The 71007-nt window shown below is 45.1% G+C and overlaps 3 protein-coding genes across 4 annotated transcripts in view; 1 reads left to right on the top strand and 2 right to left on the bottom strand.

Annotated features, from left to right (window-relative positions):
• Nucleotides 1-10161: 10161 nt before the first annotated feature.
• On the bottom strand, nt 10162-26864 carry EDA2R (ectodysplasin A2 receptor). Of its 2 annotated transcripts, none has more exons than XM_035114171.3 (9): nt 26594-26864; nt 24964-25087; nt 23190-23300; nt 21820-21998; nt 19853-19938; nt 18641-18805; nt 16952-17098; nt 14732-15243; nt 10162-11457 (listed from the first exon to the last, which is right to left on the bottom strand). In XM_035114171.3, exons 2-9 carry the CDS (start codon nt 25009-25011, stop codon nt 11401-11403), a joined length of 1305 nt encoding a protein of 434 aa, XP_034970062.3. In that variant the 5' UTR covers nt 25012-25087; nt 26594-26864; the 3' UTR covers nt 10162-11400. The 2 variants fall into 2 exon arrangements, with proteins under 2 accessions (XP_034970062.3, XP_088520825.1); XM_088664699.1 differs by having other exon boundaries at nt 24964-25082; nt 26594-26831.
• A 13585-nt stretch (nt 26865-40449) lies between these two features.
• On the bottom strand, nt 40450-49857 carry YIPF6 (Yip1 domain family member 6). The gene is made up of 7 exons (XM_035113847.3): nt 49706-49857; nt 48257-48385; nt 47216-47294; nt 46612-46654; nt 45639-45764; nt 43594-43751; nt 40450-42497 (listed from the first exon to the last, which is right to left on the bottom strand). Exons 1-7 carry the CDS (start codon nt 49760-49762, stop codon nt 42382-42384), a joined length of 708 nt encoding a protein of 235 aa, XP_034969738.1. The 5' UTR covers nt 49763-49857; the 3' UTR covers nt 40450-42381.
• Nucleotides 49858-52914: 3057 nt separating this feature from the next.
• Nucleotides 52915-71007, top strand: part of LOC118084502 (diacylglycerol O-acyltransferase 2-like) — a 22693-nt gene continuing 4600 nt past the window's right edge. The window contains exons 1-6 of the mRNA XM_035114096.3: nt 52915-53035; nt 60172-60300; nt 62083-62190; nt 63152-63222; nt 63986-64190; nt 65015-65189. Coding sequence (XP_034969987.2) covers nt 52996-53035; nt 60172-60300; nt 62083-62190; nt 63152-63222; nt 63986-64190; nt 65015-65189 — 728 coding nt within the window. The 5' untranslated portion in view covers nt 52915-52995. The remainder of the gene's footprint in view (nt 53036-60171; nt 60301-62082; nt 62191-63151; nt 63223-63985; nt 64191-65014; nt 65190-71007) is intronic.

Consider the following 71007-nt stretch of genomic DNA (forward strand, 5'->3'; position numbering starts at 1 on the left):
CAATTGTATTTTTTATTTTATTTATTACGTCTCTAGCCCAACATTTTTCTCCAAGGAGCTCAAGGTGGTATAATACATGGTTCTCCCCTTCCCCATTTAATCCTCACAACTACCCTGTGAGGTAGGCTAGGTTGAGTGAGTGGCTGACCCAAGGTCACCCAGTGAGCTTCATGCCCATGTGGGATTTGAAACCTGGTCTCTCCCAGGTCCTAGTTTGACAATCTCACCACAACACCACACTGGCACTCAATCAATTAAAAAAGGGCAATAGCATGGATGGGTGGAAGTCACATCATGTGGATCTGGCCCACATACAGACATTTGGCCATAGCTCAGGAAATCTGTTCACCCTTGAACTATGCTTTGGCTTACGGATACTCTTGGCCAGCAGGGGTGTACCCTGTTTCTCATATTTTAAGACATACCCATAAAATAAGCCATAGCAGGATTTTAAGCATTCAAGGAATATAAGCCATACCCCGAAAATAAGACATAGTGATAGGCGCAGCAGCAATGCCAGCCGTGGCAGGAGGAGGAGGAAAAAAATAAGACATCCCTTGAAAATAAGCCATAGTGGGTTTTTTTGAGGAAAAAATAAATATAAGACATGTCTTATAATATGAGAAACACGGTATGTGCAAGGAGGTGGAGGAGAAGCAGCTTTTGCCAAGGAAATGCATCTTCCCTGCCCAAAATAAATCAAAGAAATTAAGAGCATTTGGACAGATATCCTTTTTTCTTTGTAAGTCTTTCCATTTTCAGATTGAATTGTTGACTTCTTCCCCTTCTCAGACTTCAGGATTCCTTCTTTACTCCCCCCCCCCAAAAAAAAAAACCACACAGATGTGGAGAGTCTGATTAAGTGGTTGTAGTGCATCAGCTTCAAGATGTGCACTGGTCTTGTCAAGGGAAGGAATAGTCCCACTCTCTTCTGCCTTGACACACCACACCCAGAGTACTGTGTTCAGTTCTGGGTGCCACAATTTAAGAAGGCTTAGAAGACGCCCCTTATCATGTTCTAAGTGCAAAATGAGAGGTTCTTCACAAGCCTGGGTGAGAAATATGCAAGAGAATGATGAAGAACAATTTAGCCTTGAAAAGAGGAGACTGAGAGGAGGTATGATAGTAATCTTCAAATATCTTAAAGACTGTCACATGGAAGAGGGAACTTGTTTGTTTTCTCCTGCTATTGAAAGTAGGACTCGAACCAATGGCTTCAAGTTACAAGAAAGGAGATTCTGACTAAGCATCAGGAATAACTTTCTGACAGTTATAGCTGTTCGGCAATGGAACAGACTCCCAGGAGAGGTGGTGGACTCTCCTTCCTTGGAAGTTTTTAAGCAGAGGTTAGATGACCATCTGTCATGGATGCTTTAGCTGAGATTCCTGCATTGCAGGGGGTGGACTAGAAGACCCCTGGGTAGGGTTTCCATATTTCAAAAAGTAAAAACCAGGAGACCCTGAAAGTTGTCGAGCTTTTTAAAGTAAAATCTAGGCATTTTTGGCATGATTTAACTTCTGTTGCCTGTTTTCCAGGACATTTGAACAATTTCCAAAAATAATCCAGGATGCCATTGTCTTGGTTCTCTCTATGATTCTATGAATTTGGGGTTTTTGAGAGTTTTGTCAGAAGTTTCAATCTGTGCATTTACTGGCCATCTGTACTTTCTTCCACTAGAGGGGAAGAGGAGGAGGAGGAGTTTGGATTTGATATCCCACCTTTCACTCCCCTTAAGGAGTCTCAAAGCGGCTAACAATCTCCTTTCCCTTCCTCCCCCCACAACAAACACTCTGTGAGGTGAGTGAGGCTGAGAGACTTCAGAGAAATGTCACTAGCCCAAAGTCATCCAGCAGCTGCATGTGGAGGAGTGGGGAAGCAAACCTGGTTCACCAGATTATGAGTCCACTGCTCTTAACCACTACACCATGCTGGGAATGAGGAGCCTCACAAGTTGCAGCTCTGAAGCCAACAATGGCCTAAAAACAAATTGCAGGCATTTCATCCCAGTTCAGTTAAGTGGGCAGACATCATTCCTGGAACAGAGGCAGATTCTTACAAGGATGATTGGGTCACTGTTCAATAGTTAGCATACTTGAGTTTGATGGCGTGCTTATGGTCCAGGCAGCTGTCATCCTTTGTCTTCATCAGGCAGTACTGAAGGCAGTCGATTTGGGCAGAGGAAGCAAAACTCATGGAGTAGGGAGAGAGGAAAAGGAATCATATAATTGTGGGGATGGAAGGGACCCCTAATAGTCATCTAGTCCAGCCCACTGCAGAAATCCCAGCTAAAGAATCCCAGACAGGTGGTGGAGGTGATTCTGTAGGAGCGGAATGAAGCCATGGAGAGATGGTGAGACATCTTAATTTGGGAGCATTAGAGCTGAGAGAGAAAGGGCTCTGTGTACAACTCAGAATAAATTCAGAGGGAAAAGCTATCAAATCTCTGGCACTTTTCATGGGGAAAAATGGAAGGAGCGTAAATGGAAGCGGTAATTTTTAAAGACAAGGGCAAAAGAACATGGAAAACACAAGAGGAAATGGGAACAGAAGATACAGCACTGAATGCAAATTAATGGATACATTACAAGAAAAGAGCTATGGAATAATATCTCAATATATGATCACAGAGGACAGACTCTTATATAGACAAAGTCAGAAAGACTTATTGTTGTTTAATATGGCGAGATGGTTGTTCACGTTATTGGAGGCAAAGGTATTTGTTTGATTAAATAAAAGCCATTGCTGACATTTATTAAGGGCTATTTTTCTAGAAAATGAGGTATCAGAACTCATCAATGAGTACCTCCCTCATTCTTTTAGAATGGCAATGGCTCACACCTGATAGGTGCCAGAACACACTTGAGAGATGCTGGAACTGAGTTCCTGTGAGTTCCCCCTGAAAAAAGCGCTGCATTTATTAATAACAATAATTAAATAACCCTTTTGGCTTTGAAGATTGAGAAAATATCGCTTAACAGAAAATAGAACAGTTGGATGTCATCCTAGAGTGAATGTTTTGTATAATTTCTTTTATGTAACTTCCAGACAGAAAATCAAGTCATTTTTATTTTTCCTTTCTTCTTTCTTTCTTTCCTTTTTTTTCTTTCATTTCCTCCTTGTTGGTTTCTTTTTCACCCCCTTTTCTTTCATTTTCTGTTGTTGTTGTTGTTGTTGTTGTTGTTTTGTGTTGTTTTGTTTTCCTTTAGTATCCTCTGCTTTTGGCCATTAATGGGGATTAAAGATTACACACACATGAAGGTGGTTTGATGGTTGGTAGAAAGGCCCTGAGTGAGAGGCAGGGAAATGAAGGCTTCCCAAGGTGTGAGACTAGGAGAAGAAAGGGAAATTCCCAGGTGAGTGCTGGGAAGTTTCACCACTTTCTGTGTGAGACAAAGGTGAAAAGCTACCTTTGACAGAGGGCTATGCATTTCCTTTTCTCTTATTCTCTCCACTTTTGTTTTTATTTAGATTAGTTTATTTTATTGCATTGTTTTATGAAAAAGTTTTAATAAAATCTTATTTTAGAAAAAGGAAGAGCGTTCTTGAAGTGAGAGGGCTTGGAAGGTGGTAGACTCTCCTTTTTTGGAGACTATTATAGAGGGTAGATTGCCATCTCTCATGGATTCTTTAGCTGTGATTCCTGCATTTTAGGGCACTGGACTAGATAATCCTTTGGGTTACCTTTCAACTCTACAATTCTAGGATTCTATATTTTAGGGCAGTGGTCCTCAACCTTGGGCCTCCAGATGTTTTTGGCCTACAACTCCCATGATCCCTAGCTAGCAGGACCAGTGGTCAGGGATGACGGGAATTGTAGTCTCAAAACATCTGGAGGCCCAAGGTTGAGGACCACTGTTTTAGGGTAAGTGGCTGCTTGGTATAGACAATAGGCAATTGACATCCATTCATTCATTCATTCCCCCAACAATTCAAGAAGTTCAAGACAGTATGCATGGTTCTCCTCCACCCCCATTATCTTCACTACGCCCCTGTGAAATAGGTTAGGCTGAGTACCTCTCAGGCAGCGACTGGTCCAAGTCAGCCAGCTAACTTAGTGACCAAGTGGGGATCTGAACCCTGGCCTCTCTGAGTTTCTAAATCCCATGCTCTAGCCACTATGTCACACTGGATTAGGAGTCAGCCTTGCTGTGGGGAAGGTAACTGTGGAGCTGTCCTGCCCCCTGTAAGGAAGGCTGATACAAGGGCTCCACTAGCAAAGTGCAGGTTCACTTGGCTACAAGTGATCGCAGAAAAAGAAGAAGAAGAAGAAGAAGAAGAAGAAGAAGAAGAAGAAGAAGAAGAAGAAGAAGAAGAAGAAGAAGAAGAAGAATCTTCACAGAATGGGCTGTACACTGTTGCTGAACGGCTGCATAAAGAGATATAATTATTCTATTATGATCTTGGCAGGCCTCTTCAATGCATAAGTGGGAAGAGATGATAAGTGGATAGTTGGCACCTTAGGGGTAGAGGAGGAAGATCTTGAATTGCTCTCCTATTGAGGGGCTGATAAATCAATCCAGCTGCAACACAGCTGTTCAAGACTCCTTTCAATTCCGTTCCAAATCATAACCTGGCAAGGTGCCTGAAGACAGTGATTGTGGTTTCCCTCCTCTATTCTCTGGGCCCCCAATTCAAATCACTGTCACAGATCACCCATTTGTCACTTGTCCGCCTGTTTTGGGTTGGCAGGTTTTTTGAACTTTGATTGAAAAATGGCAAAACTTCAAAGGAGATCTTCAAACCTTTCAGCATCATTGCAACAAATACTTTTAACATTTTAAAATCTAAGGCTTGGGAAGTTAAGTTGAAAAGTTTACAATAGGACATCAGAAGAGTACTGCTGAATTAGGCCAATGGCCCCACCTAGTCCAGTGTCCTGTTTTCACAGTAGCAAACCAGATGCCCCAATGGAAACCCACAAACAGGACCTGAGCACAAGAGCCCTCTGGCCTTCTGTGGCTCCCAGCAACTGCTATTCGGAACTGTGGAGGATGGAGCATAACCACTGTGGCTAATAGCCATTGATAGCCCTCTCCTTCATAAATTTCTCTAATCTTTTTTTTTAAAAGCTATCTAGGTTGGTGACCATCACTGCCTCCTGTGGGAGTGAGTTCCAGAGTTTAACTATGTGCTGCATGAAGAAAAACTTTATTTTACCTGATGGGTTTTGATTTGATCAGGACATCTGTGAAGGACAAAAGGGACAGCAATAATACTCAATTAATAATTTAGTAATATGAATAAAGGGAGAAAGAGAGAGACATCCCATTAAAAACATCTGTGGTCCTTCTTTTTGGTCTCACTAGAGTATACTGTTGCATCAAATGATACAACAATTCTCTGGGAGCTATCAAGTATATAAGTATATTGCAGCCCTTATTTGCAAACATTTCAAATCATGCTTGGTGGAAGTATTTCTGTACCATTTTCTAGTTTTGACTCCAAATCCCAGAGTCTAACCAGCAATTTCTTACATCTTGGTCATTGGCTTCCAATCTCCTTTCAAGAAGTGAAAGTTTACTCTCTTGTTTCAAAGTTCAGAATTAGTGGCCAGATCATAATAGCATAAGAACAGCCCTGCTGGATCAGACCAATGCTCCATCAAATTCAGCATCCTGTTCTCCAGCAGTGGCCACCTGGGTGGTGGGCACCATAGCTGCCAAGTTTTCCCTTTTCTCGCGAGGAAGCCTATTCAGCATAAGGGAAAATCCCTTTAAAAAAGGGATAACTTGGCAGCTATGGTGGGCACATGTGCAGGTTCAGACGAACACCCTGTAACAACTCTACTCACAAGGGCACAGGTGCTTAGCCGAGCCCTGAGAGATAGAGATGAGCTGCATTCATGGTGTGAGCCAGGCTAGGCCTGATCACAGGCACCACTGTGAAGGAATAATGCAGCAAGTCCTTCATTGTAGGGGGTTGAAGTAGATGACTCCCAGGGTACCTTCCAACTCTACAATTCTCTGATTCTCCAATAATAATAATGATGATGCGGGTTGAGATGTCTGTCCCCCTACAAACTCTCTCACACACACTCAAGCTAAGAGGTTGGATAGTCATCGATCACAGATTCTTTAGCTCTGATGATATGACCCTTGGGGGTCCCGTCCAACCCTACAGCTCTATGATTCTAAGCCAGCTCACTAAGTCACCACAGGGGGCCTTGATCTGGTTTTACGGATCCTCAGTGCAGATGCCTGGTGTGACTGGAGCAGCTTATAAAGTCAAGCAGCTCGTGAGGCATGTCACGAGAGATTGGTCCTGTGGCAAGTATGTGTGCTTAGGACTGTGACATTTCTCCAGAGAAACTTTCCACTTGATTTATCTCTCTGTTGAAGCCCAAGTGCAAACAATAGTCAATGCCAAATGTAAAAATAAGATTTAGAGCAATCTTTAGTCACCCTCTGCTGGCAAAAGAGATGAAGAACATCTTGCCCGGAAATCAAGTTTGTTTAGATGGACTCATTTTCTTCTCTCTCTCTCTCTCTCTCTCCTTCGTAAATATTTTATTAATTTTCAAGAAAACAGAAAACAATACAGAGTTGAAATGGAACATTCTTGTTCATAAAACAACATCGTTATGTAGTGTTGGTATGGTACAATGTAATGTTGAAACGTTCTCACCCTTTGCAAAAGCGTTCCACTTTTCCAGAACAATCCAGTTAAATTTAAGCGTCTTTCATGCCATAGGAAGCAAAGTGAGTTTATAGATCATGATTTACAAGAACAAACGCATTTATCTATGTTATGCATTAAATCTATGCAAATGAAGAAAAGGCAAAAAGGTAAAAATTGCCTTAGTGATTGTTACTTATCTATGCTGTTTGCCCCCTTATTTCAGGCATTATGAAGGCACAGTATGACAAGAAAACAATGTAATGTTATACCACAATAAGTTACAGATTTGTATATGGTGTATGGGTGGATGTTGTCTCTGTTGTTAATTTATAAATGAATCCCAGACTGTAATAAATTTGTTCGTTTCAGAAATGCCATGTAGCAACATCAGTTTCCGTGTTAGTTTTTCCATGAAAACTATAAACCATTCATTAATATAACAGTAAGCCACAGTTCCACCATTCAGAGCCTTACACTGTTTGGCAGCCATCAGTAGGTATCCTATTATTTGCTTACTGTATCTTTAAGATCTGTGTTCAAGTCAGCAAAGGTATTGAGAAGTGCCAGTTGCTTGTGAAGTTATATTCCTGATCTCCCCAAAAACCAAGGTCTAAAACTATTCCACATGGGGGCAAGCCCACCATAGATGGTATTAAGTTCTTGTGTGGTAAGCAAACTGGTGTGAAGTACCAGCTCAAGCAAGCATATTGGTTGGAGATGGTGGCCATGGGTGGCTTATGTCTGCAGACAGCTTTCCCGGTCATGTGGCCAGCATGACTAAACTGCTTCTGGTGCAACAGAACACTGTGACAGAAACCAGAGTGCATGGAAATGCCGTTTACCTTCCCGCCACAGCAGTACCTATTTATCTACTTGCACTGGCATGCTTTTGAACTGCTAGGTTGGCGGGAGTTGGAACAGAGCAATGGGAACTCACCCCATTGTGTGGATTCAAACCGCCAACCTTCTGATTGGCAAGCCCAAGAGGCTCAGTGGTTTAGACCACAGCGCCACCCACATACTTTTACCTTATTTCTACAAGTATATGATACTATGTCCTCAGACACCAAATAAAGACACATACCCCTCTCAACCGGTTCCAAGAAGGCTTGTTTCCAGACTTTTGAACATCTTGGTTGCCCTCCTCTGCACACATTCCAGCTTGTCAATATCCTTCTTAAATTGTTGCACCCAGAACTGCACATAGGACTCCAGCTGTGGTCTGACCAAGGTGATACTATGACTTCCCTTGAACTGGACACTAGACTTCTGTTGATGCAGCCTAGAATAGCATTAGTTTTTTTTGCTGCTGCATCAAAGTTTGGCTCATGTTCAGCTTGTGGTCTACCAAAGCACCTAGATCCTTTCCACATGTCCCACTGGCAAGCCAGGTGTCCCCTGTCCTATATTTGTGCATCTGGTTCTTCCTGCCTAAGTGCAGAATCATGGAATTATGCCTACTGAAATTGTTAATGATTTTCTAGAGTTACCATCTGGGCTGAAATTACTTGAAAGCTCTTCTCTAGCTTACTTTAACATTTTATTCAGCTATGCAGCTTTAATTTAACAAAGAAATCAGTCTCAGGGTGTACCTGAGTAGACAATTCAGAAATGTAATATGAGTGTTAATTTGCTTTGATAAACCCGCATATCTGAAATTACCCCTTTGGGAATTTTATTTTCAAGAGGATCTGTTTCTATGTTACTGCTAGCAGTTCAGCTTATGCATTTATTTAAAACTGAACACCGAGTGCTTCATTTAAAAATGAATCCATGAAATTATTATTGATCCAACCAAAGCAAACACAAGCACTGTGTGACAAGTTCAAGAATCTGAGCTTCTGAGTTAATTTGCTTCAATAAAGATTGACTTGAAGGGATTTTCTCTTCCATTCAAGTCAATTAGGGGGTGACGAAATTAGTTTTAGTTGAATCTCTGGGGCCTGAAACCTCAAAAGTTTCAAAAGAAATAAAAGCACGGTCAGATTTACTAATGAACTGTAAATTCAACCATTGGAGCCTTATGGGAGCCTGCTATGATTTCAAGGAGCAGGGCCTCATAGAATCATAGAATTGTAGAGTCGGAAACAACCCCCCAGGGTCATCTAGTCCAATTCCCTACCATGCTGGGATATCCTTGACTGGTGGTCATCCAACCTCCATTTAAAAACCTCCAAGGAAGAAAAGCCCACCACTTTCTGAGGTTATCAGTTCCACAATCAAATGGCTCGGTCTGTCTTTAAAGAATCAATCGCTCTTCACAGAGAACTCTGGGAATTGTAGGCTTTGGGAGGGAAACAGGGCGTCTCCTAACAATTCTCAATACCCTTACCAAATTCCAGCTCCTAGGATTCTTTGGGGGAAGCTGTGGCTGTTTAAAGTGGTGTCATAGTGCTTTAAATGTACGGTGCAGCTGCTGTATACTGAGGGCCGGCTGTGTGTCACTTGAGAACAATGCTGTTGAAAACAGCCACGTAAGCTTCTGTTCTGTGCTGGTTTGCTCACTTACAGAGCCAACAGTGTCGTGTAGTGGTTAAAGAGTGTTCAACTAAGAGCTGGGAGAGCATGGTTCAAATCCCCCTACTCAGCCATAAAGCTCACTGGGTGTGAGTGACCTTGGTTCAGTCACTGCCTCTCAGCCTAACTCCCTTGCAGGGTTATTGTGGAGATTAAATGAGGAGGTGCAGAAACATGCGTGCCACCTTGAGGTCCTTGGAGGGAAAAATATGTAGTAGAAATGCAGTGGATAAAATAAATCCAATCAGCTCTTCATTTTGGGGTTTGTGTGGAATGGAAAATTATTGGAGAACATATTTTAAATCCATGCACTCCAAACTGTGGCCTGTTAGGCAGGCATGGAAGGGGCCTCGGGCATTCCAGCATTTGCACCAGGCTGCAATGGGTATTTACTTTGTCCTATGGGGAAAAACATCTTGTGAATCCAGAAACCCTATCCTCGTTCTTCTCAACCACAGCAGCTGGAGCAAAATCTGTTTCAAGATTTATAAATTTATATTTTAAAAAAGCAGTACATTTTTTTAAAAAATATACACCCTGCAATGCAGGAATCACAGCTGAAGAATCCCTGACAGATAATAGAAAAAAAGCATTTAACCAAGTGACATGTCACCTGAATGGCTGCAGAGGAGCATCCTTTTGAGAGCACCTGGTCAGTAATTTAAGGACCAAATGGAAGTCCCTATCAGCTTTGCATCCCTGAGAGGAGGGCATCAAACAGTAGCAGGACAATTTGGGTGGGGAAAGAAAAGCAGACAAGGGCGAACCCCTACCCCACCCCACCCCCGTGTCTATGCTACAATTTGCAGTCAGCCCAGTGGTGAGGTGGAGACCCTAGTTCTGCCCCTAGCAGGCAGACGTCCTTGAGCCCAGGCAAGAGGCAGCACCAAGGAGTCTTGGAGGTCGAGTGGCGAGAAGGACAGAGGGAAGATAGGGAGAGACCATCCACACCATTCTTCTCTCACACAAACACAAATATCCAAACCCCTATCCTTACTGAAGAATTGCAAAAACACAAAAAACTATTTTATTTATTTTTATTATTTAATTAAATTTGAATACTGGCCTTCATTTGAAGATCCCATAGTTCACAGCATAAAAATAAAAGAATATATCTTATTTACTTCTTAAAACTTATATGCCACTTGATGGGTTTAAAAGCCCCAAAGTGGTTTACAAAATAAATAACATTCAAAAATATTACAGAATAAAACATCCAAAAATGCTAAAAACCAGCAATAAACTACAAACACATTAACATTCTAAATTTCTCAACAGGCTTTCCTGAATGTTTTTAGCTGGCACCAAAAAGAGTAGGCAGGGAATTCTAAAGATGCTGCCATACTAAAATATTTTTTGGGAGGGAGGGTGGAAATACATAAGGGAAAGTGTTCCCCTGCTCCCCAAGGTGGTCTGAGCATGTTCGATGGCCAGAGATTGCTGACTGACTGTATTTGGGGGAGGGGGAACAAAAACTGAAGGGAGAGGAAGTGGTTGGAGCCCTGAATAGAAGCATTACACACCGCAACGTTTTGCTGCAGGTGCTCCTTTTTGGAGACTTAATCATTTATTATTATCCCACCTTTCCTCCAGGGAGCTCAGTGTAGTGTACATGGTTCTCCCCCTCCTCATTTAATCATCACAACTACCATGTGTGGCAGCTTAGGCTCAGGGTGAGTGACTGGCACCCAAGGTCACCCAGTGAGCTGCCACACAGCGGTAAATTAATCAACGCAGAGTCTTCTTCATAAACAGAATAAAACTTTACTGAAGAAAATAAACTTGTTCAGAAACAGTATAGCAAAAGAGCATACACAGAGTGCTCATAGCAGCTATATGCCTCTTCACAGAGGCATAGCTTTAGCTACTGATTAACTAGAGTCCTGGAGCCACTCTCTGTCTGTCTTAGCTTTACGTTCACAGCAACACATTACTGTACTGTACAACAACAGCACAGACACTACACTGGGCCTGCCTGCAAACAGGATACAAATTTATAGAGAGAATGAGTCATCCTGTAGATGAGTCACAATGATTCAGCAGTTTGCTGTTAACAGTTACTGTATCAGTTATCAGGCTTGAATGATTGTGTGGGCCTTGTAGGCCTTGCCTTACTTCTTCTGCTCTCAAGAACCTTTGGGTTGATGTCCAAGGAGAGAATTCAGCCCTGGTCTTTCCTAGGTCCTAGTATGACACAATGACCCTGATGTCACATCAGAGCACAACTGGACTACTGCTCCAGCTGGCAAATGGAGCCCACTTCTTCAATCAGCTTGTGTGGCATCATCAGTCTTGACTACGAGGCTCCGAACATCACCCTCCTGATAAGGGGAAAAATAAACAAGTCAGCAAGTGAGAAATATTTGCAGGGCAATCTTGTCAACATCACTGTCAGTACTAGGGGTGGGCAAATCTTTTTTTTATTTGTTGTTTCATTCAGTTTCCTATTTTTTCCAAATTCAGTTCTCCACAACTCTTTGAATGTTTGTGTATATACACACACATGCCCCTCCGGAAAACTCGGTGTTTTAGTGCAACTTCTTCCCATTATTCACATTTGTATATGACTAACACACATGTTAGTGCAGAACAGTTTCCTCTTAGTACAATGCATTTTTTCACCCGACTTTCACCAATACGCACAATTTTATTCATGCTTTATGCTGGAATGTGCATTTTTGCACACATCACTTGGCTAGAGAACTGCAGACTTTGGAGAAGTCCAGGTTTGGGAGGATGGCTGTTTCAGTTTTGAAACCTGTGGATCAGGCAGGTTGACCTTTAAATTAAGTTTCTCCTCTGTCCCTAGTCAGCATCCATTCTTACAGAAGCAGGATGGGTGCCATGTGGCACCTGTAGGAGTGGGAAATCAGGAGCAGGCTTGTCTCCCAAAACACTTCTGTATGTGCCTAACCCAACTGACATTCATAGCGTTAACAGGTACAGTGGAACCTCGGTTTATGAACACCTCGGTTTATGAATTTTCAGTTTATGAACACCGCGGACCCATCTGGAACAGATTAATTCACTTTCCATTACTTTTAATGGGAAAGTTCGCTTCAGTTTATGAACGCTTCAGTTTATGAACAGACTTCCGGAACCAATTACACCCATGTTTCAGTTTATGAACGCTTCAGTTTAAGTACTTCGCGGACCCATCTGGAACGGATTAATCCACTTTCCATTACTTTCAATGGAAAAGTTCGCTTCAGTTTATGAACGGTTACTCCGCAGACCGTCTGGAACGGATTAATCCACCTTCCATTACTTTCAATGGGAAAGTTCGCTTCAGTTTATGAACGCTTCAGTTTATGAACAGACTTCCGGAACCAATTGTGTTCATAAACCGAGGTACCACTGTATAGTGACTGAGATACTCACAGAACTACAGTGGTACCTCGCTTTATGAACACAATTGGTTCCAGAAGTCTGTTCATAAATTGAAGCGTTCATAAACTGAAGCGAACTTTCCCATTGAAAGTAATGGAAAGTGGATTAATCCGTTCCAGACGGGTCCGCGGAGTACTCAACCTGAAGCGTACTTAACCCGAAGCATGGGTGTAATTGGTTCCGGAAGTCTGTTCATAAACTGAAGCGTTCATAAACTGAAGCGAACTTTCCCATTGAAAGTAATGGAAAGTGAATCAATCCGTTCCAGATGGGTCTGCGGCGTTTGTAAACCGAAAATTCGTAAACCGAGGTGTTCATAAACCGAGGTTCCACTGTATAGTCATCTAGTCCAACCTCCTGCAAAGTTGCTTATATGCTATTAAACTTTGGACCATTACAGTATTTGCTTTGAGCTCAACTTTAGAAAAGTAGCAAAGAAGTATTTAAGTACTATATGAAGGCCACAATCACCTTACACCATGTACACCCGCTCAACCGAGTTAACAGTCAACCATTCTAAAACTAAAGTGGTGATTTTGGGGAAGAAGAGAAAACCTCACAGAGTTTGGACAATAAACCCATTGAACAACAATGCTATTATAAATACCTGGGCTTGGGTTTTAATTCAAAACTGTCCTGGAAGCCACACCTCCTTGCAGCTAAATTGAAATCCTCTCACTTGATTCATTCTTTATTACGGTTTTCCAGAGGTCAGGGAGGGGAGTTTAGTTGCCCCCACAGTTGAGGTATTTCAAAAGAAGATTGTGCCACAATTATTGCACGATGCAGAGATTTGGGGATATAGTAATGTCCTCCTGTTAGAAGTGGTGCAGTCCAGAACTCTTTCCTGAAATCACTGTTGATTGTCCCCGAGAGTACACCTGCCCCCTTTTTAAGAGCTGAAACAGGGCTAATTTCCTTACAAACCAGTGTGCATGTAATGGTAGCTCTATACTGGCTGAAGTTGGCTAGCATGAGTAATACTAGGCTCCCTAAAAAAATGCTTCCTAGAGCAACTGCAATCTATGCCCCGAAGCTCTTGAGCAAACTCAGTCAGTAAGATTCTCCATTATTATGGGTTTAATGTGGACTCCCTATCAATTTTGCCTCTAACAGAGTCAAACAACTCATCAAAGAAAAAAATTACTTAGTCTCTAAATGGAGGGGCCTTCATTCACTTTCCCAGATGTCATACTCATCCTGGTAATCCAATATATAAAACATTTTTTGGGCTGGAGCAATACTGTATTTTATTAATCTCATGCTGGCACCACTTAGAAAAACATTTACAGCTTTGTGTTTTCAGTGTATGCCTTCCACATATCTAAGGGGAAGATTTATTAACACCCCTGTGTACTCTGCATCTGTGAGTCGGGAGATGTGGAGGACATTCAACACTATTTGTTATGATGCTCTTTATATAAATTCCCAAGAAAAAAAATTCCTCGATTGCATCCTTTGCTCTCTCTCCAACCGACCTCCCCTTGAGCAAATATCTATTTGGCTGGCTGGCAATAACATATTTATGACTGCACAGGTTGCAAAATTTGCCTCGGCTGCAAGTAAATTGAGAGCTTAGCACCAATACAAGTATCATAAGGGGCAGTGTGAGAAGTAGAGTGCACATATGCAAATGTGATTTTTGCGTTATTGTATGTTTGCTTTGCTGTTGCTGCTGTTCAGTTTTAAATTAATTGTTTGTATCCTACACATTGTGCCCAATTGTGACGGCTTATAGCTTTTAGCAATAAAGATTTCACTCATTCACCCACTCAGCCACTGCCATTTGCAGAACCAGAACTGTTACAGGTCCCACATAATACTCCTCTGCATTTGCAAGAAATCTTTCCTTTTGTGTGCCAACACCTACACTTCGGAACTCCCTGCCTATTGACATCAAGCAGGCACTACTAGAAACAATTTTGTTTAGACAAGCCTACCCTGACGTGCAGAATGCCAAGATGAGCTTTAATCTGGATTTCATTTTATCATAGATTATTTTCCATATTATTTTTAAACTGCATTTACCAGTAATCTCTCTTTTATTCTTTTCATAAACAATTTCACTTTTTTACAGTCAGATGGCCTATGGAAATGGGCACATCAAAACAGCCAGAATAATACCAGTAATAATAAAAAAGGGCAGCCCCTTATTTTCCCTTCTATAGTTTTTTGCTCAAGGGCAGAGAAAGTTGAGTGACTAACCGGCTGCTCCCTGCTTTCAACTGTAGGGTTTCGGAAGGACGAAAAAGATTCAGGAGAGAGCCAAGCCTCTGCTGCTGGGCAGGCAGGACATCCAGGAGTTCTGGGGTTCAGCTCCAGCCAACTTCTGCTCCCTGCTTGAGCAGCCCCTTCCCCACGGTGATTCTCTTCTCTTATGGTGGCCAGGATGTCAGCTTGGGTGGAGAGATTCTGTAGGTCCAGCTCTGTACACTCCACGGGGGTGTGAGGCCAGTGGTGTAGCCTCTCCGTGGCACATGAGGAGACAGTGGCCACAGGAGAGCCACTGGGGGCTGCACCACAGCCCTGTCCAAGGTCTGTGAAAGAACAGTCGCTGTAGCCAGAGTCCCTGATAAGCTGCTGGTTCTCCACAAGGCACCTGGCCAGAGGAGCTTGGGAGCTGGCAGGAATCAGCTGAGCCGAGTCCCGGTCGGGCTCCTGGAAGGGCAAGTGAACCCCAGGAACTCTTGAGGCAAAGTGGACAGCTTCAGCCAGACCTTTAAAAATCAAGGAAGAGGGAAAGAGACAATTTAAGAATATGGACCAAGATGTTGTTTAGAATTATAGAACTGTAAGGTTGGGACACCCAAGGCTCATGTAGTCCCATTTTTTCCTGCAATAAAGATTCCCTGACAGAGGGCCACCCAACTTCCACTTAAAAAACATCCAAGGAAGAAGACAGCTAAAAGAAGAATGGAAGTCAGTTTTGAAGAACAAGAAAAATTGTGGAAATAGTACGAAAAACAAGAAAAGTAAGTGGGGATGTAAAATATGGAAACAAGAATGTAAGTAATGTAAACTATGTAGTATGGATATGGTGGGAAATCAATAAAAATGATATTTTTGGGGGGGGGGGAATCCAAGGAAGGACAGTCCACCACCTTCCAAGGGTGTCCATTCCATTGTCAAATGGCTCTTGCCCTCAGAAAATTCTTCCTGGTGTTTAGGCAGAATCTCCTTTCTTGTAATTTGAATCCATTGGTTTGGGTCCTCTCCTCCAGACAAGAAGAAATAAGTTTGCTCCATCTTCCAACTGACAGCTCTTCAGGTATTTGAATATGGCTTTCATACATGCTGTTGAAATTTGGATCCCCCCACCCCCTTCTGCAAATCTGTCAATGTACAGGTTTCCTACAGCCACCTCTCCCTGGTCTCCCAGGAAAGGGAAGAGAAGGCAAATCACCTCATGGATCTCTATGTAGCTAATTCCTCCTCCCAACACCAATGGATTTTCCCTCTGCCTTCCCAAATTGGCAATAGTCTCATCTGTACCTTTGCAAATGAAAAAAAAGAAAAAAGCTATCCAAAGCAATGGGTCTTCCTGATCATGCCTGCCTTTCCTTGAGCTTCTTCTAATCCAGGGGTACACAAACTACACCCCCCTATTTTTCTGGACTACAACTCCCATCAGCCCCAGCCAGCATAGAATGTGATCAGGGATGATGGTAGGTGTAGTCCAACAACATCTCGAGGGCCGCAGCTTGTGCACCCCTGTTCTAAACTAAGAACCCAATTACTGTTGGCTTCTCTCACAGGCTGTCATTTGCATCTTACCCTCGTGATCCTGCCTATCTTTTGGTCATAAGAGTCCAGCTGGATCAAGCCACTGGCCCATCTAGTCCAGTGTCCTGTCCTCACAGTGGATGCCCCAAAGAGAAACTCACAAGCAGGTCCTGAGCACAAGAAGCCTTTCCTCTCCTGCAGATTCCAGCAACTGGCATTCAGAAACACTGCTGCCTGCAACTGTGGCGGCAGAGCACAGACATCATGGCTAGTAGCCATTGATAGCCTTCTCCTCCTCCATGAATTTGTCCAATCCTCTTTTTAAACCATTCAATGGTGGTTGGTGGCCACCATTGCCTTCTGTGGCAGGGAGTTCCAAAGTTTAACTGTGTAGAAGAAGCCCCTTTTCTTTTATCTGTCCTGAATCTTCAAACATTCAGCTTCATTGGATGTCCGAAAGTTCTATTGTTAGGCATGCTAGACTCCTGCGTTTGAATAAGATCTTAAGTATATGGATACATGAACTATACTGCTTAAAGAAGTGGGGATGGAGAGAGAGAGAGAGAGAGAGAGAGAGAGAGAGAGAGAGAGAGAGAGAGAGAGAGAGAGAGAGAGAGAGAGAGAGAGAGAGAGATGGAGAAACCACAATTCCTTCATCATCCACCCCCTCTGAGTCTCAGAGCATCACCATTAGAGCATTACCTTCCTGTGGCCTTTGGCAAGGGCTCAAACTCTTGATGGCTACAGAGCAGGAGTTGGACAGCAACTCATGGCAAGGGAAGTCAGCAGGCATGGCAGAATCTTGAAATGTCACCCGCTGGTCAGAGAAATCCTGACTTCTCAGGAACACTTGAAAGATAAAAAAGATACAGAGGAAAAACACTGTCAATACACACACCTAGTCATCGGTGATGTAAGGAATAATAACAACAGGAATATCAGCCTTGCAAGTAACTCTTCATACACTGAGAAACTGATACTACATAGCCAGGGACAGCGGGTGACGCTGTGGGTTAAACCACTGAGCCTCTTGGGCTTGCTGATCAGAAGGTCGGCGGTTCAAATCCGCATGACGGGGTGAGCTCCCTTTGCTCTGTCCCAGCTCCTGCCAACCTAGCAGTTGGAAACCACGCCAGTGCAAGTAGATAAATAGCTAATGCTGTGGCAGGAAGGTAAATGGCATTTCTATGCGCTCTGGTTTCCGTCAGGGTGTTCCGTTGGCCCAGAAGCAGTTTAGTCATGGTGGCCACATGACCCAGAAAGCTGTCTGTGGAGAAACGCCAGCTCCCTTGACCTGAAGCAAGGTGAGCACCACAACTCATTGTCACCTTTAGCTGGACTTAACCATCCAGGAGTCCTTTACCTTTACTTGTTTACCTTGACTATATCACCATGATGTAAGTCAGTGGACTGTAGTGGATACAGCACTGGGCTAGGACTTTTGGGAGATCTAGGTTTGAATCCCCACTCGGCCATGTGAAGGCCGTTGGGTGAGACTTTGGGTCCAATTGATGTCTCTGTGTCTAACCTACCTCACAGGATTGTTGGATTAAGTGAGGAGGAAAGAGAACTGCATGTGCCACCTTAAGCTCCATGGAGAAAAGGGTGGGATAAAAATTCAGTAATTAAAACAAATGCATGTTTTACTAATCCCACCTGACCACACATTCTGACTATCCACAGAGCTTGTCAAAAAAAGGAAAAGAACCAGTCCAGTTATTATTGTGATTAGGGATTACCTATTATAAAGTAAGGACATATGTAACGGAGGACAATCTAGCACCTGTCTTTTATTACAGCTCAGTTATTATTACATAATAAGAAATGCACTGCTCGAACTATAGAAAGCACTTCACAATTAACATTTTCATTTTTACAACAGCCCAACGAGATATGTGCCTATTATGCCCATTTTTGCAAATGTGGAAACTGAGGCCAAACAGCAGTAACTTGTACCAAGCATCCAGAGGGGATGTGCAAAGAGTAGGTCCTCTGGGTCCCACTAGCCTGCTAGCTACTCTACATTCTGCCTGCTCACACCACACTTAGGAAGCTTAAAGAGCCCTGGGGTAAGAGACACAATTATGGGGCTGTCTAGGATGGTGCAGAAAAGTGGAGAAGGGTGTTGCCAACAGCAAGAAATACCAAAGGAAGTGGAGAAAGCAACAAAACATATTCTGTAGAAGTGAAGAAAACTCTTGAGAGGTGAGAGACCCAGACCTCTCAGCAGGACCAGGGAACCACATCTTACCCAGCATCCTGTTTCACAGTGGCCAACAAGATGCCCCTAAAAGGAAGCCCACAAGCAGGACCTGAGCACAAGGGGACCCTCCCCACCCTCCTGGGTATTCAGAAGAAGGGAGAAAGAGTTTCTGCACAGGACTGACTCACCATGCTCGCATTGGCTCTTCCAGAACCGTTGGCAGTAGAGGATGGAGACAGTCAGCAGTGCCAACCCAATGATGACGAGAGCGCCGATGGTCAGCACCACAAAGACCAGGTCCTGAGCAGGGGCTGTGGGATCCTCCACAGTCACTAGGCTCACTCTGGAGCGGCCTGCAGACACATCAGTGAGGAATGAACAGATGCTTCAGTTTGCACATTAGTAAGGTCACAGATCCCAGTTATTACCGGTAGCTGCCCTTCAGTAAGCATATTGGCTGGTAAGCAATTTCAGTAAGCAATTTCAGATTGCAAAACTGAAATTCGTTGCAGCCCTCCATCTCAGAAGGTTTGCGGAAAACAAACTTAGAAGGACTTGGCAGGGCCACCCGGCAGGAGATGAGCTTCTTTACTCCAGGGTGCATAAATCTGCAGGCATGAGGAGGAGGCGGCAAAAAACCCTTTCAGTGAGGACATGTGTTGCTTCTATGGGTCAACAGCTGCTAAAAGCTCCAAGCTCCATCTATGGAACTCCCTGCACTGAAGGGGACAAGGGAGAGTTAGGGCCTGATAAAGTGCAATGTACTGTGTGGTGTAGTGATTAGAGTGTCAGACTAGGACCTGGCCATATCTCACACTTGGTCATGAAACTGACTGGGTGTGACATTGGGGTCAGTCACTGCTTCTCAGACTAAACTACCTCACAGGGCTGTGGTGGGGATTTAATAAGGAGGGGTGAGAACTGTCTATACGACACCTTGAGCTCTTTGGAGAAAAAGATGGGATATAGAAATACAACAAATAACATGAAAATAGATAGGGCTTCTAAAGCAACTCTGTGAGAATTTTACACAAGTAGAAACTGTGGTCTTGGATGTACGTAGCAAAAATAGCTTGCCATATCCAAAGCTTGGTAGAGATGCGAGAGGGTAGTGGTTTGAGTTGGGTTTCCAGGGGCATGATTTATAGTGTCAGTGAAACTTCAGTGACTTCTTTGCTTGACCAGCAGAATAAGTTATGCAAAATGTGAAATTTGAAATATGTGCATAAATTGATACAGATTGTAGAATCTTATGCCCCCCCTTTAGTATGGGACTTTTTTCTTTTAAAGCACTTTTTTCTCACTGTCGCAGTTGAAACAGTTCTAGAATGAAGTGGCATGACGAAATTGCAATCTCAGTCGGGGGAAACAGATGGGCAAAAGACCTAGCAGGTACTTACACTGTAGCTCAGAAGATGGGGTCTGCCTTGTGCAAGGGATGCATTCCTGATCCTGGAACCCTCCAATTTGAGTTTTCCTGTAGAAACTGTCGAGAGGAAGAAAAATGGAGCAGACAAATTATGAGAGCCATATGTACCAAAAGAACCTGAGCGACAGAGGATGCTCTGTGCAGTGATCATTAGCTCAAAGCCTCCATTGCTGTTGTTTAAGTACCAACACTGGCTCTCTGTGTCCCTCAACACTGCAGTGCTAAGGACCAATCCATGCACTCAAATTGTTCCCAATGCACAATTACTACATCCAATGCTCGGTGAATCAATTGGATGAATGTTTCACCATGCACCCAGTTCATGTTCAGTTGCACCAAAACACAAACCAGTGGAAAGAGCCACTCTGATGAGAAAATTTTATTTATTTCATAAAGTTTATACACTGCTTGACTGGAAAAAACAACCACCTCAAAGCAGTTCACGAAGAGAACGATATAATTATCTTCAAAAAAACCCAACTCTTTCAAACATTTAGAAGATAAAAATAAGCAACTAACAAAAAAAACCAACCACCACCATTAGTTTAAAACAGACAACAACTTTTTAAGCATCTGGAAATTTTGCCTAAACAAAAATGTTTTCAGCAGCTGCTGAACAGAGTACAGTGAAGGTATCTGCCTGATGTCAACAGGCAGGGAGTTCCAGTGTAGGTGCTGCCGCACTACAAGATTGAATTCTTACAAATGTGGAATGGGTAGTACATGGCACTTGTAAGAGTGCCAATTCCAGTGCCATCTTAAGCATGCCCGGTGCCCTGGCGTGCCGGATCCCTCCGGCGCCCCCCCTGCTCCGTTTCCCAGCGCGGCGGGCGCCGCGCGCAGGGGGGCTGCTGTGGGCGCAGCTGCACTGTGCCACCCAGCCTGCCGTAGGGCCGGCCCTGGGCCAGGGGGTGCTGCCCACCCCCTGTTGCGACGCCCCTGAACGCGGCAGAGGCGGCCCCAGGCCCGCACGCCTCCGGAGAGCGGCCTGAAGCTGCTGAACAGCGGAGGCGCGTCTGGGGCAGCCTCAGCCGCACCTCTCAGCGGGCGCAGCGGCGCCCCTGGTGGCCTGGCGCCCTGCGCCACCGAGAGTGGGCCTAGAGCCGGCCCTGGCCAATTCCGCAGGTCCTGTGTTGCTGTTGGTGCGACAAACCCCCTCGCTGATGTTGCCAATAGATTATGAGATGAAAGGGTACAGGGGTAAAGCAATCCCCACTCAATTCCTTACGCCTTAAAATAAACCCCTCAGCTCTGGGCTTCTCAGTAAAGAGAGTTTAATTCCAGCTTTCATGGCCTGATCTCACAAACACTCAGGGCTATTTGAATGAACAACCTCTTGCCTACAGAATACGGACTCCCTCAACTCAGATCCCCACTGTATCAGTCTGCCATATCACCCTGGCAAACTTGTGGCACTCTAGGTTTTCACCATACTGCCCTTTCCTGTGTGACTCTAGGACACAAACTGTCCCCTTTTCCTTAGGTAAGTTTTGCCCTTTTTTGAGTCTCTACCTCTGTGAGTTTTAATATGCTGCTGGAATAACCAAGACAATACTCTTTGGCACAAAATGAAGATGAATTTTATTTTCTTGAGAACATAGGTTTTTCTTTTCTTAACGATGCATAAGTTTACAAGCTTAGTTACAGTCATACATCAACTCTGTCAGACTTTAACTTCAAGTTATCCTAAGCCTAACCTAAACCACCACTATCCTGGCCCCACACCCTTCTTCTTCCCTCTTTGTCACCACACTCCCACTCTCCCTCTTCCAACTGCCAAAATGGTTATTCCCTCCTTTTTAAACTGGGCACCATCCCGCCTCCTAAAGATGCGCTGTCAGTTAAGCTGGAGGTGGATTAACTCTTTCTAAACCAGGGTGTAATAAATCTTCCATCCTAGGGCTAATCCGTTACTGTTGGAGTTCACCTTGTACATACCCAGGGAAACACTCTCCACAGACTGCATCCAAGGTGGTGGTGCAGTTGGATTTCTGGATCCGGTTGATGAGACTGCATGAGAGGCAGAGCTTGCAGCCATGGTGGCCCCAGCTGTCCTTGAATCTCCTGGGCTGGCATGAAATGCACTGGGCATCTCTCCCTTCACCATAACCACACTCCTGTCGAGACACATGAACAAAGCCATTGACTATAGCTCCATCCGTATGTGCAAATCCAGCACTGGATAGCTGCAGCCTGAGACTGTCCCCCCCCACACACACACAAAAAAAGAGCCATCCCAGATGAAATGCCACAGGCAGAAGGTTCAGCATCCTTTTCTAAGTTTTTTTTCCTTCTTCTTAACTACCAGTTTCTAAAATGCATATAACAAGCATTCCCCATGCATGTACCTACTGCTATCCAAGAAAAGTTTTATACTTATATAATGTAAATTGTACGGTTAAACACAGTTTGTAAATAGATGGGAATTCATTGCATCCGTTAGGGGTCTTCTACCTGAACTGGTATGGCATACTGGTTAGAGTGCCAGACTAGGAACTGGGACACCAGGGTTCAAATGCCACCTCAGCCTGGAAGCTCACTGAGTGACCTTGGGAGCTAGTCACTGCCTCCCAGACTATGCTACCTCAACGCATTGTTACGAGGATTAAATGGGGAGAGGTAGTACTGTATGTAAACCACCTTGGGCTCCTTGGAAAAGAGGTGGGATACAAATGTAAATAAATAAATGAATAAATACACCAGTAATAGAAAGTAGAAACTTTGTTCTTCCTGCTGAATGCAGCTCTGATAATGCAGACCTACATCTCCTCTAGGAACAATTTCTACCCTTTTGCAAAGCTAAGGTGAGGGAATGCCTTTGTATAAGCCTGTGTGGTTTATAGATCTGTGGACTCCACTTATGAGGGATCCCAGCAGCTGTTCATATGCCAATCAAATAAGAGCTGTCTCCCATATCGTAACTGGAGGGATCCATTGAAAAAAAATCTTCTACACCAGGAATCTCCCACCTGCATCCCACAGCCAGTGGCATAATGTGGGGGGGGTGGAGCATGGTCCCAGACACAAAATTCTGAGGGGGTGCAATCAGGCGCTCCCACAGGGATCCCTGCCCTGCCCTGCCCTGGTGAAGGTGGCAGAGCAGCTCAGGCCAGTGGGGGGCTGGGCTCCATCTTTTGTGGGCAGGTGGTACAGCGCAGCCCCACTTGGCTCCAGTGGGAGGGAGCATTCTGGCGCCAGCGCCAACCTGCCTGACCCAGGTGCTGGCAACCCACACTATGCTGCTGCCCACAGCGGAGGGGGCCAAGCCCAGAAGGTATTATTGGCAGCTCTGAACAGCTTCGGATTACCTTGGAAAGCTCCATTCCAGGACCACATTTGATACAAGGGCTGCATTTCCCCTGGTCGTCCAGGAACTCGCTCTGTTGGCATTCGAGTGGGTTGGCAGGCAACTGTGGTATCTGTCAGAAGGAAAAGAGCCTCTTAAGGTCTGCATTAACTTGCATCTGTCCTTAGCTTAAGGTTGTGATCTTTCCCAGGGACCTGGATGATTGTACAGCAAACTGAGCAAACCAAAACCAGTACAACAGTCCTTTTTTCTTAGGGCTTAACTTCCTAAACTCCCAAAGTGCCTCTGCTTGAACCTGTTGCACACACAAACTTCCAAATCACTGCAAGAGACACCTCTTGGTGCATAATGATGGAAACCCACAGCCATGGTACTTCTGAATATTAGTTACTGTATTTGAAGACCTGCAAAAGGGGCACTTTATACATGTCCTGCCTTCAAGAGCACCCTGCTCATTAAGTGCATAAGAAGAGCCCTGCTGGATCAGGCCATGACTCTAGTCCAGCATTCGGTCCTCAGTGGCCAACCAGATGCCCAAATGGGAAGCCCACAAGCAGGAAATGAGCACGAGCCCTTCCTCCTCCTGTGGCTTCCATCAACTGGCATTCAGAAGCATTGCTGCCTCCAGATGTGGTGGCAGAGCAGAACCATCATGCCATTAACCACCGATAGTCTTCTCCCTCCAGAAGTTTGACTAATCCTCTTTTAAAACCATCCAAGTTTGTGGCCACCACTGGCTCCAAGGGGACTGAGTTCCATAGTTTCACTATGCACTGAATGAAAAGGGACTTCCTTTTATCTGTCCTGAATCTTCCAACATTCAGCTTCATTGGATGCTCGCGACTTCTAGCGCTATGGGGGAGAACATTTATCCATCCACTTTCTCCATGCCATGTACCATTTTATAAACTTCGATCATGTCCCCTCTTACTTGCCTTTTCTCCAAACTGAAATGTCCCAAACACAGCCACCTTTCCTCCTAGAGGAGTCGCTCCATCCCCTTGATCATTTTGGTTGCCCTTTTTTTGAACCTCTTCCATCTCTACCACATCCTTTTTAGGTGAGGCAACTGTGATCCCACAGTATATTTGTATAAGATTTGTGATACTGGAAGTTTTCCTTTTTTTCATGGCCTTTTGTAATGATGTTTCCCTTTTCCATGGCCGCCACACCCTGGGTTGACATTGCCTCTGAGCCTAACTTACACTGCAGGGCTGTTGTGAGGATATGAAATTTATATACTGCTCTCCTCCATCAGAGGATCACAGAGTGGTTTAATGTTTAAAAATAGATGGCATGATAACAAACCAAAGGCTTGGGATAAGAGGAATAAATGAGGGGACAGGGAGTATCATGTACTCCTCCTTGAGCTCCTTAGGAGGAAAATATGGGATATAAACATGCTCATCCCCATCGTCCTCCTAGTACATGTTTAATACATTTGCAGTGCAATCCAATTCATGTCCATTCAGAAGTGAGTTCCACTGTGTTTAAATGGGACTTATTCCCAGAGTTGGTTTTTTTTTGGGGGGGGGGAGGAGATTATAGCACCACAACTTTATTTTGGCTGTTCAGGAGCTTATCACCTCTGAAACGGTATTCTAGCCCACTGCTGGCTTTAGCTCTTATGAATTTCTCTAATCATTACAGGCTGTGCTCTGTAACTCCCACAATGAAGATTTAGATATAATCCCCCAACACTTGCCCTCCCCTCAGCTTGACAGCGCAAGAAAATTTTATGCAAAGGAGCAGATGACAATGGAGAAGATTCCTACATTGGTAACAAACGCCACCATAAGCATCAACCATGCTTCCTTCTTCATCTCCAACTCAGCAGCTCCTCAGTCAGAAATGTAGCTGGCCAGGTGCCCTTGTGAACTTTGTTCCTTAGGATCTAAACTATGAAAGAACAAAAAGGGGAAAGAGTGGGGGGAGAATTAAGAATTAAGGTTTTTCCCAGACAGGGTGATTTCCCCCCCCCCAAAAAAAGTCTCTCGCACCTTGAGATACAAAGCAACTTTGTTGTGACAAACAACCTTCAGCATCACAAATAGCTGTGCCATTCTTAATCCCTGCTCAAATTTTAGTTAGCAAGTCTCAACAAATAAAACTGATCTGTAGAAAATGTAACTTGAAAAGAGACATTGCACATACTTTTCTAAACCAAGAAATCTTTAATAAAAATACATTTAAAAAAATTAGTTAGCAAGCCAGGAAGGTGCAAAGCATGCATTGGTTGCATTTTTTTAAATTTAGGTGAAGATCACAGTTTAAATAAAATCACACCTATTACTGCAGATTAGTTCTCAATCACTATCTATCTATCTATCTATCTAGTATTACAATCATGGCCTTGAGGATTTACCGTATCTTATATTGTTCCTGTGACATGCTGTTATTATTACTAATTTATTATCCACCCTTCACCCTCGGTCCTAGGGTAGGTCACAACAGGAAAATGCAGTATTAATTTGGAATATTGGTACTCAAAGTGTTTGGCAGACAGCCTAATTTTTTGTTGGGGGGCGGGGGAATGGGGATTCCATAAACTTTAAGTTTCCAAAGAGTGTAGTAAAAAAAACCTTGATGAAACATCATGCTTTTTCTGGTATCATCTCTCTATTTTCCCTTTCTAATAATTTTAAAACGTCAATAAAAGTTATGTTTCAAAAAATATTTAAAACAGTTTTTAAAAACTTGCAATCACTAAAATTGGTTGATTCTAAAAGTAACAGTTCTTGGCTCTGCTTCCGCGGCTTCCAAAATCGAGATGAGCGCTTATGTTGTCAACTAAACCCCACCACCTGTCATTCCAGGATCCGACCTGTCGAATTCAAAGAGCCAGAAAGCCAAGAAGTTCCCTGGAATTAAGGATTAAGCCCCTCTCCTCCACTGACTCGACGCTGCAAGTCCGGGCTTGCCCAGCAGCCCAGCCTCTGGGAGTCCACGTGGACGCGGTTCATCTTCCCTTCGCCTGGCTGCCCTCCAAGCCTGTAGCCAGGGCTCGATTCCCGAAGAAGCCTGGCCGGGCTCCCAGCTTTAGGAGGCGGGGGTGGGATGCATTTCTTAAAAAGCGAGGGAGGCTGAGAGGGCTCCTTCCTTCTTTTCTTTACTGCATTGCACGGCGTTGTCTATATGGTCTTTGGGTCCCTTCGAACTGTTCCTTTCTATGATCCTATGAAAGCAGTTCCTGTCTGCCCGCAACTCCACCCCCCTCATACTTTTTCTGCTTAACTTGTTTTCCCCGTCTAGAAACCGAGAAAGCCAAAAGCTCCCGTCTCTCTTTCCCACGCTAAGACAGGCGGCCTGTGGCGATATGCCTAGACATGCCCGACGGGGCCTCAGCGAGCCAGAGCACCGTGTACACGTTCGGTAAACCCGCGGGCGCCCTCCGAACCTAATTACCTGGGGACACGCAGGACGAGCGAGCCAGCCCTTGGAGTCAAACCGAACCGACCAAGGCAGAGACGGAAGGTGGCGCGGCGCAGTTCCCCAGGAGGCGCACACCTGTCAGGCTGAACGTTTACCTGAACACCAGCGAAGGCTATGCCTCCTGACTGCTGCATCCCGCGGCGGAGAGACAAATAGAGAGAGCCCGCTCTTCCATTGGCTGGCGGCTGAGCCGCTATACAGATTGAGCTTCCCGAGGGGTGAGGCTTACCGACCCGTCAATGGAAGGCGAAGAGGCGAGATGAGAGAAGCCACTCTCCCATTGGCTGTCGTCTAAGCCGCTATGCAGATTGAGCTTCCCGTAGTTTACCGTGCACGCAATGGAAGGATACGCTCGCTTAGTTCTTTATTATTATTTATGGGACCGTCGAGTTCGAAGCCGACAGAGAGGAGGGCAGGGCAGGGCAGGCAGCGGACGGAGAGCGAGGCAAACATCAGGGCTTCTACTCCATTAACAGCTAATGGCGTGCAGACATAAATTCAACAAGTGCATAACACGTTGAACGTCTGCCTGCCAGGTGTTTGTTTGTTTGTTTGTTTAGAGGATTTTGCCCCTGCTGTTCAGCCAAAAAGTCTCCAATAGCGGTTTGCATACCATCTAAACAAAGTAAAAAAAAAAAGGTAAAGGACAATTAAGTCCAGTCAAAGGCGACAATGGGGTTGCAGCGCTCATCTTGCTTTCAGGCCAAGGGAGCCAGCATTTGTCCACAGACAGCTTTCTGGGTCATGTGGCCAGCATGACTAAATTGCTTCTGGAGCAACGGGACACCGTGACGGAAACCAGAGCGCATGGAAACACCGTTCACCTTCCCACCACAGTGGTACCTATTTATCTACTTGCACTGGCATGCTTTCAAACTTCTAATTTGCAGGAGCTAGGGCAGAGCAACGGGAGCTTACCCTGTCACGTAGATTTGAACCACCAACCTTCTGATTGGCAAGCCCAAGAGGCTCAGTGGTTTAGACCAGTGTTTCCCAACCTTGTACCTCCAGATGTTTTGAGACTACAATTCCCATCATCCCTAGCTAGCAAGACCAGTGGTCAGGAATGATGGGAATTGTAGTCTGAAAACAGCTGGAGGCACAAGGTTGGGAAACACTGGTTTAGACCACAGCACCACCTGCATCCCTATCTAAACAAGACAGTTCCTAACACCACAGGCTTACATTCTCAGTCTATACATTGTGTAATGACAAAATGCTGGCACAGTTCAGGGGCAGGAGGTGCCTGATAGAGCTGGACTTTGGGCAAAGGACTAAGCCTGCTGGATCCACCTAGTCCCAGAATCCTGTTCTCATAGTAGTCTAACATGCCACAATGGGGAACCCACAAGCAGGACCCAAGGTCAAGCACACACTCTGCCCTTCTGTGGTTTCCATAACTGGTATTCAGAAGCATTGCTGCCTCCAGTCATAGTGGCTGGCTATAGAGGCTAGTAACCTTGTCCTCCATGAATTTGTCAAATGTTCTTTTAAAGCCACCCAAGGTGGTGGCCATCACTGCCTCCTGCAGGAGGGAATTCCATAATTTAACTCTGCACTACATAAAGTCCTTTCTTTTAACTGTCTCTGAATCTTCTAATATTCAAAGTTTGGCTGAAAAGACTCAAAGGCCACCCTGGTCCCCTCTCCCAACTCTGGCAGTTGTCAACCAGATGCTGCCAGGGAAATCAGGGCCATAGCCCTTTCCCACAGTTGTTCCCCGAGTTCCCAGCACATTCAGTGGTATACTGTCACTGACCCTGGAGGTTCCATTGAACCAACTTGTGGCACTCTTTCCTCTGCTCATTATTCTAGGACCATTTGAACATTTGCTGAAAATTGACACTTTGATCCCTTCCATCACCACCACCCTACCCAGTCGTATATTTCTTTCCAAATTTGGTGAAAAATGCCGGTGTGCTTTATTTTGGCTTGTTCTGGAGCAGATCCTTGCATTAGCCTAGTGAATTTCTGATCAGCAGTTCCAAAGTTATTGAGGCTTTCCATTGCAGCGGTGCTAGGAAATTCAGCTACCGTAGGTGTACCTCTCCCAAAGTCATTGGCAGCAGTGCCAACTTCAGGGCTCCTGCATCAGAGGAATTCCCATCCTCACACTTTAGCTTACCTGCTAGCTATTGATATATGCAGTGGACAGGCATGACTTCCACACAGGAAGATTCCTCTAGCAATACACTCTTACAGGTGCCACATAATACTCATTATGCACTTGTAAAACAGTAATAGTTTTGCACAGCAGCACCTACAACTTTCGAACTCCTTGCCCATTGTCATCAGGCAGACACCTCCACTGTACTCTTTCTATTTCTGTTTAGGCAAGCCTGCCCAGATCTGTAGAATGTTGACAAGTGTTATGATCCAATTTTTAGCTTATGATTCATTTTAATTATTTTCTGAATGTTTTAAATAGTTGCTTTTAACTATTTTTTTACTGATAATTCCATTGTTTTATTCTTTTTGTAATCTGCTTTGAAGGTTTTTGGGTTTGTTTGTTTGTTTTGCAACGGAGTGGTGTATGAATTTTATGAAATAAATCCCTAACAGAAAATAAACAAGCTAGGAAAGCAGACAGTGTGTGTCAAGACAGTGAATCTCTATGCTATCAGTATACAGAGCAGCAAAGGCAGTTTTGCTCATGCTGTAGATAGGTGAGTGAGTAAATGAACTGATAAGGAATGGAAAAGCTCCATTTGCCGCCGCCCCTCCCCAGGGCCTGACATTCTGGCAAATGTCAGGGATCCATGACACAGCTGCCCCTGCGAAGAGGGTGACTTCATCTCTTATGAGATCTTGCCCCTTCAAAATCCAGATGCTGATGCAACTGTCCTTCTGTATCCTGTGGATGTCATTGGTGTTGCATCAGCTGAATGACAATTTGCATCCCATTGTCTGACAAATGCCTGGATTTTGTTTTAATGGTAAAACCGACCCACTTTGAAAGGACAAAGGAGAAAACATAGAGGCAAGATAGTTGTGAGCAAAACTGGAAGTCATTTATTGAGGACTGTGGAGTTCCATTAGTTCCACAAAGCAGAGGAGGGTGAGGGTTTGAATTACTCTAATCAAAAATAAGAATATTTACAATAGAAGAACCTTAACCTATAAATCTTAAGCAGAAAACCTGTTCCTCTAGCAGTCCCCTCCCCCATGTGTGTATAATAAAGAGAGCGCTCAAAACAACTTTGGAAAGGAACCAAGGAATACTTAGAATTTAGGGGTTGAGCAATCCCTAACTGGAGCATGATCTGATTCAGTTATTTTCCAGATTATGGACTCCATAATTAAGATGCTGTGTGACTTGCATATAATCGATACAACAATATGCATTAATGCATCTCAGTAAAACAAGTAAACACTTTGCTTGCATGATCTCCAAAGGTCAATTAACCCTCACTAGCTCGGCCAGCAGGAGTTGCAGGAACATTGCTTAGTGGCACCTTCCTTACCGTTTCCACTCCACCTTGGCACCTGGCACTTCATATCACAGCCCATAATAACCTCCCTGAGTGCGTCTACTTTTTCGAGTGTGTTTTTCAGAAACCCTTGTTGGCTGTTAGGGGGGAGATGGAACATAGTAAGGAGAGATTACACTTTGCCACCAAGGACCAGCACCTCAAATAGACAGCCTTGGGCCAAAATAACCACCTCCTATCTAAATGTTGGGGATTCTGTCCCTCTCCACTGCACCCCAAACCCTGGATGTTTCAGCATCCTGTCTACTGATTTGTTTATTTATTGCAATGCACTTTCAGAAGCAAAAGGGGAGCTGGCTTTCATCACCGAGGGCTGCCTTGACCCTTGTTTGTTTCGGAACTGTTTGTGATTTCATTTAAATCTAGGAAAGTTTGCTGTAAGGCATGAGCTGCTGTAAACAGAAATGTGACTCCAACAGTTTTGTTAATGATTGTCAGCACTTTGCCTTCCACTTCCTACCTGCAACATTCCAGCAGATGACTGTAAAGAAGAACATCAATACAACTGCCCCTTGCAGAGGATCAGGAATGATACCCCTAAAAATGAGTGATCCTGTTGCACACCAGGGGGTGGGGGACCTATTCTGTTCCAGACAAGTGCAGAGCAATGGTGAAGGAACAACAGGAATGAGAAGAGATTGCTAGGATGAGACATTCTGCAAAAGAAATCACTGGTTTCTTGCCACTTTAACTGTGCTTTCTCACACTTGTGTTGTAAATTAGTCTCTTGTAATTGGAGAACAATGGCAGCCTCATGGGTAGGCAGCCTTATAAGATGTCAGTCATGATGGAAAGTTGGCTGAAAGGGATAGCCCACAAATTGGGAAACTTTCAGGTTGGTGGATCTTTTATGTCTTCTTCCCCTTTGGAGTGAAATGGTCAGATCTTGGAAACTGCTGCTGCAGCTGCTACTTCCCCGCCCCAAAGGCTTTTGAAGTTTTTCTCCCTGAGGATGTTAATTTGCAACATCGCTTACCTCCTCCTTCCACCCAACATTAATGGAAGTCTCTTTTAATCTGTTCATGTACCTGTTGGGTCCAAAGATCTGGATAACATTCAGTTCCTGTCCACTTCTTAGTTGTCGTCCAAGGATATGATAGATCACCAAAGCATGTCTAAGAGTTCTCAGGATAGCACATGTTAAAACTTGCCACAATAATTTTGCATATGTCTATAAGAGATCATCTTCCTCCTCTATTCCCATATCTAAAAGCCCTTCCCTGGGGCTGGAGTCTCCCTGATCATTTCTCTTCCTCACCTCCTCAGCACATTGCTGCTCTTCCATTACTGGTAGTGACTCTTCTGGGCTTCCTGGGGTCCTCCTCTGTGTGATAAGCTTTGGACCTTCCTGTGGTGGTGACACAGATTGCCCAAGTAGAACAGGCTTCACTATCCTCATTGCAAGTGGGTAGACATTGCAGAGCCACCAAGGGTTTTCAGCTGGGGTGGCTAGCCAGATTGGTGGATCAGGTCCTTCTGCAGGGACACTGGTCTGCACTGCCCACTCCCTGGCTTGGCAAACCCCAGGAGGCGATGGCTCTTCTTCAGAGGAATGCAAAGTGGGTGTTTCTGGCAGCAGATTCAACACAGAGGTTGGAGGTTTTGCAGGTGACAAATCTGCCTGCTGCCTTGTCAGTGGGGTGGGTGTTGGAGGTGACTCTGACAGAGGGGAGGGTGCTGGTGGTGACTCTGGCAATGGGGTGGCTGCCAGCTTTGGCAGGGGCTCTGGCAAGGCAGTGGACACTAGCCTTAGTGGAGTTGGGGGGACCAGCCTGGGTTTATGTGGTATCTTCAGCATAGGTCTTTCCAATGTGGCCTCTGTCTTTGCAAAACTGCTGTTGGCAGAATTTAGTGGAGAGATGTTTTTAGCAGGCATGGAGATTATGTCCTTCTTCTTGCCCAGGGGATGGAAGACTTGCACAGACTCTATCATCTGCAAAGCCAGGTTGGTTTTGGGGACCGCCTTTGAGGGCACCTCATTCTTTTCTCCCTTTATCCCAGCCAGGTTCCCTTTAGCTTGGGCCTTTTCTCTACTCTTAGTTTCTCCAAGATTTTTCACTGACTTCGAATCATTGTTTCCCATCTTGGATTTGCTGCTGTTCAGTGTGTCCTCACCCATTCTTAAAGCTTCCTGCTGGAGCCCAATGGTTTTTGCCTTCCCCTTTCTCGGAAAGTCTTGGCAGGGCATCTTTCTCTCCTCCTTGCATTTCTCCTCCTGACTTCTCTGGCTGGGATGGCTTCCTCGAGAGCACTTGGCGCTCAGCCCTTCTTGAAGATGCTGGGAAGATCCGCACACTTCCAACTCCAGACTTGTTCTGAGGAAATTTCCCACCAGTTTGGCTTCAGTCAAAATGGCCTTCCTCTTCCCCTTTATGTTAAAAAATGTAGAGCCTGGCACCTTTGACACCACAGACTTTGGATCGCTGTCCTGGCTCTTTCGAAATCCCTCTTTTCTCAGTTCTGGCTCTGCAGAGATCCTGGGGAAATGGCTTGAAGGCTGTCCTGCCAATGTATCTACACACATTCTCTTGGCTCCTGTAACACTAGGAACCTTGCCACCATCTTTGATTTGCCCCTCACTCTGGTATTGGTTTTTACTGGCAGTGTCACATTTAGGTCTTGCCTCCTGCCTTATAGTTACTGTGGCTAACACCTGGCCACTTCCTGAGGTCTCCCTGAATGTCCCCTCACTTGCCTCGTTGGAGTCCAGAGGTGTGGAAAGACATTCTGGAAGGAGCGGCTCAAGGGATGCAACCAGGTTCTTGATCTCAGGGCAGTCAGAAAAGAGATCATCCGGCAGCTGGAACAAACCCCCAAGGTGGTTTCCTTCAGCTGCCAACTGAGGGTGATGCGATTGGTCCCCCTCATGTGTCTGAGTGGCCACCACTGAAATAAAGACAAAAGGAAGATACATTAAAAGATATAAATAGCCATCTCCTCTTCTATGATTTTGTCTAATCCTCTTTTCAATATTTAATTTTAAAAATATTTATTATGCAATGCAGTCACAGCAAAGAAAATAACATAGCACCAAGCCCATGGTGTCAGCTTACATGATCTTAATAAATGAAATGAAATGAAATGAAATGAATAAATAAATAATATGTTATTTATACCCCGCCCATCTGGCTGGGTTTCCCCAGCCACTCTGGGCGGCTTCCAGCAAATAATAAAATACCGTACATTAAGTCACCAATACAAACTACATAACCAAGCTGAACAATTTCCACATAAAAATAAAGATACAAAAAGTTAATATCAGTAATATCAGTTAATATCAGTAACAGCAGCAAACAACCAACAGTAACAACCAACAAAACTTCCCTCAAAATACCCCAGTCCTTGCTGGGCAGCAGCCATGGCAGCAGTCCTTATGAGGCCTGTCAGGCCCCACCCTGGGCCAGGTGGAGAGTGGCAAGACCGGGGCCCTCAGGTACTCAGCATTGGCAGTCCATATAGGTTCTCCACAGACAGGTTTGTGGCTGCTGAAAGAGCTTTACTTTCTTTTCCCCTTATGTATGAAAAAGGGGAGACCAGGTTTCATCAAACCCATATAACCCCATCTAATCCTCTTTTGAAGCCATCCAAGTTGGTGGCCATCACTGCCTCCTGTGGGAGCAAGTTCTACAGTTTTAACAAAGCACTGCATGAATAAACTCTTTCTTTTTTCTGTACTGAATCTTCCCACATTCATTGGATGCCCACAAGTTTTAGTGTTATGAGAGAGTGAGGAAAACTTCTCTGTGTCCATTCTCCATGCCGTGCATAATTTCAGAAACTTTGACCATGTCAGCTTTTTCCTTATCTTTTCTCTAAACTAAAAAGTCCCAAATGCAGCAAGTTTGCTTCATGGGGGAGTTGCTCCACCCCCTCGATCTTTTCCAAACCTTTTCCAACTCTTTTCTGAGCTGAGGTGACCAGAGCGGTGCAAAGTATTCCAAATGGGGTTGCACACGAAAGATTTGTATAGTGGCATTATGTGCCCTGTACTTACTAAGGTTTGGAAGAAAGTGCTGGACTGTATAACTATGTGTGCAGAAAAAGTTAAAACTTTCAGCAGATAATATTCTTTTGAACCATATTGTACAGAAATGAACAACGGGGCAAAGGAAATGGATTCTATGCACCCTGGTGGTGGCCAACAGACTGATATTGATTAATTTGTGGTCAGGGGCTACATACCTTCCAACATTTCTCAGATGAAAAGGGAAATATTCTATATCACTGCCCACATCCACCTCCTCCTCAGAGGCTGGAGCAAGGATGCAGACGCAGTGGTCAAACGTAGCAAGCTGGAGCCAAGCAACCATAATGCCACTCTTCACAGCCCCATGTGGAGAGGCCCTATTGTCTTCAACCCACCACCCACCACCCCACTTTCTTTATGGGTTTTACAGTTTAGTTGGAATCTCCTTTCTTGTCACTTGAAACCATTGGTTCAGTCCTATCCTCCAGAGCAGGAGAAAACAGACTTGCTCCCTCTTCCATGTGACAGCCCTTTAGATATTTGAAGATGGCTATCATATCTCCTCTCAGTCTTCTTTTTTCCAGGCTAAACATACCCAGCTTCCTCAACCATTCCTCATAAGGCTTGGCTTCCAGACCCTTGATCATCTTGGTTGCCTCCTTTGCACACATTCCAGCTTGTCAATATCCTTCTTAAATTGTTGCACCCAGAACTGCACCCAGTACTCCAGGAGGGTTCTCACCAAAGCAGAAGATGGTACTATGACTTCCCTAGATTTGGATACTATATTTCTCTTGATGCAGCCTAGAATAGCCTTAGCATTTTTTATTTTTTATTTGTTACTGCATCACACTGTTGACTCATAATAAACTTGTGGCCTACTAAAGAGCCTTAGATCCTTTTCACATGGGTAAGCCAGGTGTCCCCCATGTTGTATATTTGTGCATCTGGTTATTCCTGCCTAATTGAAGAACCTTACATTTGTCCCTCTTGGAATCATTCTGCTAGTTTCGGTCCAGTTTTCCAATCTGTTAACGTCATCTTGAATCCCAATTCTGCCTTCTGCGGCATTAGTTTGGCAATGACACCCAGCGTGGTGTCATCTACAATCAGATGAGCACCCCCTTAATTCCTTCATCCAAGTCATTTATAAAGACCTTGAACAACCATTTGTTGCTGCCTCTTTATTTTTAAGATTCCCAACAGCAGCTTCATAATCTTACCACTTTTACTTTCAACCACTTGTTACTGTATGCAAATAATGGCTGATAACTGCTAGGATATAAGCTACTAAAAAGATCCCTTCTACACAGACTACTAGTAGAGAGATATATAGAAACCTTTAAGATTCTGTACGTCCTCTCTGCAAATAATGAATACATATCTATTCTTCTAAAGAAGTAGCAAAACAGGTGATCTGGCCTTCAGAGCAGTTATGCATCTCTTTCTCTCTCTCCCCCACACCCACACCCACACCCACCAACCACTGTCTAACCCCACCCCATCATTCATATATACATCTATATTGCTTAATAATAATAATAATAATAATAATAATAATAATAATAATAATAATTTATTATTTATACCCCGCCCATCTGGCTGGGTTTCCCCAGCCACTCTGGGCGGCTTACAAGAGAAAAATGAAATAAAACAATTAAACATTAAAAGCCTCCCTAAACAGGGCTGCCTTCAGATGTCTTCTAAAAATCTGGTAGCTGTTTTTCTCTTTGACATCTGATGGGAGGGCGTTCCACAGGGCAGGAGCCACCACCGACAAGGCCCTCTGCCTGGTTCCCTGCAACTTGGCTTCTAGCAACGAGGGAACCGTCAGAAGGCCCTCGGAGCTGGACCTCAGTGTCCAGGCAGAACGATGGGAGTGGAGACGCTCCTTCAGGTATACTGGACCTATAAACACTATGTTACACACAGGGGGAAGTATATATGCACACACACTGCATTTTGGTTGAAATGAATCCATTGCTTTTTGCAGCCTGATCCTATGCATGTTTACTGCTGAATTCAAGAGGGTCTTACTTCCAATCAAGGGTAGCCAAGATAAAACCTTATCATTTAAGTCTACAATTGCAAGCACAGCTGAGTTCACTGGCACTTTCTCCCAGGTAAGAATAATAGGGGTGCAGCATCCTTAACATATAAGTTTATTTTTGCTACATGTGAAGAAGATTGGTTATAAAAAGAACTGCAGCAGCAAACTTCCTTTTTGCAGCGTTTCCAAAATGTGTTCATCTCCCACCACCACCCTGCTGGAAAAGTACCAATCCCACTTTGCTAAAGGGTCAGGCTAACCCTGTGCTATTCGCCTATACCTCTCACCGTTTACCTGAAAAAGTGGGGAGATGCCTCTCTGTTCCTTTGCTCATCATGGTGTCGAGGCAGGAAATGAAAAAAGAGGTTGGGAAGAGCATCACATGCAAACTTGCAATTGGTTATATGCAATTTCTCTCCCCTTGCAACTTTATCAAGAGAACTCCGGGACTGAGAGAAAAGGGAGGCAGCTCAGACAAATCAGCTTAAAATGAAACTATTCTCTCCAAGCAGCAGAATGAAGGCTGCAATCTTCTCCTTTCTCTGGAGCAGAAGCATTTGTTCTTCATCCATTGCTTTGTGGGACCTGGTCCTATGGATGTTTACTCAGAAGTAAGGCCTGCTGAATTCAAGAGGGTCTAAGTTAAACTTAGCAAGAGTAGCTAAGTTAAAACCCAGTTCTACAGCTTGTTTTTGCTACAGGTGAAGAAGATTGGTTATACTGTAGTAAGAATTGGAGTAGCAAACTTCCTTTGGGTAGCGTCTTTTCTGGTTCAAGATCATCTTCATGGCTCAGCAAGGATTTGAACCCTGGTCTCTCCCAGGTCCTAGTCCACTCCTCTAACCACTACAATCACACTGGCTCTAGGTGCATTCCAAAGTGTAGGTACTGCAACACTAAAAGATGAAGCTCCTACAAAGACAGAATGGCAATTATGTGGCACCCTTAAGAATGTCAGTTCCAAAGACTGAAATGGCTGAGTGGGCCGGGAGGCAAACTGGTCCCAAGAAACAAAATAAAAAATTCCTTCAGTAGCACCTTAAAGACCAACTAAGGTTTTATTTTGGTATGAGCTTTCGTGTGCATGCACACTTCATCAGATACCAAGAAAGTCAGCAACCGAAAGAGGGGCACCCATGGAAACTGTGGTTGTATGAACTGGTTTGCCACCATCTCCACAGTATAACCCCCAAGATTCTATGTGGCCAAGAGAATGTTATGATGCAAAAGAGGGTGCAAAGCAATGGACAGTTGGGCTATTAGATCAGTGAGTAGGTGGTAGTGGCGCCTGAGAGTGGTGGGAACCTGTATCACACTCCTTCTTTTTGCCTGTTCTAGAAATGCACATTGGCTGTGGTGCAAAATGAAATAAACCCACACTTTTGAAAGTACCTCTGACCTAGTGGGCACATCTATTGACCACCAAAAGCCATGGAATAGGCCTTAGGGATGGCTAACCTCAGCACTGTTAGGTGTCCCTAGGACTTAGCTGTGACTAATTTGGGTAAATTGTGCCCTTCAGCTTTTGAACCGAAACCTCTTTTCTCTTGTCTAGCCCAGCTTCCATGTATGCAGGGCTGGCCCTACGGCAAGGCTGGGTGGCGCAGGGCGCCAGGCCGCGAGGAGAGTGCTGCGCTGCTGCGCCTGTGCGCGCACTTGGAAACGGGGCGGGGGGGGGCGTCGGAGGAATCGTCGCACCACAGCACCAGATATGCTTAAGATGGCCCTGCATGTATGCAGCTATAAGTTGCCCAAAGACTTCACCTGTTCCCTAGATGCAAACCCTCAGTCTCACTGCTTGCTTCTCAGATTCTCTCTAGCCCCCTGGGACAATGGAGGGTTCCTTCTAAGCACCTAGATAACCCAATTTCCTACCTGCCATGATGACAAGAGGACGTTCCCTTTATACAGGGGTGAAACTGGGTTGTGGGTCATTAGAGAAGCTTGCCTCACCAGTGCTTACCAAGGAAGCGTCCGGTAAGGAGTAGACAACGGAATTATGATGATGTAAAAAAAAAAAAAAAGTTTGTTGACCTCTCTATGGCAACCCTGCAGATGCTGAGGAAGGGGCCAGTAGAATTTTAGAATCAGAATTGGATGATGTCAGATGATGTCATTGCAGAAGGCAGAAGAGTGGGCCAGAGCTTAGCGTAGGGAAAGTGTGATCAGATTACTCTACCCACTGGGCCATTCTTCTTTGCAGGCTCCCTGGGAAGTCCTTTGTCTTCAGCCTGATTTAAGACGGCATTGGGGAACAGGACTGAAAATTTGTACACAGTGAATTCTTCTTTGGTTTTTTCTGAAGGGAAGACCAGCATGTGGCATATATTGTGCCAACTCCACATCAGGTCCAGGCGCTAGGTACAGTCGGATCCAGCTTTATGTAGCTGTGTAGTTATTCCAGGTATCTTTTGGTTTCTGTGTTGCAAGGAAAGGACCCCCATTACAAGAATCCGCCTGTGCTGTGAATTGCAAGGTTCTGAGTTCAAATGTCCCAACACAGATTCACTAGATAGCCTCTGGAAAGGCCACCTCTCCAGCCTGTACCCCTGCCTGCTGTATGGGCTGTGGCAAAGTTACAAGATAATCTTCACTCAAAAGCGGGGAGCACCCTGGAGAGCCCTCTTGGCTCATGAGGAGACCCTTCTCATTTTCCAAAGAGGACATCCTCTTTGGGATCAGGGGAGGGTCTCCTCAGTGTTGTTGTTTTTTTGAGACAGCTCAGCTGACACGCAAGGAATCTTTCTTGAACAGCCTCAACAAGCCTCTGGCTCATGAGACCCTTTCTGTCAGTTTTTGGTTTTTTTTTACAGGATTTCACTCATCATGTTTGTGAATTCCTGCCTAAAAGAGTGTTAATAGAATCTTGGTGGACATGTAAAAAAGCTAAAAAATATTGAATACAAATACCTACAGATAAGGAGGGTTTCGAAGGGTAATTTTCCTGCTGGGACTTATGGATAAACAATTAGAGACTATGGATCTTTATTTTAATATACGATCACAGTGGTAAGACTTTCATGTGCACAAAGATTGAAGGATTCACCATTACCTACAGTGGAGGAATGGTTGTTCAAATTACTGGACTTAGCTGAGATGGTGGAATTCATGTGTTTGCTCAGAGAAAAATAATTGTCTACATTTACTAGACTGGAAACTTCTTATAGACTTTGTGTGAAAAAGAAAATGAACTTGTATGGGTTTGATAATTGAAGAAAATACTGGTTTATAGAAAGTGGAATTTGGGGTGTTATCCTGGAGTGGGTGCTTCAACAAGTTTTTATATATAGCTGACAGACGAAGAATCAAAAGCTCTCTTCTTTCTTTTTTGAGTTTTTATTTGGATTAGATTTTTTAAATTTCATTTAAAAATATATTGCATATTCTTTTTGAGACTTCAATAAAATCCATTTTTTTAAAATAAAAAAAAATAAAAATTCTTATTTAAAACTTCCTTGACTCAAACCATTAAAGTAGGCTTTTTTCTTCTGCCTTCAGCTGTTTAATGACTTCCATTCTTCTTGAAGGCAGAAAGCAATTCAAGCATCAAAGGTAAATTTCCACCAGCAGTTCCATATCTTTCTGTTATAAATCATAAGGCTCAGAAATAATTAAGAAAGGGAGACTTTTGCAGATCCCATGTCCATTAGGCTTCTTACATGGCTTTGGGTCCAAGATGTTGATTCCTCAGCTCGCAAATCACTACAGTAATCCCATCAGAGTTCCCAAGAGCTGACAGCTTTTCAGCCTCTTGAAACAGAAAACGGCTTGTTCAGAGCCTCCCATTCACTCTTTTTTCCAGAGTGAATTCAGTAGCCAAGATTTGTCTATCATCATTTACCATGTAATCATCTTCACTGGCAGATCACCAACAAAAGACATTCAATTTACCATGTTCCTCCTCCAGCATGCCCCACAACTGAAATATCTTCATTCAGTCTTAAAAACACTTTGTACACCTCAGTCATGTTGCTTGTTCTAGGAAGCATGGTCCTTAAAAGACAGGACCTTGCCCCTGATTTGGGAGTGTTGGTACAAAGTTGAAACAGACAAGTTTGGATGTTGCCAAGTACAGTGGTACCTCGGTTTAAGTACACAATTGGTTCCAGAAGTCTGTACTTAACCTGAAGCGAACTTTCCCATTGAAAGTAATGGAAAGTGGATTAATCCATTCCAGACGGGTCCGCGGAGTACTTAAAGTGAAAGTACTCAAACCAAAGCGTACTTAAACTGAGGTATGACTGTATCTACATTTGAAAATGAAAGCAGCTTTTGTTTTGTTTTTACTCGGCAGGCTTTGGGAGACAGAATAGATTCCAAACGCTTTCTTCAGCATTTTTATTTATAAAAGTTTGCAATCAAAACAATTTACACCTTTTGCTCCCCAACTGAAACACACACACACACCAGCAGTGAGCTATACACAAGACTGGAGTTACAATTAAGATGGGTAGAGATTTCTTTTCATGCCTCCAGCAAGTGGCAAGACAGCAAGCAGAGGAAAACATGGATCATATATTAAAATTTAGTGTTTTTGGATAACATATCTCAGGTTTATTAAGGCAAATGACAAAAAATAAAATAAAAACTGCTCTTTTCCCAATGCCTCCCTCTTGACATACCAAAAGCTGGCTGTAGATAATCATCAAATCTAATGTTGGCACACACAACACGGATGGAGATTTACGCATAAAATTTATGCTTATGTGCACCTTTCCCAGACGGGTGGGCATGACTCTCCAAGCCTCTTAGCACCTGGATGAGTACAGACTGACATTGCTTGGACCCAGTTCACACACCTGAGAGTCTTCCTTCCCCACCAAGATGGTGGCTTTTTTGCAGCTGCCTTGCAATAGTATGTCTATATGGAGTTGGGACGTGGAAACCGCTTGCCCCACATCCCTACTTCTCAACCAAGGGGGGGAAGAAGAAGAAGAAGAAGAAGAAGAAGAAGAAGAAGAAGAAGAAGAAGAAGAAGAAGAAGAAGAAGAAGAAGAAGAAGAAGAAGAAGAAGGAGGAGGAGGAGGAGGAGGAGGAGGAGGGGGAGGAGGAGGAGGGGGAGGAGGAGGAGGAGGAGGAGAAACCAGGCTCCCATAGGCTGTGTTCTGAATGCTGAAGTCCTGACATATTAAAAGGTATTTACCACCACTTGGGTCACTTGGGACTTAAGACTGGGCAGCATTCCCATGTCAATTTCTGACTTGTTAGCCACAAAACACACACACACACAGAGAGAGAGAGAGGGAGGGAGGGAGGGAGGGAGGGAGGGAGGGAGGGAGGGGGAATCATACTGAGATTATTTGCTTATTTTTTCTTTCCTTTGTCCACAAGATTTGTAACAGTTAATTTGAGTTCTGTTGGAAGGGCAATAGTGGGTTTTCTTTTGCAGTTAGAAAAAGTATAATCTGCCCAATAAGTTGCAAGTAACACAAGGTACTCACAACACAATGTAACCTATAGACAGCATAACTCAAGCATTCTTTTCAGAAGTCACTCCAAAATACATTTGCATTTCAAGAGAGATAATTCCCTGTACGGAAGGAACCACTAACCTTGCATCACATCTCCACAAAGAATTAGGGGCGGCGGCAGCAAATCTATCGTGGACATGCTAAAGACCACAAAAATAAGCCTTTGCTAAACTAACATCCTCCAGATGTTGCTGGACTACAATATCCATCAGTCCTGGTGAGCATGCCTGTGCCGGTAGGGGATGATGGGAGTTGTAGTCCTATAGTCTCTGGAGGCAACAAGGTGTGTCATGGTTGGCATAAACTATTGCATCACTTTGTATAACTTCAAGGGCACATTCTCCGAGCATTCTCCCATCAACAGATAACACACATTTGAAAATGTCCTGATGTACAGAAGACAAAGCGCCAAGTGTTCTGATAAGCTGGTTAAGGTTGGGTATATTTTGCTATCTGCCTTTATCAACAGCTTTGATGGATCAAGACAGGATTTCTACTTTCTTATGCATCAGCAGTATTCTTCAGGAAGGGCAACACTGCCCCCTCGTGGGTACAGTATTTACAAGAGCAGACAGACATCAGTTGCATTCTCAGAGGAATCAGAAACACAAAAGGGACCTTCAGCACACTCCTGGGGACCAGTCCTGCCTTTGTCCAACACACAGCATAAATACAGGTAGATAAATTAGAGGGCAATGTTGGGGAAAGCCAGCAACTGAGAGGCTTAACAGAGACAGAAGCCACCTTCATTCATCCTTGAGGTCTCCACTGATTTTGTGTCACTATGGGGCAAAGGTGAGGATCATCCAGCTGATGACGAAATAGAAGAGGAAGATGGGGTAGACTGCGAGGGCTTTGCGATTTGGGGGCTGGCTGTCTGCCAGGAAAGCGGTGGATGCTGAAAAGAGAAGGAATATTTAGAATACACACAAACAGTTGAAAAAGCAGAAAATTGTGGTTGTATCCACAGCAGACCCAGCAGCACCTACATTTATTCTGTGCCCCACATGCACCCCAAAATCTTCCCAGGAGGACACTTCCCAACCCTCCAGAGCTTATGTGAAGGTGTGCAATGGGGAGCAGAGGTAACAAGAAAGTTATGTTCCATTGTCACATGCCCCTTGCATTAATGGAACAGGAACACTGGACACCAACCTGAAAATTTAGATTGCATTTTAAAAACATAAGAAGAGTCTGCTGGAGCAGGCCAGTGTCTCATCTAGTTCAGCATCCTGTTTGCAGAGAGGCCAACCAGATGCCTGTGGAGACCCTCAAGCAGTATCTGAGTAAAAGAGCAACTCTCTCCTCCTGTGGTTTCCAGCAACTGGTATTCAGAAGCATTGCTGCCTCTGATTGTAGAGGTAGAGCATAGCCATCATGGCTAGTAACCATGACTAGTCAATAGCCTTCTCCTCATCCATGAATTTGTCTAATCCTCTTATAAAGGTATCTAGGTTGGTGGCCATCACTGCCTCATGTGGGAGTGAGTTCCATAGTTTAACTATGAACTCTGTGATGGAAGGACTCCCTTTTCTCTGTCCTGAATCTCCAAACATTCAGCTTCACTGGATGTCCATGAGTGTTACGAGAGGGAGAAAAGCTTTTCTCTATTCGCTTTCTCTGTGCATTAGACAGCAGAACGCCAGAGTCAAACATGATACCAGCTGATAGAATTCAATGCAAGGAATTTGGTGAGACTTGTATTTTTCTTTCCTTTGTACCAAAAATGGTACACAGTAGGAAAGGAAGCTAAATGAAATGCTAACCCTGAAGAAAACCGGGGGGGGGGGGGAGCATCATTGCCACACAGACGAGCTCCGCTTCTTCTGTAACGTTTTAAAAAGCAGCTCTCCTAGCCACTTACTGATAGTGCTGAGCAAATCAAAGCTGTGAATTGGAGGACGCAACCCTGCTGAGCTCATGGGGGCTTTAAATGTGTGCATTTGCAGACAGGACTGAAAAGGTTCCAAACTGCACTTCCTTTTCAAACATACCTAGCGTCGACCAGGCAAACATGGCCACCACGACTAAGAGACGCACAATGAAGCCAGGAGTATCAGAGCTTGCTAGCAGGACAAGCCTGCAGACCAGGAGAGCCACCGTCAAGGGGAGGATGCAGTAACCCAGGACACAGAGGCTCTGAAAAAAGGATCTTGGGAAAGAAGAAACAGCATTAAATTTTGGGTGGGTGTCAGGAAGAGAAAGGGTAGGTGTATTGCACTCACTTCCGGAGCACAATGGTCAGCTTCTGGATTCTGATCTCCAGACAGCAGTCCAGAAGCATATTGGGGGGCATAAATTACCCCTCATGAATGGCCAGAGGCTTCACAACGAAGCTTATGCCATCTCACCTTAAGGGCTTTGTGGTTATGCGGTTTGAGAAGCACATATGACTAAGTGGCAGGGCAGCAGCTCTACTTTGGAATTCCCTGCCTACTGACGTCAAGCTCATGCCTTCCCTGCTCTTTTTGGCACCTGCTAGAAACAACTGTGTTTAGACAAGCCTACTCAGGCATGCAGAATATTGATGTATGTTTTAATCTGTTTTTAGTTTATTGGTTTTTTTTAAAAAAAAATGTTTTCAATACTGTCTACTCCCATTTTGCGCACATTCAAAGAACATGTGACTGTGCACACAAGTATCACCACAAACCCAGAAGTGGCAGGAAAAGGGGGCATAATGGGATGGGTTTAGGCACGCTCTGCCAATGCATGTGATAACTTGCAACGTAACCTTTGCCTGTAGTTCTTTTAAACTGTTTTCACTGATAATTTGATTGTTTTAGTATCTTTGTAACCTGCTTTGAGGTTTGTTTTTACAATCAAGCAGTGTATAAATTTTATGAAATAATAAGCATTTACAAACAAATATGAACACTGACATTTGAGTCCATGGGACACTGAAGCATAGTTCTGCCTCTTACAGCTGAAAAAGATTTCCCTTTTTCCAGAACGTGCAAACATCCAGCAGAAAGGGAGACTCAACATAGTCTATTATCAAATGACAATGCACACAGTGCAGCCTGCAGATGGCAGTCTTCATCTTTGGCAGAGGCCTCAATGGATATTATATTTTACATTATAAAAAAAGGTTTATTAAATAATCAACATATTTAACAACATAACGTAACAAAACAAAACAAGGAGTCAGTTAGTGGCATGCTATTAGAGCAGGGGTCAGCAACCTTTTTTAGCCGTGGGCCGGTCCACTGTCCTTCAGACCATGTGGTGGGCTCGACTATATTGGGGGGGGGGGGGATGAACGAATTCCTATGCCCACAAATAACCCAGAGGTGCATTTTAAATAAAAGGACACATTCTACTCATGTAAAAACATGCTGATTCTTGGATTGTCCATGGGTCCATGCCTACCCCTGTATTAGAGAGCCATTGTACATGGTTGGATAGAACACCGGAATGTGAAAAAGTTCAGTTATTTTATTTTCATCTCATAAAATTTATACACTGCTGCATTGTTAAAGAAAAACTTCAAAGCAGTTTGCAATCTAAGGTCAGACTATAAAAGGTTATTCTGCTAGCATGAACAGAGAGCACTAGTAATAGGGGGTATTAGTATGTAATCAGTACCAAATAAAGTGAAATTTGGTGGGGTCCAAATATGACCTTATTTGGTTAGGTGCTGCCTGTTGAAACATGTATCATGCATAAACGTTTCTGAAATTGGGATGCATAGGGCCTTCTGAAACCAAGTGGGAATGGGAAAGTCCAACATAATTTCTGCATCCCTGAGTGATAGTCAATTTAGCCACAGACAACAAATATATAATAAAGAGTTTTACAAACTAGTTTTGCATTGCCCTCTTCGGATATTGGAAATGAATGTGGCCTGGCATCAAGGTTGACTGGGCTGCCTACAATCTCAGGGATTTCTTGTTTTTCAAAGGGACTCTTTGTCATTACTCAAGCAAAAAAGGAAGATGTGGAGAACAGCTTTGCAAGGAGGACTGCCTCTCTCCCATCTCCCCAGACCCCTGCCACCAGAGAACATGGTTACAGCACCCACCCACCACACACTCACATGGTCCCTCCAAGCAGCTTGGAATTCAGTGTGATGACAACGGCTCCAAACCAAATGATGACAAAGACCTCTGCAAACTGGGGACCTCTGTCTTCCGTGCTATTTGCTGCTCCTCCCTGAAGCATTCTGGGGAAGGGGTGGGGAAGCAAGGGAATTAGATCAGTAGCAAGCAGCGGGCAAATCTGGAGAACTGGTGTGGTGGTTTAGGAGTGTCAGACTAGGGACTGGGAGAGACCAGGGTTCAAATCCCCACTCAGCCATGAAGCTCACCGAGCCAGTCACTCAGCCTGACCTACCACACAGGGTTGTTACTGGGATTAAATTAGGAGAGGAAGAATCATGTATGCCCCCACAAACTCCTTGGAGAAAAGGGCAATGTGCTGTAATTAAGTTAAATAAGAAGTCTGGGTGACATGCAGTTACTTCTTCACTGCCCTCTATACCAACAGAATTCACTGCCACATTGGTGCCGTGTCGAGGGAAGTGGCAGTTGAGCCAGTGTAGCATAATAGTTTCAGTGTCAAGCTAGGACCTAGGAGAGACCATGGTTCAAATCTTCCCATTTGGCCATGTAGCTCAGTGGGTGTGACCTTGCACTCTCAGTCCTGTTGTGAGGACAAAAGGGCAGGGAGGACCAGAATATTGTACACCATCTTGAGCTCCCTGGGAGGAAAATTAGGATATAAATGTAATAAATAATAAATAAAGTTTACCCTCTGCCAAAAAGGAGAAGCCCTTGTGCAGCCCATAGTCTGTTGCAGCAACTGCCAACACCCAGAGTAGGCCCCATATGAGGATCCTGAGAATCATAATCTTTAAAAATGCTGGCTTAAAAAAAAATATTAGTGTGGCATTGTTTTATTCATATTCTACATTGCTTTGGTTTATTATTGTAGCTTCAGCACTGCATTTGGCTGTTTCCCCCAACAAATCCCAGAGCAGTGAAGGGGAAAGGAGGAATGCAGGTACTTACAGGGCAAGTAAAACACACAGGACTAGAGGACCCCATAAATCCCCTGGAAGAAAAGAAAAAGAGAGAAAACCAATGAAGGGGGCAGGGGGAAGCTAAGGAAAAGCATGACTTCCTTTTCCTCCAGCCACTCACTGCCTCCCCAGTCACTCTTGATGTAGGGTATCAAATTGTTCATTTATTTATTTATTTATTCCTCATGTTTCATCCTAAAGGGCCCAGGGCAGGTTACAACATTAAAAAAGAACCTTAAGAAGAGTTTAAACAACTTGCAATCACAGAAATAAAATGGGTCTGTATCCTCTGAAGGCAGAGGGCTACCCACTGGGCCCCCTCAGCACCCGAAGGTCTGTAGGGAAGAAGGTGGCCTTTTGGGTATTTGGGGCCTGAGTTGTTTAGGCACAAATGTCAGGTTGAATCCCTGTATCAATACATTAAGTTTCAAATGGAGAATTTAACCCACCAAATATTTCACTTAAAACTTCTCTTCCATCCCCACCACACCTGAATGGTTACTCCTTATGCTGATTTTTAGACAGGTTAGTAAGAGAAAAAAGTGGATTTATTTCCACAGGTTTCAAAGCTTTGAAATGAATCTGGCACGTACAGTCTCTCAGGAGGGCACTGCTCTTTTTGGGATACATGACATGGACGAATTTCTTCCCAACTGCTTTCAGGTCCCGCATCTGAAAAGTTTGAGCAATGGGGTGTATTACTGGGCTGTACAAATTTTGCTATTAGAGCAATGCTAACCCCCTGCTCCGCCCCACAAACTGACAGGCTGGATGGGGTCAGGACGTGGCTCAGGTTCCTCTCTGTTGGGTTTTATCAACAGAGTGCTTCCACTGAGCTGAAGGCATGGTGAGCAGAAGCTACCATCTGTGGTTGCTGGTGCAGACCCACAAAACAGGGCATTTGGGTGGTAGAGCTGGGCTGCCCAAGGATTAACTGGCTCCTGGGGTACTCCAGATACTAACAATGGGTCTGATCCAGGCCTCCCTGCTATGTCAACAGCAAAAATGTCAGGTTTACTGTGACACACGCAAACCAACCCCACCCCCTCAGCCTGGAACAAGCAGCAAGACTCCTAGATGCCTTCACAGGAATGTAGGGGGCTGCCTTATACTGAGTCAAGACTCAGTATTGTCTACACTGACTGGCAGCAACATCTCTCCAGGGCTCCAGGCAGGGACCTATCCTGACCCTATCTGGACATGCCATTGGAGGTTGAACCTGGGACCATCTGCACACAAGGCTGTACCACTGAGTTATAGTCTTGATAAATGGCCTTGATAAATGGCATTCCATGTTAACATTAAGATATTGCGTTACAGACAATAAGATTGAGCTGTGATGCATTTATTTTCATGACTTCTGACAGAATCCCTACAAACTAAGCTTACTCTTGGGTTGCACCCTATGGCATAATCTAATTATTACACACCTATCAAGTGAGCAGTGTGCCAGAGCCACTTAAATTTCCACATTATTAATTACTGTAAAACACATCTTCGGTTGAAGAGGTGATGTGGTTTAGCCAACCCCCAAAATTAACCTGCATAAATTGCAAACACCCTTGGAAACTCGGAGAGCATCATTTTAAGATATTATTTAAATTTCTACCCCTCAGCCTCTACAAGACACTTACAATTGTGTCCTTAACCGGCTCATCCAGGGTGGAGTTGTCTTCATCTGGGGAACGAGATCCCACAGGAACTGTGATTTCTCCTTCTACTGGAATATCTTCCGATATTGACACATCTGCAAGGCCTGCAAACTGCATATTTTCAACACACTTTTAATTATTGTTATTATTAGCTTTTATGCACCACCTTTCTGCACCACCCAAGCCAGTTTACAATTTTAAAGGACTGAAACAAATGATGTAACACTTGAAGTTTAAGCATGCAAAAGTGGGGAGGGGTAGCATTCTTGGGGAAAACAAAATATACAATGTATGGTTATGATGGCCTTTTTAGGTCAGACTAAAGCTCTACACTGAATAACCGAACTGTAGAGCTGGAAAAGGACCCTTAGGGTCATCGAGTCCAACTCCCTGCACATCTCCTTGACAGGTGGCCATCAAACCTCTGCTTAAAAAAACCTCCAATGAATCATAGAATTTTAAGAGTTGGAAGGTACCCCCAAAGATTATCTAGTCCAACTTCCTGTAATGCGCTAACAGGCTGGAGTCGGACACCTGCAGAACATGGTGCTGTTACGATTCCAGCATTTGCCCACAAGATACATGCATGTTCTAATTAGGAGCATCCTATTTTACGCTTTTGCAGCTCTCATAGAAATTTAATAAATAATAAAATAACTGGGGGAGGTTATTGTTTTTGTTTGTTATTATGTTATGTGTTTTTGTGTTTTCATATTGTAAACCGCTCTATGAATCTTCCATGAAGGGCAGTATATAAAGTTAAAAAATAATAACAACAATAATATTCACTGACAAATATAGATTCAACAAAATTTGGGGGCTGTTTCTTAAAGTTGTTTTAAACTATTTTTAATATTGTGTTTCAATACTAAGCTTGTTTCAATTTTTGTTACCCACATATGACTGAAAGGCTGGTAATGATTTGCAGCAAGAATAATGCTGATGGCAATGCAGATTGGAACCACAGAGGGAGGGAGGCTGCAGTTATCACCCCCCCCCCCACTCGCCTCTTTTCAGTTTAAACATAAGAACACAACAACATTGTTGGGTCAGCTCGAAGGTCCCACTTTGCCCAGCCTCCTGTCAGCCTCCCAGGGAACCAACGAAGGAGGAGGGTGGAGAAGCCCGGAGCTGCCCTTCCCGAGTATTTGGCTGGTGCTCAAAGGTAGACTGCCTGGGACATGGAGGTTCGGCTGCCCTTGGTCTCCTCCCTCCCTCCGAGAGCGCTATGAGGGGAGTGGAGTGGGGGTCACAACCATTTTAGTCGGGCAGGAGGTCTTGGGGTCCAGGAGCGCCCTGCTTCTGACGTCATCCCATCTTGTGGCGGGGAGTTCCGTCGGTCAGCCCTGCGCCTGAGGGGGTCTCACGCCCTCCCCGCGGCCTTATTCAGCAGGTTCCCCTCCCCTCCCTTCGCCTCTCCTTCCGACCCACCAGCGGCTTTGTGCCTCCATCAGCCCGCATCGCTGCCGCTTCCTCGGCTGCCGCCATCTTGGACCCAGCTGCTATGGAGCTACGACGTGGCCAGCAACCACGCCCCCTACTGCGTGTGCGTCATCATACCGCGCCATCCTTCTAGTGTCAGGCGCTTCTGTTGCTATAGCAACGCAGGAGGCATAGGCCTGAAGCCAGAGGTGGGGTGCAGGGCGCGAGGCCGCTGGTGGGGAAAGAGAGAGCCGAATTTCTTATAAGGGAGCATAAGGGCCCCTCTTCTACTTCCCCACGACTCTGAGTCAACGCACACTATGTTCCCCCAAGTTTTGATATGACTATAAGAGACAGCGTCCCTTCCCCAACCTGGGAATTTGGACTATAACTCCCATCACTATCAGCTAGCGCGGCCGGCGGGCTGATTGGACGGCGCTGGACTGGTGGGGCGGTGGTAGCGCTGGCGCGGCCTGATGGGAGTTGTAGGCAGTGGAAGGTTGATGGACGTTAGGAGCTGTTTTGGTTAATATTACGCCACCTTTCAGGATATTAACCCCAGGAAGGTGGCTCCCAGGTATTATACTGTTATTGTTGTTGCTATTCTACCACCTCCACTAATACAGATCCATAGTATTATAGAATTGCAGAGGTGCAAGGGTACAGAGGGTCATCTAGTCCAACCTCCTGCAATGCAGGAATCTCAGCCATCGCAGGAATTGCCGAATGGGGGTCCACCTCTATTTGATCGGCGAGTCAGAAAATATAAAATCCCACATGAAACTGCTGAATTGGCAAGAAAGTGAACTTTTCCTGATTAATGTTTTGAGGGTCAAAACCACAGGAGCTACAATTTATGCTTCAGATCCATAATCATAGCTTTCAAGCATGTACTGTATCTCCAATAATAAAACCACACTTCTGCAAAGTGGAAAACGAAGGATACAAATTTATTTCATTATTGATTACATTTCTATCCCAACTTTTCCATTCAAGGAGCTCAAGGCAGCATACATGATTCTCACCATTCTCATTTTGCCCTCACAACAACACTGTGGGATAGGTTAGGCTGAGAGGCAGTGACTGACCGGTCACCCAAGGTGGTGCTCAGTAGACATGGCCAAGTAGTGGTATTTGAAACCTGGTCTCTCCCAGGTCCTAGCCCAACACTGACCAGCACACTACCGGTACCACTGGGTTAAGTCACATTTTTTCAGTAAAAAAAGAATAGCATCAAAGTTCTGTATCTTAAACTAGCATCAGTGTCAGGATGCATATTTATTTCTTTTACTATTTGCCTGAATTTTGCTCCATTTATGCAACATTTTAAAAATTCATTTCCTGTTTTTAAACCAATAGTCAGGCTAGTCAGTGGCTCTGGCCTTGACCCACCAAAAGCCCCCAGAGCCTCCTTTTATGCATATGTTTATGAATTTGTGGGGTGCCTGGAGTTTCCTAAGTTCTGATTGCCGGACACTGTGTTTAGCATGGGTAAAATACAGGCCAAACAAATCTTCCTGCGTCCAGGCCAGCCTGAGTCATTAAGCAAACAAAGACAGAGTGATTACTATCAACAAGGTCAGTGGTTCGAATCCTCGTGATGGGGTGAGCTCCCGTTGCTCTGTCCCTGCTCCTGCCAACCTAGCAGTTCGAAAGCACATCAAAGTGCAAGTAGATAAATTGGTACCGCTCTGGTGGGAAGGTAAACGGCATTTCCATGCGCTGCTCTGCTTCACCAGAAGCAGCTTAGTCATGACCCGGAAGCTGTACACCGGCTCCCTTGGCCAGTAAAGCGAGATGAGCGCCGCAACCCCAGAGTCGTCCGTGACTGGACCTAACAGTCAGGGGTCCCTTTACCTTTACCTTTAAGAGACAAAAAGGGCAGAGTTTCAGGAGGGAGGGGCAGAATTGGAGTGGGCGATGATGTAAGCTGAAGGAAATTTATGGTAGTTAACATTTGGAAAGCAGTTTGCCAGCTAGAGAAAGCGGGGTCAGAACACAATTGTAGGCTGGCAGTTTTGGACCCAACATTGCAGCCAACGAGAGAGTCAGAACCCGTTTTGAGTGTAAGGCTTTGAATCCCTCCATAGTATGCTCAGGTTGCATATATATGTAAGTAAACTATAAACATGCAGTCTCCTGTTTTGTGAGCTTTCACAGTATGTGAACATGCATGGACCAGTTTTGGACCCAGAAGAGGGTGCAACGGAGCAGGGTGGGCTTATGTGCACTCTGCCAACACACATGATGACCCAGAAAGTAGTCCCCAAGCAAAATGGGGGTTGCTTACATCATAAAGACACCACCGTCTCTGCTGTGCCTCATTTCAAAGGACATGTGAGCCTGGAATAAATGCCTGTTACCCCTGGAATCTTGCACAGCTGTGGAGATTGGGGTGGTGTGTAACAATATGATGGGAATGATCTGTCATTTAATACTGTATGTTTAATACTGCTGAGCAGAAAGCTTCCATTCCAGTTAACAGGCATAGATAGGTTTGTTTTCTACACATTTGTCTAGTCTAATCCTTGTTAAAGCCCATCAGTCCTAGTCACTATCTCCACTAATGCAGAACCATGGAATTGTAGAGGTGGAAGAGACCCCAAGGATCATCTAGTCCCTCCAACCCAGGAATCATAGCTCAAGAATCTGACAGATGGCCATCTAACCTCTGCTTAAAAACCAACAAGAAATTAATTAATTGGGGGTTGAATGGCTTTCTGCCCTAAGATTTGTCAGGAGACATGGGTGTTTGTTCTTTCCTTCTCTCTCTCTTGTATTTCAGCTGAAACACGGAATTTGGTTTGAGGAGAAGAATTCAACAATGGGAGGATCTTGGCTGCCTTTAAAAAATTTAGCTATGATTACTGCATTACAGGGGGTTGGACTAGATGACCATTGGGGTGAATCCCAACTCTGCCTTTCTATTACAGTATTCTAAACCTCCTCCACGGAGATCCCAAGGATTACATTTTGCAGGAGAATCTTCTGTTAAATTCTTCATGTAACTCTTAAGGAATTAAAACACTTTCACTGGGTCTTTTACAGAAAGACCCATTCTACGTCCTGTGTTCTCTGAACCTCTGTGTTTCCCCATCCTACCCCACCTATTTATTTATTTTCAAAGAGGAAGCAGGACCAGGATTTGTCCACTGCCTCGCCCCTCCTCCTCCTAGTTTAGCTGTCCTGGAGCCTGAATGTGGTCAAAAGCTCAACTCCAGAGTTCATTGCTTTGCAAACCCCGCTAGACCGAAGTCTGAGGAAGGTTGCAAAAGGGTGTCCGGGTGTCTGAGATCGCCATGAAGACTCTCATTGCTGCATATTTCCAAAACCAGAGTGGTAAGGAAAAAGTCAGCATAAGATTTAAAGCTATAGCAAATGTGTTTACCAAAAAGGTCCCTTTAAAAAATCATTGGGTGATGTGGGTTTTCATGGTAATTGCAACGACTGGCTGTTTCCTGAGCAACACATTTTGATTTCGGGGCACAAAATGAGTCTCAAGGGTTTTAGGAATGTCTGTGGGTGGAATCTGGTGATCTGGGATTGATCCCAAGGAAGATTGAAGTGTATTTCTAATCAGTTTAACAAAAATACAATTGCATTAAAAATAATAATCAGATGGCAACCTTTATGGATTATAGAGATGCCGCGGATGTGATTTATCTTGATTTCAGGAAACCACCTATTTTGTCTTGCAAGCAGATGGCTTCTTGATGAACATATGGCCGTTCAGTGTCGCAGTACCTTGCAGATGAATGAAAGGGACTAGTGTAAGGTTCTGCACTTAGGCAGGAATAATCAGATGCACAGCTATAGGATGGGGGACAACAGACTTGAAAGTGCAAAAATGATTTTGTGGACCACAAGCTGAACATAAATAAGCTGGTGCTCTTCTAGGCTGTATCAACAGAAGTCTAGTGTCCAGATCAAGGGAAGTCATAATACTTCTTTATTCTGTCTTGGTCAGACCCCGCCTGGAGTACTGTGTCCAGTTCTGGGTGCCACCATTTAAGAGAAATATTGAAAAGGTGGAACATGTGCAGAGAAGGGTGTCTAAAATGATAAAAAGTCTGGAAACCCAATCTTGTGAGGAACGTGTGAAGGAGTTGGGCATGCTTAGCTTGGAGAAGAGGAGACCAAGAAGTAATATGTGAGTCAACTTCAGATATTGAAAGGGTTGCCCCACAGAAGACAGAGCAAGCTTGTTTTCTGCTGCCCTGGAGGGTAGGACATGAAATGATGGATTCAAATGACAAGAACAGAGATTCCAACTAAAGATCGAGAAGAATTTTCTGACGGTAAGAGCTGTTTGATCATGGAATGAACTTCCTCAGGAGGTAGTGGACTCTCCTTCCTAGGAGGTTTTAAAGCAGATGTTGGTTTCATGGATGGATGCTTTATTTGAGATTCCTGCTTTGCAGGGGATTGGACTAGAATACCCTCGGGATCTCTTCCAACTCTACAATTCCAGGATTCTATGATCCCTCCCTCCCTCCCTCCCTCTCTGTTTAGCTCCTGAGTTTTTAAGTTGAGTACTTTTCTCTAAGAGGGGATTGGTTGGCAACCTCCTTCATTATTTTATGCCATATTGGGCTGTGACATCTGTGGCAGTGGTTAATGTTTCACCATATTTTAGCCATGAGGAAATAAAATGCCGATGAGGGAGTCTTGAGGCCAAGAGGCGGGAAAGACCTTGACCAAAGATTTTCCTTATCAGTCACAGTAGGACAGGATGGGCTGCCTCTCTGACAGTCCAGATGGGCTAAAAAGCTGCAAACCTCCCTCTCATGCAGGTAGGATGTGGGGAAGCTGGGATGGGACCTTTAGCCAGTCACAACCTGGCTGTGCTTGTGAGATGGAATAAGAGGTTTTTTTAGAGTTGGAAAGGACCATCAAGAGTTATCTAGTCCATCCAACTGCAATGCAGGAATCTCAGCTAAAGCATCCATGACAGATGGCCATCCAACCTCTGCTTAAAAACCTCCAATAAAAGAGAGTCCATCACCTTCCAAGGGAGTCCAACAGCTCATACTGTCAGAAAGTTATTCTTGATGTTTAGTTGGAATTTCCTTTCTTGTAACTTGACTCCATTGGTTCGGGTCCTGCCCCTCAGTGTAGGAGAAGACAAGTTTGGCTCCCAGTACGTTTCCGAGCACAATTCAAAGTGTTGGTGTTGACCTTTAAAGCCCTAAACGGCCTCGGTCCGGTATACCTGAAGGAGCGTCTCCACCCCCATCGTTCTGCCCGGACACTGAGGTCCAGCTCCGAGGGCCTTCTGGCGGTTCCCTCATTACGAGAAGCCAAGTTACAGGGAACCAGGCAGAGGGCCTTCTCGGTAGTGGCACCCACCCTGTGGAATGCCCTCCCACTAGAGGTCAAAGAGAACAATTACCAGACCTTTAGAAGGCATCTCAAGGCAGCCCTGTTTAGGGAAGCTTTTAATGTTTGATGGATTTCTGTATTTTAGAATTTCTGTTTTTTTGGAAGCCGCCCAGAGTGGCTGGGGGAACCCGGCCAGATGGGCGGGGTATAAATAATAAATTATTATTATTATTATTATTATTATTATTATTATTATTATTATTATTATCCTCCATGTGACAGCCCTTTAGATATTTGAAGATGGCTATCATATCTCCTCTCTGTCTCCTCTTTTCCAGGCTAAACATACCAACTCCATTAACTGTTCTTCATAAGGCTTGGTTTCCAGACCCTTGATCACATTGTCTGCCCATCTATGCACATGTTTCAGCTTGTCAATATCCTGCTTAAATTGTGGTGCCCAGAATTGGACACAGAATTCCAGGTGTGGTCTGACCAAGGCAGAATAGAGCGAGACTATTATGGTACTGGCCCGAATATAAGCCACACCCGAATATAAGCAGCACCTTAAAAATTGGAGGAGGGACAAAAAAAGAAAGAAAAAATACCCAAATATAAGCCGCTCCCTTCCTTGTTGCTCCTGGCTGCATGCAGGGGGGGGGGGGAGCCGTGCTGCGTTACTGGAGGCCTTTCCCTTTCCTCACTCCCTTCCCTGCCTTGGGGCGGACACTGCTTCGCCACACTCCTGGTGCTGTTTGCCCTGCGCTCCTGGCTGCATAGCGTAAGGTCGTGAATATAAGCCTCACTTTAACTTTTCACGGTTGGAATTTGGGGAAAAAGTGAGGCTTATATTCAGGCCAATGCTGTACTTCTTTTGATCTGAGACCCCATCTGAAAATTTCCACATTGCAAGAAATGTCAGGGGTGCATTGGACTCCTGAGAGAGCACATCTTAACAGGTTGAAAAACACACGGCAATATCTGGGACTCAGAACCATACCAGTCAGTGATTTTCAGATCTTCTTGGCAAGATTGATGATGCCACACAAGGCCACACAGACTCCTTGATGCTGCCTCTCACCTTCTGACTGGACCTGCCCTTGCTTGGGCTCAATAACTTCTGCTACTTGGGGGCAGAACTGGGCTTCTGCCTCGTCACCTGAGCCAGCTGCCCAGGTTCAAGTTTCTCGGGTTCAAGTTTCCCTTGCTCATTCTGGGCACCCCCTTTCTGTCCTCACCCTGGCTCAAGCCTAGCAAAAGCTCCAGTGCTTTGATGCTTTGGCCTCTTAGATGGGATTGGATCCTGGACCTTCCAGCCCTACCCTGTGGCCAACCTTGTTCACTTGCAGCTCTGAGTCAGAGTACTTGTCTCAGTGGAGTCAAGGTGGGGATCCTCAAATGACATTTTGTTTCTGCAGCCATATGGCCTTTGCATCAGTCCTGGGCTATGCAGGGAGTGTATATTTATTGAGCGGGCCAGGGAGAGTTTGGACATTCTGGATCCGCTTCCCATATGCTCTGTGAAATTCTGGAGCATTCTTTGGGGAGGGTGTGAAGGTCCTCTTCTCTCCAAAGCTGGAGGCTTGTGCTCTGCTGAGCATTCCAGAGCCTGGGAGCTGCTCCCAAGTCCTTGTCTCCTGTGGACTTTGCATTAGCTCTCTTCCCCCCCCAAGGAATCAACCCCCTGGCTGCCTCCAGTGCATCAGCCATTGAGGGGCATCCTTGAACTAAATTTCAGTCTCCAAAACTCCAGCAGAATAAGAGCTGTTCAACAACAAGATGGTGACGGACTCTCTTCCACTGGAGCTTTTAAAACAGAGGTTGGCCTCCCATCTGTCAGTGACTCTGTGATGTCTACATTGCAGGGGGTGGACTAGATGACATTTTTGGGCACTTCGAACCCTATAATTCTGTGATATGAGGCTATCAAGATATCCATGTGAATATCTCAAAGGGGAGTTCATCACTGTCGTGAGTGTTTGAGGGTGTCCTTTTTACTCCTGGCATTTTGTACGGATCTGAGGTTTTATTTTCCATGCCTTGGCTGATCTGAGCCCTTAGGTTGTCAACAGGGAGAAGATATTGAATTGTGCCACTTTCACCAGTATAACTGCTCAAAACTATGGCACCATTTAGTTTTCCTCTGCTTAGGGCAGAAGCTTAGTCAGTGCCATTCTCCTTCTGTTTGTTTTTTGTTTGGTGTCAAAATAGCACCTGGCACTATTTTCTGATGGAGGTATGGTTAATTGGATACACATAGGAATATTCATTTTGGGAGGCAGGAGGAGTCGTTTCCTTTCTTTTGTTGTTGGTACACCTTTTCTCATGCTTTGCAGTCTAGAAGTTTCCACCTTCCCCTTTTCTCACCTTGCAGATAATAAGCCTAAACAGTTATGGCTTCCCCCGAGACACCCCTTCACCAGAGGATCCTGGGAGCTGTAGTTTGTCCAGAGTTCTGAGTGTTGCTATAGGAGGCCTTAATCTCCGTTCCAAAGATATAATTCCCTGGGTTGAGGGATTGTCTGTTAAATCACTCTGGGAATGGCGTGCCTCAGCCGTTCTCTGCAGTTGCCATTTTCATATATAAATCAAGCTGGATATGTGCAATTCTGTGGCACTGGGTTTTTGTTTTTTTTAAGGGCATTTGCAAAAACAAATTTGTGTGAAGACTCACATCCGAAGCATTTACAGTTCACCCAATTCATTCCAATGTTTGTACAGAAAAGATCTGCACCTTTGTTTTACTGGTTGGATTATTCACTGGGATTCTGCAAACAATGATACCCCACTCCCCCAAATCACCAAGGGACAAAGATAAATCCTCTACTTGTTTTAATTGGCTCCCCCAATTGTTGTATTGATTGAGAGAGATGAAAACTATACTTGGCCTTAGAACCAGAAATGTAATCTTATGGTAATGTTAGTATATTATAATACACGATCAATGTTGTTCATTTTTAGGAAGCATTAGAGCTTCAATATCATAATCCTTCCATGGGATGATAAATATAATATCTTCAACCCGTGATCCTCAGAGTCTTCATCTTTACCCTCTTGCACTTCCCCTTAGGCTTAAAACTGTAGGATAAAGCATAATATCAGAACTGGGACCCTGATGCCATGCAAGCTTAACAACAGTTCCCTGCTTAATCTACAATTCTACGATTGTATGATTCATTCAATTCATAGATGGCACCTGGGTTTTAGTAGAAAATTCAAGTACCTATAGTCCCCTGTGCTGGAGTGGTCCCTTTCTACAACTCTGTAATTTTTTAAAGCAATTTCTACATTACAGGGGGTTAAACTAGATGACTCCTGAGAGTCCCTTCCAAATCTCCAATTCTGTAATTCTATGATCTTTTATGCAAAGCAATGCCTGTTTGCATCTCTGTCATCTGCCCTGACCTTCCTTACTCTCACCTTTATCCTCCTGCCTACTGTTTGAACAAATATCAGTTCATGTCATGCCACTAGTTCTGGCCGCCAGAGTTGGCTTCTTGGCTGCAGATGGAGGACACCACCCACCCACCATCTCAAGGGCAGGTGGCAGGCCAGGGTGAACTTACGCTTGGGTTGCCAACCCTTCTCTTCATCATTGTTTTCACACTGCTGGGATGTGGCAATACAAGAATCTAGGAAAACAGTCAACACTTATGGTAGGCAGGAATAACCAGATGCACAATTATAGGATGTGGAAACACCTGGCTTGAAACGCATTTGGGAGTCTAGGAGACTTCAGGCTTAACATGAAGCAAGAGTGTGATATAGCAGCAAATCCCCCATGTGAATCTAGGTGGCATCAACAGAAGACACATGTCTAAATTAAAGGAACTATATTCCGCAATAGTCAGCCCTCACTGGCAGTTCTGTGTCCAGTTCTAGGCACCGCAATTTAAGAAGGATATTGACAAGCTAGAAAGTATGCAGAGGAGGGCAACCAAAAGGATAAAGGGTCTGGAAACCAAGCCTTAGGATGAACAGTTGAGGGAGCTTAGGTTATTTAGCCTAGAAAAGAGGAGACTGAGAGGATATATTATAGCCAGGGCTTTTTTTCAGACAGAACTCACTTCCAGCCACTCTCGGGTGGGCACCAAATGTTGCCATTCTAAGAGAACAAGGGAGGTGTTCATGGTGAGTATTTCTAGAAAAATAGCACTGATGATAGCCATCTTCAAATACCTTAATCAGGCTTCCCCAAACTTCGGCCCTCCAGATGTTTTGGACTACAATTCCAATCATCCCTGACCACTGGTCCTGTTAGCTAGGGATCATGGGAGTTGTTGGCCAAAACATCTGGAGGGCTGCAGTTTGGGGATGCCTGCCTTAAGTGATACCCTGTGGAAGATGGAGCAAGCTTGTTTTCTGGCGCTTCAGAAAGTAGGACCCAAACCAATGAAGGAGACCCGAACAAAAAGAAAGGAGATTCGAATGGGTATGATTTTCTGATGGTAAGAGCCATTTGACAGAGGAACAGATGACTGTGGAAGGTGGTGGACTTCATTAGATTTTTAAAAGCAGAGCCTGAATGCTCGTTTATCAAAGATTCCTTAGCTGTGATTCCTGCATTGGAGGCATTGGACTAGATAACCCTTAGGGACCCCTTCCAACTCTACAGTTATATGATTCTTTGGGGCAGACCCTATTAGAGTGTATGCTTAGTTCTGTAGACGGGCAATCATTGTATGACTATTCCTTCCCTTGAGCTGGGCACAAGAACTCCGTTGTTGCAGCCTGGATTTGCATGAGCTATTTTTGCTGCTGCATCACATCGTTGACTCACCTTAAGCTTGTGGTCTACTAAGACCCCTCAAAACCTTTTCACATTGAATGCTGCAGCACACAGAAAAGCCAGGTGTCTCTGTTTGCTGAAATGCATGCTTAAGCAGCATACGTTTTGCTGGCTGGCTGGCTGGCTGCCTTCCTAGGCAAAGATTGGTGATTCTGCCCATGACCTTTCCTGTCCTTTGTGCTGCATGCTCCCGTTGTCTGTATGTCACTGGATGGCGCAACCTGCTTTTCTCAAGGGTGGGATACACCAGATGTTTCTGGGGATTGGCTCAGTCACTGAGGGCATCTCCCAGTGGTGGGAAGATGGACGAAAACTGAGCAAACAGGTCAGTACAACCTGGTCTGGGTGTCCTTTTCCTTTCCAGGGAGCCATGCCAGCATCCAGGCTGCTCTCCGTGTACTGCTGGCTGTGCCATGGCCTTCAAAACGAGATTTCTTGGCTGGCCTCCAGCTCCTGTCAGTCCTCCAGTGGATTCTCAGCTTCTTGGTGATGGGTGAGTAGAATGTGACTCATTTTCTGACTGATGGCCAACTTGAGAAAAGAGACAGTGTCATGTGGTGGTTAGAGTATTGGTCTAGGATCTGGGAGACCAAGGTTTGAACCCCCACTCGGCTACAAAATACATCAGGTGTGATCATGGGGACCAGTCATGTATCTCACAGGGCAGTTGTGGGGATTAAATTAGACTAGGACCTGGGAGATCAGACTTCAAATCACCCCTCAGCCATGAAGTCAATTGGGGAAATTTGGGGGCCAGCCACTGCTTTTTGGCCCAACCCACCTCACAGGTGGCCCTATCAGGGATGCATTAGTTGAGATTTAGTTGGACCTCACTAGACATCCCCCAGGGTCCCTTCCAACTGTACAATTCTGTTAATCAAGACCAGAGAGCCTTAAAGGAGTTAAGCAGGAGTGGGGAATACAGTGGTACCTCGGGTTACAGATGCTTCAGGTTACAAACGCTTCAGGTTTCAGACTTCGCTAACCCAGAACTAGTACCTCGGGTTAAGAACTTTGCTTCAGGATGAGAACAGAAATTGTGCGGCAGTGGCAGCGGGAGGCCCCATTAGCTAAAGTGGTACCTCAGGTTAAGAACAGTTTCAGGTTAAGAACGGACCTCCAGAACGAATTAAGTTCTTAACCTGAGGTACCACTGTACTGAGGAGACAGTGAAGAAACCGGTTTCCTTTGCATTGGTGACATAGTGATTGTTGGGCACTTTCCTTTCCAATCCTTCCCAGAAAGATATATAAAACAAAAGTTTTCTCTACCTGTGAGTTCCATCATAATTCAGAATAGAGGTTTAAAATACACATTTGCCAGGATAACACAATGGGAAAAGACCTCCCAAAGGATGGCTGATTTGACACATGTGCTTTGGTCAAGCCATCTCTCGGGCCAAACAGTGGCCCTGAGACCACAGAGCCAAAGATCAACCCATATTATCCTCACATCAACCCTGTAAATTAGGCTGGGCTGAGAGATGGTGGCTTACCCAAGGTCACACTCAGAGAGCTTTGTGGCTGAGCAGGGGACTAGAACCCGGCTCTCCGGGTCTTAGCCCAGCTCTCTAAACATTTTACCAGTTTGGCTCTCAAAGGAGCCCTGAGCCATATGGAGTTCGAAGTAAGTAAGTATACAAATGAATGAATGATTGGATATTTAAATGTGTGAATGAGTAAATGTATGTATGTATGTATTGTTACAAGCCACACCTATCTCTGAGCAAAGCAAAATTCCAGGTGTTCCAAGAACTTAACTAGGGTTCAGTTTCCTTGGAATGAGGGACAGCAGAGACTGTGGTGTCATTTGGCTATCACATATATACAACCTGAGCACAAGCGTTAACACCTCAGAAAGTCTTGCTTCTCCCTTACTCACAGCTAGGGTTGCCAGACTCAATAGAGGACAGGACTTCTGTGCCTTTAATTGCCCTGCTCTCTTTTGAGTCTGGAAACCTTAAAGAGAAACCAGCAGACCCTTTGTTTAATTTCCAAGCAAAGGGTCTTCTGGTTTCCCTTTAAGGTTTCCAGACTCAAAAGAGAGCAGGGCAATTAAAGGCACAGAAGTCCTGTCCTCTATTGAGTCTGGCAACCCTACTCACAGCCCTGGATTCTAGCAGAAATCAAACATGGCTCTGTGTCTCAGCTGCTGCTTGCAGCCTTCTTTTAGCTCAGGTCTCACATAACACATGGGATATAAATGCAATAAATAAATTAATAAAAGTGGCTTTAACTGAGCTAAATAAGCAATTTTTTTTCTTCCTCTCCCCCAGGAATTGTTTTCCTGATTCTCCTTATCTATCTGGCTTTCACCAGTTTCTGGCCCATTTCTGCTATCTACCTGGCTTGGCTTATATTTGATTGGAATACACCTGAGAAAGGTGAGTGAAGAAGCGTCTCGGCTGTTTAGAGGGATTTTGTTTGAAGGTACAACTCTTAATGTTCTCCTTGAACATTAACTGAGGGTGGTTGCCACAGTAGTATCCTTTGGACCCCGCTTTCACAGGTCCATGAAATCATAGAATTATGTAGAGTTGGAAGGGACCTCTAGGATCATGTAGTGACCAGCTTCCTGCAATGTAGGAATCACAGCTGAAGAATCCCTGACATAAGGGCGTCCGACCTCTGCTTAAAGGACTCCAAGGAAGGAGAGTCCATGGGAGCCCATTCCACTGTTGAATGATTCTTACCCTCAGAAAGTTATTCCTAATGCTTCCATGATGCAGAATTGCCTCAGCTAATGTTTTCTGTACACTGTGGATGAAAAATGGGATACTACGATTCTGTGATTCTGTGACGAATGGCTCGAGAATCACCTTCGTATCTGAGATGCTGGAATAACCATTCCCACTGATAGAGAAAAGGGAAACCAGGTTAGCAGGAGGATTGTTTCAGCCACGTGACTGCAAACGCTCTGTGCATTCCTTGACAGTACTCCCAGCCTAGCCCATAATGTTTGCCCAGCTTTGTCACAAACCCAAAGTCCATCCAACGTCACTCCTCAGAGGTCTAAGTATCACACCTGACAACAAAGAGAGGAATCCCACAAGAGCAGCTCTCTCTTGTGTGGCAGGCTGCAGAACGTGACATTTCTTCAAGAGAAGGGGCAAAACAAACTTTTGTAGTGGTTCCTGCATCACAGGTGTTTGGACTAGATGACCCTTTCAGATCTCTTCCATCTCTGCTGGACAGCAGACTTGTGTTTCCATGTACACAGGTTCCTGTCCCCCCCCCCACGTTTTTATTTTTTCTTTCTTTTCCTAGAGTCATTCTCAGGTTCTATAACTCTTGGCTGCAAGGGCACTCAGAGGCTAGAATAAATCTCTCTTCCCATTTCTGCAGGTGGGAGAAGTTCTACTTGGGTCCGGAGCTGGTCCATCTGGAATTACTTCCGAGATTATTTTCCGATTCAGGTAAGCACCAGTGTGTGGTACAAGGGTGCTTCTGGATCTTCCCAGCCATGGCGAGGCTGCAAGCCATAGAATCATAGAATCATAGACTTGGAAGGGCCCCAAGACTTATATAGTCCAGCCGCCTGCAACGCAGGCATCACAGGTCAAGAATCCCTGACATGTGGCCATCCAACCTCTGCTTAAAAACTTCCAGTGAAGGAGAGCCCATCACCTTCTGAGCAAGTCTGTTCGATTGCAAATGGCTCTTACCCTCAGAAAGTTATTTAGTCTGAATTGTTGTTTATTGCCCTTTAAATCCATCAGGATCCTCCCCTCTGGATCAGCAGCACACAAGCTGCCTTTGTCCTCCAGATATTTCAGTCCTTTAGTCCTTCAGATACTTGAAGATGGCTCTCATGTTCCCTCTAAATCTCATTTTCTCTAGACTAAATATATCCAGTTCCCTCAACCATTCCTCATAAGGCTTGGTTTCCAGGCCATCTTGGTTGCCCTTCTCTGATCTCCCACCTTCTCCATATCCTCCTTATACTGAGATGCTCAGAGCTGGACACAGGACTCCAGGTGTGGTCTGACTAAGGCATAATAAAGTGGTCTCATGACTTCCCTTGATCTGGACACTAGACGTCTGTTGAGGTAGCCTAGAACTGCATTAGCAATTTTTGCTGCTGCATCACACTGTTGACACATGTTAAGCTTTTGGTGTACTAAGAGCTTTGGTGTACTTTGGTTTAGTGTGTCAATATCATTCTTTAATATCATTCAGCTGGTGAAGACTCATGACCTGCTCCCCAGCCACAACTATATCATCGGGATCCACCCGCATGGGATCCTCTGTGTTGGAGCTTTCTGCAATCTTGTCACTCGTTCCACCGGCTTCCATGAAAAGTTTCCTGGGATCAAACCCTTCCTGGCCACACTGGCTGGCAACTTCCGATTGCCTGTCTTCAGGGAATACCTAATGAGTGGGGGTGAGTGTCTTCTTCTGTGCCATCTCCATTGAGATCCTGGAAAAAGGTGACAAGTGGAGTGCTGCAGAGTTCTGTTCTGGGCCCTGTTGTAAAACATATTTGTAAAAAATGGCTTGGATTAAGGAATTGAGGGGATGTTCATCCAATTTGCAGATGTCACCAAACTGGGAGGGGTAGCAAATACTGCAGAAGACAGGATCGGGATTCAGGATGACCTTAACAGATCTGAGGACTGTGCCCAAACTAACAAATTGAATTTCAATGGGGACAAAAGTAAGGATATAAACCAGAACTTTCCAAACTTTTCATGTTGGTGACACACTTTTTAGACATTCATCATTTCATGACACAGTGATTAAGTTTTACTAGCAAATCGGAGGTTAAACTAACCCCTTTCCAGCCCCGGGAGGAGTGTTGGAAGCGTTCGTGTGACACACCTATACACTGCAGCTGACACACTAATGTGTCATGACATACAGTTTGGAAAGCTCTGGTCTACACTTAGGCAGGAAGAACCAGCTGCACAAATAAAATATGGGGGATACATGGCTTGCCAGTAGTACATGAGAAAAGGATCTAAGGGTTTTTAGTAGACTACAAGCTGAAAATGAGTCAATAGTGTGATGCAGTAGCAAAAAAGCTACCGTAATGCTATTCTAGGCTGCATCAACAGAATTTGATTCCCTGTGCAGATGTCTCTTTAATATATCGCCAGCCCTTTAGGTCTAAAAAGCTGAAGAAATGATTTGGGCATGCAACAGCCTTGAAAGTTGGGGGACAGGACGGACGATTTCTAACCCTTTTCTGATTCTCTGGCCCTTTAGGTCTCGTCCCTGTGACCCGTAAGGCGATAGAATACCTCATATCCCGGAATGGGACTGGCAATGCTGTAGGGATTGTAGTTGGTGGTGCAGCAGAGGCCCTCTCCTGCCGGCCAGGAGTGACAACACTGATCCTGAGTGAGCGCAAGGGGTTTGTTCGGATGGCACTCCGACATGGGTGCGTACCACCAGTTGAACATTACATTCCTTTCCTAGCGGACAGGTGTCAGAGAGACCCCAGGATGACCAGAGACTTAAGATGCCAATGGCATTTGAAGAGCCCTTCGGATGAATCAGAAGAAAGGTACCACACTGGGCAACCAGTGGCCCTTGGTTTGGACTAGGGAACCCGTTACGTTCCTTCCAACTCTACAATTCTATGTTTCTATGAAACTCTGGCAGCAATATTCAGCAGCACGTGTATTTTGATTCTGGAGGGTCAAGGAAGCTAACATGGGTTGTTGTAGTTGTGGGGAGCTCCTGTATAGAATCATAGGAGGGTCTCTTACAGGACATCTAATCCAACTCCTTGAAATGCAGGAGTCACAGCTACAAGAATCCCTGGCAGGCAGGCAGGGCCAGATTTAGGTTTGATGAGGCCCTAAGCTACTGAAGGTAATAGGGCTCTTTATATGTCCAGCTGTCCTTTGTCAACAACAAATTGTCCCTGTTTTTTTGTGTTGCATATATGCTATATGGTAATTTATGGACCTAATAGGTCCATACACAACAGAAAACACTGCTGCTGTATGTAGGTTTTATTTTATTTGTTTTTTATCTTATATTTTGGAAGTGTACATCCAGGTGTTTTTTTCTTTAATTTTTTTGCCCCCCCCAAGAGAGTGGGGCCCTAAGCTATAGCTTGTTTAGCTTATACCTAAATCTGGCACTGCAGACAGCAATCCAATCTCTGTACAAAAGGCTCATAGGAAAGAGAGTCCACCACCTTCCAAGGGAGTCCGTCCCACTCAGAAAGTTCTTCCTAATGTTGAGTCGGAATCTTCTTTCTTATCATTTGAACCCATTGGTTCAGGTCCTCCCCTCTAGAGCGGCAGAAAACAAGCTTGCTCCATCTTCTGTGGGGCAACCCTTTCGATATTTGAGGATGGCTATTGTTGTGACGTGGGGTTTGTGATTTCAGCTCTCTTGACAAAACATGCTGGAGACAGTTCTCTAGTAACAGCTCTTTATTAAAGTGAACAAGACTGAAGACTGAGGAGAGGAAAGCTACATTTATAGGGACAGGGGACTAGCTAGGAAGGGATACATTTTGGAGGGAACAATATCAGGCAATCACAGTGCTGCCTTTTGGAGGAAACCAATAAGACAGAGGATCCAAATACAGCAGCTTAAATGAACCAATAGTAGCTGTACCCTCTGGGACCAAAAGGCAGTTACTTTACCCTAAAGCACATACAGACAATAGTAATGCAGATATAAAATCCTTTGACTCAATACACAACACCCCTCCCCCCCTAGTGAGCACAGCAGACGTAATCCCTCAGGTACTGTGGGGTCCTACAACTTCTACCTGATCTCCTGACAACAGGTGTTGCAGGTTCTGGATTGGGTGTTACCTGTGGTGGAGGGGCTGCTATAGGGGTTTCATCAGGAACAGATAGAGTCCCAGACATCTCAGGGTCCCCGACCTGTACCTCGTCATCATGAGGACTAGCAGACCCTGGTTCATTTGCTGAAGCCCCTGGTGACTGCACCTCTGGACCATTTTCACTCTGGTCTCGCAGCTGTGCGTCATTAGCCAGTGATGAATTATCTGACTCCTCCCTGCTGAGCGCCCGGCGCCTCAGCTGATCTATATGTCTCTTCCAAACTTGCCCATTTTCCAAGGTCACATAATAGGACACAGGTCCACTAGCCCGGGTGATCACACCAGCCACCCACCGCGGACCTCGTGAATAGTTCCTCACCCAGACCAGATCTTCAGGGGCGAGATACCTTGTTGTGTCAGTCTCAGCCTGGGGGGTTGCTCTTGAATTACGGTTTGGCATTTTATCTGGGTGGACATAATCCAGCACCGTTACCAGTCTTCTACCTAAGAGTAGCTCGGCTGGCGACTTGCCTGTCGCAGTACACGGCGTCGCATGCTGCAAAAATAACATTCGCGCAATGCGAGCCGACCAGTTACCCTCCATTAAGCGCGCAATGGATTCTTTGGCTGTTCTTACCATGCGCTCAGCCTGCCCATTGGAGGATGGGTGAAAGGGCGCGGATGTGACCCCTCTTATGAAGTTATCAGCCAAGAATGCCCTGAATTCTTGGGATACAAAAGCTGCCCCATTATCTGATACAATGGTCTCAGGTAACCCGTGGGTAGCAAACAGCTGCCTCAACACCTTGATTACGGCAGCTGATGCCATGCTAGGGACCATCGCCACTTCTAACCATTTGGAATATGCATCAACGATAACCAAAAAGACCTTCCCTTGGAATGGCCCCGCAAAATCTATGTGCAGCCGGCTCCAGGGAGTCCTGGACTGCTCCCACCAGTGGACTGGTGCTCTGGCCACTTCTGGCCGCACCTCTTGGCATGCCTTGCATGTTCGTACCCATTGTTCTATGTTCTGGTCCATTCCAGGCCACCACACATAACATCGGGCTAGCGACTTCATCCTGACCATTCCCGGGTGTCCCATGTGAAGCGTCTCAAGAACCCTGTTTCTCAGTGGTGCTGGGATGATCACCCTATCTCCCCATAGGAGACAACCCTTATGCATGGACAATTCGTGCTGCCTTGTCGCATAAGGCCTGAATTTTTCTTCATGCGGACCACCTGGCCACCCCCTCCCCACCCAAGTGAGCACACGGGAGAGAACAGCATCTTTCCTCGTTTTCTCAGCTATATCCGTAGCTGTTACAGGAGCCCCCGGAAGTGTTTCTAGCATCATAATGTGCTCCGCCGGAGCAGGATCCTCATTGCTCCCGCCAGGAAGGGGCAAGCGACTCAGCGCATCAGCATGGCACAATTGTTTCCCCGGCACATGGGTCAAGGTGTACTGGAACCCATTCAGGAATATTGACCAACGCAACATTCTGGGGGAGAGAATTTGTGGCGTTTGTTTGTTTGGGTTGAACAACCCTAACAGTGGTTTGTGGTCCGTTTCAATGGAGAATTGGCGACCGTACAAATAATCATAGAACCTTTTGATTCCGGACACAATAGCCAGTGCCTCTTTATCAATTTGAGCATAGTTGCGCTCCGTGGGCGACAACGTACGGGAATAGAAAGAGATGGGCTTTTCCGACCCATCCGGTTCCCTATGACTCAGCACAGCCCCCAGACCGTATTGAGAGGCATCACATGCCAGGACCAGCGGCTTTGACTCATCATAATGAGCAAGGACGCTCCTGCTACTCAGCATTCCTCGCAAGGAGTCAAAAGCCTTCTGCTGCTCCCGCCCCCATCGCCACACATTCTTTTTCTGCAATAGTCTATGTAATGGTTCAGCTACCGAAGCTTTCTGGGGTAAGAACGAATGATAAAAGTTAATAAGTCCCAGGAATGACTGCAACTCCGTCTTGTTCTGTGGTCGTGGTGCCTCGATGATGGCCTTAATCTTAGCATCTGTGGGGTGGATGCCTGACGCATCAATTTTAAACCCCAAGAAATCCACCGTTGGCACCCCAAAACTGCATTTTTCCTTTTTCAGTTGCAACCCCACCTCCTTGAACTTGAGCAACACTGCACGGACACGCGCAACCAGTTCCTGTGGGTCTTTTCCAGCAATCAAAACGTCATCAAAAAATGGCAAGACCCCCGGCAGACCTCTTAACAGGCGTTCCATGAGCCCTTGAAAAATCCCTGGGGCCACACAAACTCCGAACTGTAATCTGTTAACTCTGAACGCCCCTTTATGTGTGACAATAGTCTGTGCTTCCGCTGATTGTGGGGTTACTGGCAGCTGTTGGTAAGCTTGTGCCAGGTCAATTTTGGCGAACACCTTGCCCCCAGCCAGTTTAGCCAACAGATGTGATACAACTGGAATGGGGTATGAGTTTCCCCTGAGTGCCTTATTGATAGTACATTTGTAATCTGCACATATCCTGACTTCCCCATTTGCTTTAAGGGGCGTGACGATTGGAGTCTCCCACTTAGCAGAGTCCACGGGTGAGAGAACTCCCTGCTTGACCAATTTATCCAGCTCTGCCTCGATCTTGGGTTGCAGTGCAAATGGCACTCGCCTTGGTTTGAGTCGGACTGGAGCCACCCCGGGGTCCAACTCGAAGTCAACTGGGGGCCCTTTATAACAACCCAGTTTTCCATTAAAGAGACCAGCAAATTCCTTGCATAATACCTCGCTCATCTCAGGGCAGGTTTGGATTGAATTAAGCCCTGAGATACTCAGTCCCAGGGCAGGGAACCAGTCAGTGCCCAGGAGACTGGGGCGACTGCCCTTCGCAATCACCAGTTTGAGTACAGCCTGTTTGTCCCGGAACTGTACTCTCACGGCACACATTCCCATAACATGGATGCGGCCTGCTGAGTACGACTGCAAGGTTGCCGGAAAGGGCTCCAGAGGGGGCAACTTACCTCTGGGGAAGAATGTCTTCGCGGTCTGGTCTGACACGATGGTGAATGCAGATCCGGAGTCCACCTCCATGTCGCACTGCTGACCCTCAATCTTCACCTTGACGTGTGCCTTGCCTTGCGCTGGAAACTGCACGGCCCTCCCATTGATCTCCGTTACGTAGTGGCAGTCCTTTAGAAAACGAGTTGCTGTGGGCGGTCTGCGATGCTCCAGTCTAGGTGCTCCTGTCGCTCCCGACGCCGCCGATCTACAGACCCTGGCGATGTGACCCGTCTTTCCGCACGTCCGGCAGATAGCATCCCTGAAACGACAACTCTTCCTTTCATGGTTTCCGCCACAACCTGGGCAACTGCCTCGGCGATCTCTGTGCACTGTGCAGGCCTGACGCACCGACTCAACCCCACGGACTGGGCTCTGGCTTGGAGTAGCCTCTAGCTCGTCCATGGCATGCACAACTTCTATCTGTGGCTTAGTGGCCTTGCGACTGGCATCAAGCTCCTCTCTTTCATAATTCTCCGTGGCGGTGGCCTCCTTCAAGGCTGAAGCAAGGGTAACCTCTTCTTTAGCCACGATGCGTCTTCTGGCTTTCTTGCTGCTCAGACCCCCAATAAACCGATCCAGGAGAGTCTCTTCCAGATTTTGGAAGCCGCAGTGCTGAGCGAGCTTCCGGAGTTCAGCCAGAAATGTGGATACAGACTCCCCAGCACGCTGCTGCCTCTTATGGAACTCCATCCGCCGGGCCATCTTGGTCTCAGTAGGCGCCAAGTGGCTTGTTAGGCAGGCAAGAATATCTTGGAGAGATGTCTCACTCAGCTTAGCTGGAGCAAGTAATGCCTTGGCTAGCTTGAAGGTCTCGGGCCCACAGTAGCTCAGGAATGTGGCCCTTCTTTTGCTGGCATCGGTGATCCCTTGAGCCACTGCGAAGAACTCGAAGCGTTCGACATAGTCTTCCCAGGTGTGGGGCTCTGATGGCTGGAAGGGCTCCAATACCCTTGGACTCTCCATTGTCCTAGCGGGCAGGGTCGTCTTCTCAGCTGGCCAGTGAGTCTTGTTCTCAGCTGCAATCCGGACTCTGAGGCAGGGTTGTGTTTAACCGCTCCTCAGCATTCCGGATCCCACCTTCGTCGCCAGTTGTTGTGACGTGGGGTTTGTGATTTCAGCTCTCTTGACAAAACATGCTGGAGACAGTTCTCTAGTAACAGCTCTTTATTAAAGTGAACAAGACTGAAGACTGAGGAGAGGAAAGCTACATTTATAGGGACAGGGGACTAGCTAGGAAGGGATACATTTTGGAGGGAACAATATCAGGCAATCACAGTGCTGCCTTTTGGAGGAAACCAATAAGACAGAGGATCCAAATACAGCAGCTTAAATGAACCAATAGTAGCTGTACCCTCTGGGACCAAAAGGCAGTTACTTTACCCTAAAGCACATACAGACAATAGTAAT

The sequence above is a fragment of the Zootoca vivipara genome, chromosome Z2, assembly GCF_965207765.1.
Source record: "Zootoca vivipara chromosome Z2, rZooViv2.hap1.1, whole genome shotgun sequence".
Taxonomy (NCBI): Eukaryota; Metazoa; Chordata; class Lepidosauria; order Squamata; family Lacertidae; genus Zootoca; species Zootoca vivipara.

Coding starts and splice junctions, on each gene's coding strand:
- YIPF6 (XM_035113847.3), bottom strand. CDS start 49,762: ATGGCGGCAGCCGAGGAAGCGGCAGCGATGCGGGCTGATGGAGGCACA. Junction 46,655..47,215: donor CAGTGCCCTCCTGAGAGACT/GTACGTGCCAGA, acceptor CTTTTCTTCCAG/GGGATTTATGGGGTCCTCTA. Junction 42,498..43,593: donor GTTTGCCTGGTCGACGCTAG/GTATGTTTGAAA, acceptor TTCTCTTTTCAG/CATCCACCGCTTTCCTGGCA.
- EDA2R (XM_035114171.3), bottom strand. CDS start 25,011: ATGAAGAAGGAAGCATGGTTGATGCTTATGGTGGCGTTTGTTACCAAT. Junction 15,244..16,951: donor TTGCCAAAGGCCACAGGAAG/GTAATGCTCTAA, acceptor TGATTTTTAAAG/GTCTGGCTGAAGCTGTCCAC. Junction 11,458..14,731: donor TTGAAAGCAGGGAGCAGCCG/GTTAGTCACTCA, acceptor TCCCCTTATCAG/GAGGGTGATGTTCGGAGCCT.